Here is a 72,089-nt window from a genome sequence, read left to right as displayed (position 1 = left end):
TTCAACAGGGGTCCATGGGTCAACAGGCTCAAGGATCCTCAATATTTCAGCAAGGATCATCCATCCTTCAACAGGGGTCCATTGGTCAACAGGCTCAAGGATCCTCACTGTTTCAATCAGGATCACCTATCCTTCAATAGGGGTCTATGGATTATCAGGCTCAAGGATCCTTATTATTCCAGCAGGGACCGTCCATCATTCCACAAGGATCCTCTGGGTTATATATTCAAGGATCCTATAATTCCCAACCTCAAGGATACTTCTTTCAAAATCAAGGATCCTCAGGAATCCAACATCAACGATCCTCCGAAGTCCATGAAGGAGATTTCATTCCCATGCAGACTATCGCGTCGGGTGGTCCTACTCCTATTGCTGACTCTTCTTATCCCAGATACTCATCCGAGATGCCAACTTTCCCCCAGTAAAGAGGTAATTTGTATGATCCTTTATCCTTAGACGCTAACCGTGGTTCCACGCAGGATGCATGTATTAACCAAGCTATGGTAAAGAAGCTACAGAAGCTCAAGGATATGATATCCAGTGTTCCCGGGGTCATTCGACCAATCCCCGAGATACCTGATGGAAGCCACAAGTTATCCAGATTTGCTCCACCTATCTGTGATGTTGAAACCCCGAAGCAGTTCAAAACTCCCAATATGAAGACTACAACGGGACCACTGATCTTGAAGAGCATGTGGCGCAATATAAGGAAAGGATGGAGATCAATCCCATCCCGGAGAGACTCAAAGAAGCTTGCCTGTGCAAAGGCTTTGGATCCACACTGACCGGATCTGCATTAAAATGGCTGCTAAGTCTTCCTCCCTTTTCAATTACTTCTTTTTCTCATTTAGTTAACTTGTTCAACAACGAATTTTCCTGTAGCAGGAAATTTGAAAAGTTAACTGGTGACTTATACCGAGTTATCCAACCTAGTGATGAATCCCTTAGGGATTTTGTTACGAGGTTTGGAAGGGAAGCCTTGGAAATCCCTAATCTTGATATGGCTACGGCTGTTGTGGCCTTCAAGATGGGACTTCAGAGGGGCTACCCCTTTAATGATGATCTTGTGATGACTCCTTGCAGGTCCTTAGATGAAGTAAGAAACAGGGCGCTCAGATTTATACGGTTAGAAGATGACAAGAGGATCCAGGATCGTCTGGGGAATCAAACAAAACAAGAATCATCTGACAAGAAGCAAGGATTCTCGTTCAAGAACAACAACACAAAGCCGTATAACAAGTTCAACAACCAGAACGTACGAGCAGTCGAAGAGGGAGATGATGATGAAAACTACCCATGCATCTCCGACAATTGTTTCTCCGTGGATACTCATGGCTTAATCTGCGCCATGAAGGATCTAGGGGAAAAGGAAAGGTGGCCCCGAAAGAATGAGAAGACGACCACCTTCAAAGACAAGTCTAAGTGGTGTGCCTTTCACGAAGATTTTGGCCACACGACAGATGAGTGCATTGACTTGAGGAGGGAAATTGGATACATCCTGAGCAAGGGTCTCTTCAAAGAACTCTTGGGAAGGAAGAAATCTAAGATTCAGGATCCTGAAGATCTTCCACAGAAAGCAACACCACCACCACCAGATGCTCATGTGATCAACTTTGTCTCCGATAACTATGAAATGTTTCGAGATTCTTGTGTTATAGAAGAGAATCCCGCTGAAGAATTATAGTTGGACGATGAAAGAAGACCGCTCATCCCCACTACTTGAGTGACTGATCAGAGAATCTTCTTCAACTCGAGGATCCAGGATCTTCACCAGGATGAGCTGGATGTGCAAACGGTCAATTTCATCTCCGGAGGTTCAGACATATGTGGAACTTCATTCTCTGTAGCAAGAAGACTTGCCAAAGAGGTCAAGATGGATAACGGAGACTGACCAATAGTATCCACCACCTTAACAATAGAAAAAAGGATCTACTTCGATGAAGAAGACAAGCTAAACATCCAGGATCCTCATCATGACGGTTTGATTATTACTTTATTTATCGCTAACCATTATGTACGCAGGATCCTAGTTGATGGTGGGAGCTCGATCAACATTATCCAGCATGATGTCCTCAAGAAGATGAACATTCCAGATTCAGAGATCATTCCTAGAACATCGGTGCTAGTCGGTTTCAGTGGTGAAACCAAAAAGACATTGGGGGACATCAACCTCCCAATATTTTGTGTTATAGATAACCTTTCCTATTGCAATGTTATTTTAGGTAGGCCCTGGCTCCATGGAATGAAGGCAGTAGCCTCAACTTATCACCAATGCATCAAGCTGCCTACTCCTTGGGGAGTTGTAAAGATAGTAGGTGACCAAGCGGAGGCCAAGAACTATTATTCATCATCTATAAAGCCAACAACCAAGAAAACTATAGCATAGCAACTTCAGCAACATCCTAGGGACGTGCTGGAAGCTCGGGAGAAAGACCTTAAAGAAGTATCATTGGACCCCGAGGATCCAGAGATAAAGGTGTTCCTAGGATCCAGTATCCCCAGTAAGATTGAGGAGGATTTAGTATCCTTCTTAGGGAGAAGAAGATATACTTTTACCTTCAAGCACTCAGACATGACAGGTATTTCAAAAGAGATAATCACTCATAAACTAGGCCTTGATTTATCTGTTATACCGTCCATCAGAAGCGAAGAAAATTCGCTCTTGAGAGGAACAAGATCATACAAGAAGAAGTTGAAAAACTTCTTAAGGCCGGTATGATCAGAGAGGTTCAATATCCTCGATGGCTAGCTAATGTAGTCGTTGTTTCAAAAAAGAATGGAAAGTGGAGGGTGTGTGTCGATTTTACCGATTTAAACAAGGCATGCCCCAAGGATCCTTTCACATTACCACATATAGATTCCATGGTGGATGCAATGGCGGGATATGAAATGCTTACCTTTATGGATGCTTCCTCTGGATTTCAACAAATTCAGATGGAGCCATCTGATCAAGAGGATACAGCATTCGTGACTCCTACTGGCATATACTGTTATACTGCTATGCCGTTTGGACTAAGAAATTCAGGGGGCAACATACCAAAGACTAGTCAACATGATGTTCAAGGATCAGTTGGGCAAGACTATGGAAGTATGATGAGATGGAGATTGATGATAGTGATGACAATGATGATGGAGGAGATGAGGGAGATGGTAATGAAGGAAGAGCTGAAGGAGTATTTATTGCTGATGTACATGATCAGGGGGAGTCTCAGCCCATACCAACACCACCAACCACATCCTTAGTCACACCGCCTTACTCACCACCACCACATGACCAATCCCCATCTCAAGCACAACCTACCCTGACCCAAAGCCCACCTGAAACCTTAAACGTAAGCCCACCTCACACCATTACCCAAACCTTTAACCTAGACCAAACCCATCCTACCCATGAACCATATATACCAGAAACTCTTCCCACACACTTTCAAACATTCCCATCCACACCAATTACATCCCCAACCCATTCCCAAACCATAGAACAGTCCAACCAACCAAACATTAACCCTTTACCCTCAACAAGTGAAAACATTTTTGAAAATCCAAGCATTCCCAGTGACCCAATCCCTCCACAGACCCAAACTACAGAACCACCCACCAATCCCCTACCGGAACCCTTCTCTGACTCACCACCCACTACCACTCCTCGTGGTCACTATGTTTTTAAACGAAATATGGAGTTGATATGCGAAAATGTAGATTTGAGAGGTGAAAATGCTGATCTGTTAAAAGAGAATGTTGAGTTGACGGCACAGCTGGCTCTAGCCCTTAAAAGAATTCAAACCCTTGAGGCAGAGGTTGAGAAGACCTCATCTGCGCCAAAACAGGGGGAGACTGTTCCAACTGCCACTATTACGGATGAGGTTGCTGATGATGAAGTGATGGATGTGATGGTAGAGAATGTGGATGATGAATTGAAAAATATCTTAAGTGCTTAAGGTGACAGTGAGGATGAGGAGAGTGGAGAGAGAATGATCTTTGGAGATTTTAATGATGAATTATTAAGGAAGGAGATAATTCTGGTGATGATGTACAAGACTATGATGCTAATGATGAGGTGTTGAACACTCTCTATGGAGATTTTAATGATGAATTGTTAAGGAAGGAGAAAGAGATTGTTGATGAGATGGAAGGACAAAACACTAACAATAAGAATACCGACAATGTGGCCACAACAGAATCAATAGCAACTTATGCTATTGCTATTGATGTAATGAGTGATGCAGTGGCTACAGATGTGATGACAGATGTGGTGATGGATGAAGGAGTTGCTACTGAGGAACTAGTCCTTACTGAACAAGAAAACAATGAATAAAGTTCCAAGAGAGAAGAGCAAGATAAGGAGATGAATGAATTATTGGATGATATTGATAATTTTCCCCCGGAAACAGAAGAAGAAAAGAAAATAAGGATAGAAAAGGGGAAAGCCATTGTTGTTGTTGATGAGGAGGAAGAGCCTGTTAATACCAAGAAGGCGAATGATGAGGATGAGGAAGAGGATGAGAATGATGCTGCTGCCAGAAGGGTTGACAAAGTTATATAGAAATAAGGGAGAGGGAATTCATTGCCCAAACACTAACTGCAGAAGAGTTGGCAGAGCAGGAAACTTTTATTAAATAGGCAAACATTGCCAAAACTTTAAATCAAGAAGGGGAGGAGGAACAAGTGGTCATTGAAAACTTCATAAAAATAAAAAGAGCTGAAGAGATTGATAATTCATTGGCCATGGTTGTAAGTGCATTCAGTCAATCCCAAAATCCACCTGACAATGAACCTGAGAAGGAGACTGAGAAAAAAGTTGAAACACTGTTAAAAAAGGCTTCCAAGATTCATGAGGAGTTCACTTCTAAAGTGAACAGGTTTGAAAAGATTTACTCTAGAAAGAGGAAGACCAGTTACCAGTCTGTTAAAGACAAGTCAGCTAAAAAGGCTAAATGGGATGATAAGAATGAATATTTTGTTGAAAGTCCTGAGGAGAAGGAAAGCCCTTTGAGGTCTGTTCGAATTCAGATGATAAGGCCAGAGGAAATTGCTGAAGATGCTCCAAATCCTGAAGAACCAAAAATTGATGCTGCAAATGAGTCTACAGAAAAAGAAGATACTACTGAGGAATATGACTCTGAAAATGATAATAATGATGATGATGAGGGTAATACTGCTGAGAAGGTTGATATTTTGTCCCCACAAGTGGAAATAACTGATGAACAAAGGACAAATATCCAACAAAGTCCGAAGCTAAAAGGAATAATCCTTTAGTAATCAAGTTAATAAGATTTGGATACGGGTTTGAAAGACTGCCTCCTCTTTCTGATGAGGAGTTGCAAAAAATGATTGACAGAGAGGACTATGAGATAAAGAAAAGCCTACAAAAAAAAATGTTGATTCTTTGAAATTTAGAGATTATCTGAGAAAGCATGGGCTGAATGAGAAAGATTTAAGCAAGATGAGTTTCCATGAACTGGAAAGACAGTATAATACAACAAGGGAAACTATTGAGAGAGAAAAAAAAGGAAAGGTTTTCAAAAGAAGCAAAATTGGAAGAAATATGGAGGAAAGTGTGGATACTTGATTGATAGAGGAATGGCACCTAAATTGGTTGATAGCTTGCCAATGGCAGTGGTTGAATCTCACTTTAACAGACTATCAAAGAAGGATCAATCAAAGAAAGATCAACCTGAACCGTCTGCCAAAAAGCGAAGAATCATGACTCTGAGAGAAAAGAAGAGAGCCAAAAATGAAAAAAAGTGAGTTGGAAAAAGCTAAAGCCCAAGATACTCCTATTCCTATGGAAGAAAAACCTGAGCCAATTGAACATACAGATCCCTGAAAAAATGAGGAGATGATTAAGATCTTGAAGGAGGTGAGGAAGCGAAAAGGAATGAAAGAGAATATTTTTGATATGTTGGGTAAAGCACAAATGAAATAGTTGTTTTATGAATAGAAGGCTGAATGGGAGAAGCTGCTGTCAGAAGGTGTGAATCCCAGAAGCTTTATAGATGGAAGATTTGTACCAGCAAGTCAACTTCAAGATGAAAGGATTATGGACATGATTGGGCGATTATTCAAGGATGGAGGAGAAAATCTTGTTGATATGTTGACTATGCCTGCCGAATTGGTAGTTGAAATGTACAAGAAGAAATTTGGAGTAAAGGGGGCCACCAAAGCAATGAAGTCTATTCCTACAAGGCTCTCAGCTTCAAGGAGATACACGTCAACAACCAGGGGTGAGTCAAGAGAGCTGGAACTCAAAGGGAAGAAAGACCCCAAAGTGATATGGACTTACCATTGATGCTCTATTATGACTCTGTCTCCCATACCTTGAAAGTGATTATACAAAGCAGAGAATTAAGAGAGATCATTTTCAAAGATGACTTCGCTGACTACAAGAGAGAGCAGCTTGAGATAATGGTCAATCTTGATTTATATGATTATCACGACAGAAACAAGATGGTTGGGAGACAACGGAATGAATTGTCAAAATACTTGAAAAGTGAAGCTGAGAAGAATTTCCCACTGTTGAAGCAGGGAAAGAGGTGGAAGCGGACTGAACTAGAACATAACAGAGGAGCCAAACGTATAAGTAATATAAGAAGTGTTGAATTTGGCTATCTTTCAAAAGTCAGAGACAAGAATCCAATGTCAAACTTGAATACTTGTATCAGTATGTGGAGACGCATGACAAGACCCAACCACGAGGTGCAGAAGAATGGTAGAATCACTCAAATTGACTACAACAGTAATGAAGACCACTACATTCTTCGAAACTCCGATGGATTGATATCAGGCATTGTCAGGAATGATTGAGATCTGACCTTTTTGCACAATGAAGATTTGAGGGACATAATGGAAATGACAATTCCTGAGAATCACCCTCATTATCAAATATTGTCTATTTTCAAGCAAAGGGTAGGAGCGGTGATAGTTGGACAAAGACAAGCAGCCCATAACGCAAGAAGATGAAGATTTTTAGTTTAGGGTTTGCTTTGTAATGTCCACTGGACAAAATTTTCAACTATGTAATCATTTGATTTTGATTTGTTGTGTATTTTTAACTAAGTGTAAGTAACCTTAGGGGTGTTTTGGGACAGCTGAGGTGTTCCAATCTAGGGGGAGATTGTTGAGTTAAGGATTTGACATGAAATGACTTAAGGAAGATTAAGGGTGATTGGAATCTTCTCAACACCCATTGGAAATGGCAGGGTTTTACTTGTTCTAGAAAGGTATTTTGCCTATCGGGCAAGGTTATCCTCTTGAAGTCTTCTTAAGTGATGATCCGAGCAGGGTTCACTTTGTCTAGCAAAGGTGTTCTTCAAGTCGAGCACAGTTTGCTTACTAGCAAACCCTTGACTAAACAAAGCTTTTGAAGCCAAGTATTTGGAAGATCTAGCAAGTTTTGATTAATAAACAGTAGTCCGAGCATGCTTGTTGAAAGTGATCAAGAAATATACTAAGTACTTTCTCCAGCAAGGTTCAACTCCGAGCATGCTACAGTGCTACTAGCACAGTTCAAACAGTGTTACCAGCACACTTTGGTTTGCTTGATAAGATATTATTTAACAAAGAGTTGAAGGGATTTATGAAGAACAGTTTGCTCGTAGGACCATATCGAGCAAAGTTTTCTATGGTCAAGAAGTTTGAAGTCTGCTAGGTGAGTATTTTCTTAGGAAAATACTCCAAGTAAAGTCTACCCGGATAACTGTTCACCAGCACACTTCAAGTTTACCAGGTTAGCTCGAAAAAGACAAATGGCACAAAGTGTGCCCGAAGACCTGTTTTTACACTTAGAATGTTTTTGAATATGTTATATGATTATTTACCAATCATTAGGGTTTCTAAAAGAAATGACAGCTGTCAGGTGGTGGGAGGCCTATAAATAGAATATTTTAGGGCACGCCTACCACGGATTTTGCCACTTTACACTTTTCAGACCTAACGAATATTCTTGATTGAGTGTGATGGCGATTGGTGTGGATAAACATTCCTTACAAGAAACCCTAAGCGATTTACATTTGTATGAAACATTTCTATAAATGGAAATCTTTTGAGTTATTGTTTGTGTTTGTTACCTTTAATAGTCTTTAAGCAACAATCCTGTTTGTTAGTGATTCCGCCGTTAACAAAAACTTGTTCTTACCCTAAATAGCACAATCATCAACCTTCTTGTCAACACTGATCCTGTGTGGGTTGCGACACAGTTTCTGCTTGTCTTCGATCAACTATCACTGATCCTGCCCTTTTCTTGAAAATAGACAATATTTGATAATGAGGGTGATTCTCACGAATTGTCATGTCCTTAATGTCCCTCAAATCTTCATTTTGTAAAAAGGTCATATCACCCTCATTTATGATAATACCCAAAATTAGTCCATCGGAGTTTCGAAGAGTGTAGTGGTCTTCATTACCTTTGTACTTCGAGTAATCCTACCATTCTTATGCACTTCTTGGTTGGGTCTTGTCATTCTTCTTCTCATACTTATGCATGTATTCAAGTTTGACAGAGTATTCTTATCTCTGACTCTTGAAAGATAGCCAAATTCTGCACTTCTTATACTACTTAAACGCTTGGCTCTTCGGTTTTGCTCTTGCTTAGTCAGCTTCCACTTTTTCCTTTGATCCAACAGAGGAAAGTTCTTCTCAGCTTCTCTCTTCAAATATTTTGACAACTCATTTTGTTGTCTTCCTGCCATCTTGTTTCTATCATGATAGTCGTACAAGTTAAGATTGGCCATTATCTCAAGCTGCTCTCTCTTGTAGTCAGCAAAGTCATCTTTGAAAATGATCTCTCTTAATTCTCTGCTTTGCATAATCACTTTCAAGGTATGGGGGACAGAGTCGTAGTAAAGCATGGTAAGTCCATATCAGTTTGGGGCCTTTCCTCCCTTTGATTTCCAGCTCTACTTGGCTCACCCCTGGTTGTTGAGGTGTATCGCTTTGAAGCTGAGGGCCTTGTTGGAATAGACTTCATTGGTTTAGTGGCCCCCATTACTCCAAATTTCTTCTTGTACATTTCAACTATCAACTCAACAGGCATAGTCAACATATCCACACGATTTTCTCCTCCATCCCTGAATAATCCTCCAATCATCTCCATAACCCTTTCATCTCTAAGTTGACTAGCTGGTACAAATCGTACATCTACAAAGCTTCTGGGATTCACATCTTTTGCAAGAAGCTTCTCCCGTTCAGCTTTTTGTTCATAAAATAACTCTTTCAGTTGTGCTTGTCCCAACATGTCAAACATATTTCCTTTCATACCCTTGTTCAACATCACTTCTTTCAATAACTTAATCATCTCTTCATCTTCCCATGGTTCTCTGTGTTCATCAGGTTCAGGTTTGGTTTCCACAAAAATAGGAGTCTCTTAGGCTTTAGCTTTTTCCAAATCAGCCTTTTCATTTTCAGCTTTCTTCTTTTCTCTTAGGGTCATAATCTTCGCTTCTTGGCAGAAGGTTCAGGTTGATCTTTCTTATATAGTATATTGAAGTGAGATTCAACCACTACCTTTGGTAAGCTATCAACCATTTCAGGAGCCATTCCTCTATCAATTAAATATCCACACTTTCCTCGATACTTCTTCCTTACCTCCTCTACTGAAGCCTTGATTCTCTCACACATCTTTTCTTCTCTTCTTTTTCAATAGTTTCCCTTGTTGTGTTATACTGTCTCTCCAAATCATGGAAACTCATCCTGCTTAAATCTTTCTCATTCAGCACATGTTTTCTCATATAATCTATAAACTTCATGGAATCAACATTTTTCTTTTGGAGTCTTTTCTTTATCTCATAGTCCTCTCTATCAATCATTTTTTGCAGCTCCTCATCAGATAGAGGGGCCAATCTTTCAAAACCGTATCCAAATCTTATCAACTTGATACTAAAGGATTATTCCTTTTAGCCTCATCCAGACTTTGTTGGATATTTGCCCTTTGTTCATCAGTTATTTCCACTTGTGGGGACAAAATATCAACCTTCTCATAAGTATTATCCTGATTATTATCATTATCATCATTTTCAGAGCCATCTTCCTCAGTAGTATCTTCTTTTTAAGTAGACTCATCTCCAACATCAATATTTGGTTCTTCTGGATTTGGAACATCTTCAGGAATATCTTCCAGTCTTATCATTTGAATTGGAATAGGCCTCAAAGGGCTTTCCTGCTCCTCAGGACTTTCAACAAAACACTCATTCTTATCATCTTATCTAGCCCTTTTTGCTGATTTGTCTTTATCATTCTATTCTCTAGCCTTCCTCTTTCTTGTGTAAATCTTTTCAAATCTGTTTACTTTAGATGTAAATTCTTCATGAATCTTGGAAGCCTTTTTCAACAATGTTTCAACTGTATCCTCAGTCTCCCCCTTTTGACATATTCTTCATATTGAGTTTCCTTCTCAGGTTCATTATGAGGTTGACTGAATATACTCAAAACCATTTCCAAGGAATTATCAACCTCTTCAGCTTGGTTCATCTTTATCAAAGTTTCAATAACCTCCTGCTCCTCTTCCCCTTCTTGATCTAAAGTTTGGCAATGTTTGGTTGTTCAATCAAATTTTCTTGCTCTGCCAACTCTTCTACAGTTAGGGTTTGGGCATTGAATTCCCTCTCCCTTGTTTCTTTTATGACTTTTCAAGCCTCTTGGCTACTTCAGCATTCTCATCCTCTTCATCATCCTCATCATTCACCTTCTTGGTAGTAACATGCTCTTCCTCATCATCATTAACAATTGCTTTCCCTTTCTCCAATCTTCTTTTCTTTTCTTCTTCTGTTTTAGGGGGAAAGTTATCAATATCATCTGACAAGTCATCCATCTTCTTGTCCCGCTCAACCATCTTGGAACTTTCTTTATTGGTTTCTTGTTCAGTAAGAACTAGTTCCTCAGTAGCAACTCCTTCATCCATCACGTATGTAGCCATTGCATCAGTCATTACATCATCAGTTGCTATTGCTTCTGTTGTGGCCACATTCTCAGTGTTTTGATTTTCTTCCTCCGCCTCAATCTCTTTTGCTTTTCTCAATAGTTCATCATCAAAGTCACCATACAGTGTATTCAACACATCATCATTCACATCATAGTCTTGAACATCATCACCAGACTTATCTCCTTCATAATTGTCATCAATGATCATTCTCTCACCACTCTCCTCATCTTCACTATCACCATAAGCACTTAAGATATTTTTCAAACCATCATATTCAGCTTCTACTTCCACATTCACCCTTTCTTCATCAACACTCTCATCAGTAGCAGTGGCCACATGAACATTCCCTCCAGTTTTGGGGCAGCTGAGGTCTTTTCAACCTATGCCACTAGGGTTTGAATTCTTAATTGAGCTTGGGCCAGCTGTTCTTTCAGATTATCATTTCCTTCTTCAGTTCAGAATTTTCATCTTTCAACTCCACATATTCTCTTATCAAATCAAGATTTCTTCTATATATATAGTAAGCATGGACAAGGGTATTAGGTGGTGAGTCAAAAGAGGATTCAGGTATAGGATTGGTTGGTGGGTTTATGGGTTGGATTTGGGGAAGGATTGGGTCAGTGGGAGGGCTTGGGTCTTCAAAAATGTTTTCACTTGTTGAGGGCAAAGGGTTGATGTTTGGTATTAAAAGGTTTCTGGTTGGGGATGTAACTGGTGTGGATGGGAAGGTTTGTAAGTGAGAGGGAACAGTTTCTGGGATATATGGTTCTTGGGTAAAGGTTCGGGTTAAAGGTTGAGTTGGGCTTAGGTTTAAGATTTCAGGTGGGCATTGGGTTAGGGTACGTGGTGTTTGAGGTGGGGATTGGTGGATTTGGTCATGTGGTGGTGATGAGTAAGGTTGGGTTGCTGGTGGTGTGGCTAATGGTGTGATTGGTGGTGTTGGTATGGTTTGATTCACCCCCTGATCATGTACATCATCAATAAATACTCCTTCAGCTCCTCCTTCATTACCATCTCCCTCATCTTCTCCACATCACTGTCAGAGCTATCATCAATCTCCATCTCATCATCATCTTCCTCCTCTAAGGTTAATTCAGGCATAGGCATAATCTCAGCATCATGGTTAATCAACCATGGTAAAACATCAAACTCAACATTCAGATCAAATTTGCTTGTGCTTGACTGATTTGCAATACGGTTATACACATTTGGATTCTGCAGCACATGTGGTGTACCCATTGTGGGTAAAACTTGTAGCTCATGATTGAATATAATTTGCAGAAACCTTGGATAGGCTAGGAATTTGTCTTTGTTTGCCTTCCTCAATATGCTCACCATTCCTTCAAAAATCATCTTTGAAAAATTGAATGGTAGATTATACACTACGGCAGCTGTAGCATTAGCCAAATCCCGACTCATAAGAGTCCATGATTCCTTTCGAGGGGAAAATCCCTGAATGAGATGGTGAACCAAAAATCTGTGTAAATTTGGGAACATTCCCTTTTGGAATTGTCCTTCCTTCACATTCCCTTGATAGCCCATTGTGTGCAACAATATCTTCAGTAGATGATCAGTTTTATAGTGAACCAGATTGTGATCATCATCATGTAACTCTAGGCATATTCTGATTAGTCTTTCAGTTATCCGGATTTCCTACCTTGCTACTGTAGCTTCCAATCGCCTACCATTCTCATCATCATATAATCTGGCTGAGCGCCAGAAATGAAGTAAATGATTTCTATATATCATCGGGCACTCTGTCAAGGCAAAGAGTATGTTTGATCGTTGTGGCCACCTTATCATAAGAGCCACCTCCTCATTGTCAGGACTATCTTGTAACAGAGCACACATATTGTGCTTGTGCTCAAACAGATAGATCGATTCATCATATTCTGCCATATCTGAACACACAGACAAAAACACATTCAAAGTATATATTAGTCATAAAGCTCATAACTTTGAACGATTTAGGATAAAGAAATGTCTTTTGAACATGATCTTCGATAAATTAGTAACCTACACATGAAACAGAGAGTTAGTAAAAATGAATAATCAATGCCCATTATTACTTAATCGTTGTCGAAAAACACTTAATTGATGCTTACCGAGTCGAATTGTGTGGGCTGGTAAATTAGGGTTAGGAATTTTTTGATTAAGTCAATTGATATTCTGAAACGAGAGCAAGTGTGGAAGGAGAGAGAAGTGAAAGTGGTGAAAATTTCACTAACTCTCTCTTTTATACCTTTTTGAAAGTGTGTTTTAAATGCATTTTGTCATGTAATGAGTAAATAGCTGTCAAACAGTAACATTATCCATTAAATATATTCACATTTAAATTCTTGCTCGATAAAGTTTATTTAGCAAACCTTGCTCGGATAGGTCAGTTTTTACAAAGCCTGCTAGGTATATTCCACTTTCTCAAAGCTTGCTTGTTTTAGAAATATTTCAGAATATAAATAAATAACTCAATGAAGGAAGCTTACTCGTAATACAAGTTTGCTCGAGAAATAAATCACAAGACTAATAGTCAATTATAAATCATCAAATATGCAACAATGCTAGGAATCCATTAAGAATCCCAAAATAATATCTTAGGCATAATTTCTAAATGTCAACCTTGCTCGAATTTCTGAATAACTCAAACCTTACACGAAAATGCATAAACAGTTAGCAGATAATCATTTAAATAAACTGTTATACATAGTATGCTCGAGTCACTGTTGAATAAGCAAAATGTACTAGAGATGAGTTCTAGACACAAAGTGTTCTCGACTAGCAGAATTATGAAAATTACCATTTATGTTAAGAGAACACTTGAAGAATTCAAAGTGTGCTCGAAACATAAAGTGTGCCCGGGGAACTAGGTTGGCCCAAAAACACTTGTAATTTCAAAGAAACATATTCAAACACACATAATCATAAAGTGTGCTTGAATTTAAAGTTTACTTGAACATAATAAAACAAATTCAAATACACACACATAGTCACAAAGCTTACTAGAATGAATTCAAACAGGTTAAACAAACATCTAAGTGTGCTAGACAATCTAAAAACATTAAATCTTGCTGGAAGTGACATGTCCAATCACAAAGCTTGCTAGAATGACCTAAACAACCTATAAAACAGTTAAGTTTGCTAGAAAGTCCAGAAATCAATAAAGCTTGCTAGTGAACAGTTGTACTTAAACATATTAAATATCTTGCAAGTAACAGTTATACTTTCAATCAAAACACTAAAGTATGCTAGAAAGTCTTAACTATATAAAAGTTTGATAGTAAACATCATATTCAGACATATTCAAATATCAAGCCTGCTCAAAAAGTTAAAATTTCAAGTCAAATAGTGAACTCTACCAGAAAAGTGTTAAAACTTCAAAGCTTGCTCGAAAAGGAAAAACTTAGACCAAAATGTCTAAGTATGCTCGAAAAGGTTACAAAAAATCAAACCTTACTCGAAAATACATATTCAAACCTTTTGAAGGTAAAATGCAACTCTTTTTTGACTTAAACCAATTATCAAACATATTTTTCATTTAAAGATTATTGTTTAAGAGCAAATGGTGCATTAAGAGATCAAATTTTAGTCATGTTTCCTTGCAAAACATTTTCTATCTTATTCTGAAAAGATCTCAAGCATTGGATCATATTGACTAAGTAGCTTTTTCAATACTTCATTCTTATCATTATTATGACAATATAGACAGGTTAACAGCAGGTCTAGACTTGGCATGAATTTCATTTCTTTGGTGATATATGTTAAGGTTCAATTGAGATGCATAAGACTCAATGGATAACACATATTGTTTTCTGATGCTCCATATCTATTCTCAAGGCTTATTTGTCTTTCTCCATATCATCCCGATTTGATTTTTACCCCCTGGATTTGGTTATAATCTTTTAATGATAGAACTTATGATTTTTTTTTAAATATAAGCTTGTGAACATATAACAATATTGTGTTGTTTGATAAACATTTTGTTCACTTTTGTTCTTTATCATTTTGTTTTCTTAATAAATACTTCATTCTTGAGGACCAAATACCAACGGGCTCGTGTATGACTATATAATCACTTTTCTGCCTATCAATCAGAATGATTTACCTTGGAACATGCATAGACAACAATGTGACTCCACATTAAGCTTAGCAGTTTCTTTATTATTATTTCACCTTAGATGTTACACATCATGGGAAAGCAACCATGCATGATAATGACTGTACTAAGTGCCTTTTTAGCCTATTAAATCCATATGATTGGCTAAGTAGTCAATGTACTATAATTTCCCATATGTTAATATTGTCAGTCACCCCAATTACTCTTAGCTTCCAGGTGAATGGCTGTCTTGTTTGTCTATAAGTAGATAGCAGGACCAAACACATAAACAAATACATGTCCTTTTGTCTTAGAGTCATTGGCATAATTTTAAGTGAAAAACACATTACTATTACCTCGAATGCTTTAAGTCTATAGGTTATTGGCTATCCTTTGAATTTATAAATAGATGACAGGACCAAATATATACAAGTATATGTCCTGACTGCTTCAACACATGACATTATGTTTGCTGTTTGTTTGTGTGCAACATTCCAATCATGTCCAAAAGTGTCTCATATGATTGTTGTCAAGAGGATCTATAGATATTTGAAACGAAAACCTGATTTGGGAATATGGTATCCAAAGAACCATGCTTTTGATCTACCTGCTTACACTTATGGTGACTATGATGTGTGACACTCGTCAATTTCAGGTTAACTCCGTTAATCCGAACTCCGTTAATTCAAACTTAAGATCACACGAACTGTAACGCATATCTCATTACATTTAAACTAGGGTTTAAATGACGCATGACAATCACTACACAAGTAGTCTTTTGGAATTTCACTGAAACACACACGAGTCGACTCAAACCGTTGGTGAACAAACGATAAGTATCATAAAGAAGTTGATAATTATGTGTTACGTTTATGTGCTACTTGGTGTTTACTTGCATAATGTTAATATATGTGGAAAATAAACTAACTAGTGCTAGAAATTGATTAACTAGAAGATTAGGGGGTTAAGTGTAATATATTAATATTATAATCAGGTTATTACACAACCCTAATTCCCCTCCCTCCCACATACGATCGATCTTTTTCCCCCCTTCCTCGCTAATCACCCTCTCTTGCTATTATATGAGTTTAATTATGATATTGAACATGTTAATCAAAACCCTAAATCTTGAAAGTGATGATTGCAGATGAGTTAGGGTTTAATTATGTGTTTGTTGATGATTACTAATGAATTGATAACTAGTTGTATTTTAATTGATTGTTAATTGCATGTTTCTTGAAATTGAACTTCGAAGTAAAACCCTAATTGTGTATGTAAAGTGATATTGAGATGCATGGTTGGTGGATTATGTATCTAGAGGGTTGTATGTATGAGTGATAATGCATAGGTTATTTGTATGTTGAGTTTTGATGAAAACTGACGCTAGACAGATTATTAAATTCGTGTTTAAATGACTGTAACTTGATGTTAATTACATGTTTTGTTGTGATTGTTGATTCTATAATCCACTAGGTCGACTCTAGTTTCTGAAAAGTCTGAGTTTGTAATTTTTGGACGTATAAAAGTTAGTTTTTAATATTTTACAAAACTGTTGTGCAAGGTTGATTCGGGAAGCCTGCTGGTAAGCTGTTTTGCGACTAAGATATCTCTTAACGAAAAGACCAAATGGGTTGGTTCCACTTCTGGAAGTTAATATTTTGAGTTAGGAATCTAACCCAATTGGTCTTGCATTAGTTGAATTTGTCATTTAACAAATAACATTCTGTTGCGCATGATAATGATTGCTTTGTGTTTACTGCGATGTTTTGATCATTGTGATATAACCATATATGATAAAAATATAATAAAAATAGTTTTAGAAACCTAACTCATTTGTGCTTCTGTGATGATTTTTGGTGATTTATTTGACATGTTAGGATTTATTGAATAGAGTAATCTTGTTGAGTGAAAATCTGCCTGGACAATTTAGCTGCTAAACTACTTGGATTAACATGAAAAGTGTATAACCGATCGATGTTTGCTATGTTTTGACTAAATTTCCCTTGTGGGGGATATTTGCTAGTAATGAACGATGTTAATACTTGACACTTATGTACTTGTTCACACGTGTAACTTATCACCAACGTGTTTGTCAAGTCGCACTTATTTCACAAACGAAACACTAAACGCATCTCATGCATAAGTTGTATGTGTCGAGTCTAGGGACTCACTCGTAGTATAAATACTTAGAAAATCTCATTTTTGTTTTAGAGCACTAGTGAGGATTTTTCTGTGACACACACCTTTCTCGGATCTTTTTGGTTATCTTCGCAAAAAGTGAGTTTCACGTCCCCTTTGTACTCTTTTTAAACGCTTTTATTTGGGGGAGCTAACATACTCCAACGCTGTAGATTTTTTTAGTTTTTATATATCACTTGTAAGGCAAGTGGCAAACAAACCAACTAAAGTCCTTCATAACATCAAACCGGTTAATATTTAGATAATAGCGAGTCACTGTTGAGTAGTACTACTAGGTTTGACAAATCCCACCCAACTCTAAACTCGACTGTAGGTCGAGTGGGTGTAATCTTGGCTAACACATTACCATGGTCGTGGTTGACATGGTGGCAAGGCAATTGATAAACAGTCAGATTCGGTGTCGAACACTTAGTAATACATGCTTGATAGGTTAGCTACCTATTGATATATAATTGACTTAACACTATCTAGTAACGCAAAACGCAAAACGTAAACGCAAACGCAAACACTTTATTTATATAAACCTGTGAACTCACCAACCCTGTGTTGACACTTTTAGTATGTTATTCTCAGGTAGCCGAGACGGGGTGCGCGGTATAGGAACATGCATTCGCTAAACACCATCGCTTTGAAAATTTTCTTTAAGTTTTATTTTAATAACTTGGGTTTTTAAGTCGTCCTGTGTGGCGCAAACTTTTTGGTTTACAATTTACGCTTCCGCATTTTATTTAAGACTTAATGTCTTGTTGGTTTGAAAACTTTAAACATGGTGTTTGATAATAGCTAATGATTCCGATCCTTTTAGTTCACACCCTCTGACGGTAAAACTCCGTTAGTGGATTTTGAGGGTGCGACAGATTGGTATTAGAGCCATTGGTTATAGAGAACTAGAATTGCATGCATACTAGACTATAACCGCATCGACCCATTAGTTATAATTTTACGCAATGCATATATAAATATATATATTATATTTAGTCCATCGTTTTCTTTATCTCTTTACCTCATTCACTCATACCCACGCATACACGACTTATCCTGTAAGGATGTCAACGCTATCATCATCACCCGACCCGGTGCCCCACGTCCCCGGAAAGGAACCGCAGCAGAACTCCAAACCCTACTGAATGACCATGCGGTGGCAGCTCTAGCTGCGCACGTTCAGAATCAAGCCAGAGGTCAAGCCGGAGTCTGTACTTTCAAGAACTACCTAGACTACAAACCTAATTCATTTGATGGCACTGAGGGAGCCATAGGTTTCCTGTGTTGGGCCGAGAAGGCAGAGTCAGCTTTCGAGATATGTAACTGTCCACCAGTCAGCAGGGTTAAGTTTGCTGCTGGAACACTACAAGATTCCGCCCTCACCTGGTGGAACTCTAATGTGCAAATTCTTGGGTTGGAATTGGCAAATTCTATGAACTGGGAGGAATTCAAGAACATGATGCGGGAAGAGTATTGTCCTAGAGAGGAAATCGCGAAGTTGGAGTCGGAATTTTGGGCGCTGAAGATGGTGGGTTTTGAGATTCAAGCCTACACCACCCGTTCCCATGAGCTAGTAGTGATGTGCCCGCGGATGGTAGATCCGCCAAGTAAGAGAATAGAGATGTATATCGATGGTTTGGTAACCCTGATTCAGGGTATGGTGACGTCTTTTAAACCAACCAATATTCAGCAAGCGATCCGAATAGCCCACAAGCTGACGGATCAAGTAGTGGCATAAGGTGCGCTACCACCTAGAGGTTCCACCTCTAAAACTCGTGACAACTTAAGCAATGACAACAGCAACATCTACTCTGGGAATGGAAAGAGAAAGTTTGACAACACCAGGTCCTCATCATCGAACCCTCCACAACAACAACACCACCGTAAACCCGAAAATGTTCGGAACTTCAATAATTAGGGTTCCAATAATAATAACAACGGTGGCGGACAGGGTTCGAGTGGCTATGCTGGAAAGTACCCGAAGTGCAACAAGTGCAACTATCACCATGCTGGCCCATGCGACCGTATCAAGTGTTTGCGATGCGATAAATTGGGTCATCAGGCCAAGGACTGTAGTGGAGACCTAGCGGCTAAGGGTGCTCCTAAACATCCTACAGTGACGAAAGGGTGCTTTGAGTGTGGTCAAGAGGGTCACTACAGGAAGGATTGTCCCAAACTGAAGCAGAATGAGAACAATGGAGGCAATAACAATGGCGGGAGCAGTGGTAAAGGTAGAGCTTTCGTCATTGGGTCGGGCCAGGCCCGCAGCGATCCGAATGCGGTTACCGGTAAGTTCCCTCTGAACGACTGTTTTACTTCTGTTTTGTTTGACACTGGAGCTGATAGGAGTTTTGTATCGAAAGCCTTTAGTAGACACTTAGACTTAACTCCAACCCCGTTAGATGCTAAGTTCCCTGTCGAATTAGCTGACGGTAAGTCTATAGAAACAACTCATGTACTAGCGGGATGTAAGTTCAACTGTCGGGTCATACTTTTGATATCGACCTCATATCCTTTACGCTTGGTAGATTCGATGTCGTTGTCGGCATGGACTGGCTATCTGAGAATAGAGCTGAGATTATATGTCACGACAAGGTAGTCCATATCACTACCTCTCCCGGCGAAATCATCTCGATATAGGGCGAGAAGAGTGGCATGACTACAAGCGTCATCACCCTCATGAAGGCGCAGAAATATTTACGAAAGGGTCATCGGACGATTTTAGCTCATATTGTCGAGAAACCCGCGGAGGAAAGCGAATCGAAGACATACCGATTGTGCGAGATTTTCCGGAAGTCTTCCCGGAGGATTTGCCTGGACTCCCACCTATTCGAAAAGTCGAGTTCCAAATCAATTTAGCCCTCGGTGCTACACCCATAGCACGAGCCCCGTGTTGGCTCGCACAGGAGGAGCTTCAGGAGTTGTCCACTCAACTACAAGACTTGTTGGATAAAGGTTTCTTCTGACCTAGCTCATCACCATGGGGAGCCCCTATCTTATTTGCTCGAAAGAAAGACGGGACTTTCTGCATGTGCATAGACTACCGGGAGCTGAACAAGGTGACGATCAAGAACCGTTATCCCCTACCCCGAATTGATGATCTGTTCGACCAGCTTCAAGGATCGAGTTACTACTCGAAGATTGATCTGAGATCTGGTTACCATCAATTAAGAGTGCGCGAAGAAGATATTTCAAAGACGGCTTTCAGAACTCGGTACGGTCACTATGAGTTTTCGGTTATGCCTTTTGGCTTAACCAATGCACCAACCGTATTTATGGATATCATAAACAGAGTATGCAAGGCGTACCTCGATAAGTTTGTGATTGTTTTCATTGATGATATCCTCGTCTACTCCAAGAACAAGATCGACCATGAAGAACACCTGAGGTTAATCCTGGAATTGCTAAAGAAGGAATAACTGTACGCTAAACTCTCGAAATGCGAATTTTGGCTTCGCGAGGTTCACTTTCTAGGGCATGTGATCAATGAGAATGGTATCCATGTCAATCCAGGCAAGGTAGAGGCCATCAAAAACTAGGAAGCACATAAGACTCCGACTGAGGTGCGACAATTCCTAGGACTGGCTGGCTACTATTGACGTTTCGTCGAGGGATTTTCAAAGATTGCTCAACCTCTCACCGCACTAACACATAAGGGTACTAAGTACAATTGGGGTGACGCGTAGGAATCTGCTTTCCAACTGTTGAAAACCAAACTCTGTAGCGCCCCTATCGTAGCCCTCCCCGAGGGAACGGAAAACTTCGAAGTGCACTGTGATGCATCGATACAGGGTCTCGGTTGCGTATTGATGCAACTCGAGAAAGTTATAGCCTATGCCTCTCGACAACTACGGATCCACGAGAAGAACTACACGACCCATGACTTGGAACTCGGAGCTGTGGTGTTTGCTCTTAAGATATGGAGGCATTACTTGTACGGTACCAAGTTTACCATTTACACCAACCACAAGAGTGTCCAACATATCTACGATCAAAAGGAGTTGAACATGCGACAGCGTCGTTGGGGCGAGCTACTTAAGGATTATGACTGCGCCATCAAGTACCACCCGGGCAAGGCCAATGTAGTGGCCGATGCTCTCAGCAGAAAAGAAACCGATAAGGCTAGACAAGTGCGAGCATTACAACTCACGATTCAAGCCAACTTACCTGATCAGATTCGTGATGCTCAATTTGAAGCGTTGAAAGACGATAACCTCCCATCAGAACTCATGCGGGGCATGGATAAGCAGCTTAAAACCAAATTGGACGAGGTCCGATATTTCGAAAACCGGAGAGTTGAGAACTCTAGTGATGGACGAAGCACACAAGTCCCGATATTCCATTCACCAGGGCACAGATAAAATGTACCATGATCTAAAGGCACTTTACTGGTGGCCAAACATGAAAGCCGACATTGCCACCTACGTGAGCAAATGCTTGACTTGTGCAAGAGTCAAAGTGGAATATCAGAAACCATCTGTTCTGCTACAGCAACCGGAACTACCAACGTGGAAATGGGAACACATTTCCATGGATTTCATCACGGGATTACCCAAAACACCGACGGGATGCGATACCATTTGAGTGATTGTTGACCGTTTAACTAAGTCTGCGCATTTCTTAGCAATCAAGGAATCAGACAAAATGGAAAGAGTGACTCGCATCTACATGAAAGAAGTAGTGTCCAGACACGGAGTGCCTGTTTCAATCATATCTGATTGAGATTCTCGTTTCACTTCGCACTTCTGGAAGTCACTACAGAGCGCACTAGGCACCCGCCTCGATATGAGCACAGCATACCATCCTCAAACGGATGGGCAAAGTGAACGCACCATTCAGAATTTGGAAGACATGTTGGGAACCTCACTTGCGTGTTGGATTTCGAAAAAAGTTGGGAACCTCACTTGCCCTTGGTAGAGTTTTCGTATAATAACAGCTACCACACAAGCATTTAAAGCAGCGCCGTTTGAAGCGTTGTACGGACGGAAGTGTCGATCACCTCTTTGCTGGGCAGAAGTGGGTGATAGCCAAATCACTGGTCCAGAACTAGTACTTGAAACCTCTGAAAAGATTGTCCAAATCTGAAACCGCATGGCAGCAGCACGAGATCGCCAAAAGAGTTACGCCGACAAGCGCCGAAAACCTCTGGAATTCCAAGTGGACTACCAAATTTTACTCAAAGTCTCACCTTGGAAAGGTGTAGTTCGCTTCGGAAAGCGAAACAAACTCAACCCACGATACGTTGGCCCATACCGGAAAACTGAACGCGTTGGTCCGGTAGCATCCCGATTTGACTTACCAGCAGAACTCAGTGGTGTACATAACGTTTTCCATGTATCCAACTTGAAGAAATGCCTTTCTGACGAAACACAAGCAGTTCTTTTGGGCGAGTTACAAGTTGATGAATAGCTACGCTTCATCGAAGAACCAGTCGAAGTTTTGGATTGGGAAACCAAAACACTCAAACACAACAAGATCCCTGTTAGTGCACGGTATTGTAGAAACCCGCTACTGATCTAGTCGCTATGATACAACGATTATATGATACGAACATGAATACGTTAAATATGGTTTATTGATAAATAATGAATAAATTACATAATAACTTATGGAGAACCTCACATCTCTCTTGTGTGTGAACTCACTTAATTATGAGCATGGAACCACCTATTTATAGGCCACATGCTCCATTCGTTAAGTTAAGCGTAATTCGTTATGCCTCCATAACGAATTGGACTCCATTCGTCAACATTCCATGACGAATGGTGTTAACTTAACAAACCAGCTCTCATTCGTTATCCTTTCATAATGAATGGGCTTATAAGCTTAACGAACTAGCCAAGCTTACTAACGAATGGACCTCATTCGCTATACAAACTATAGCGAATGGGCCATTTACAATAAATATTCAATCTAGACTATCTATAAGTTATTCGATCGCTACAGAAAACAATTTCGTGCAGTAACAGACACCCCCTTTTCCGTAGCTATCGAATACTTTAATCTTGAATACTTTAACTGCAAATCACCAGTCACCAAACCGTGCACTAACAGACACACCCTTGACTGATGATTTTCGGGCTTGTGCAGACAGACAATCTTTAAATATTTTCAGAAAACCAACGACCTGTAGCTTCTCATATCAGATCACCCCCTCAAAGTGAGAAACTTTTGAATATCATCTCGATCATCCATTGTCGTATGATATGGTTCAATCTTTCAACAATCAGCAGCAAGTCATCAGCTATTCGTCAGCACCGGTAAAAGAAAAACATATCTTTACGTTTAACCTTGTCACACATCTTCATGAAAAACCCGATCATTCAACATCTTTCACTTCGGTTTTCCCTCTCTTGATAACGTGTATCCCAAATATACTTTTGAAGCTCTTCCGCATCACATTCGCAAAGACGCACTAATGTTTGGACATATGATTCAGAGTTCCAACCTCTATTAATAAACCCCAAATGATCAATTTCTTCAATGACAAGACTCGTATATTCTTCAATAAGATCAACCTGTTCGAGAATCGTCCCCCTCAACAGAAGTAATCCGCCATTTACTCGTAGCCAACATAGTCAGGATCAAAGTCACTCAGAAAGAAGTAAACGAACAGACACTCGTATCCCACATAGTCAGGTTTCAAGCTTGAACAAATCAATCACCAATCGAAAAACAACTGCAGTCTTGAACTCAATTAAACGTATCATTGTAGTCATGAATTACCACCCGAATTGCAGTAATTTTTCAAGAAACCTTGCAAACGTAGGAAGATACAAGCCAAATAATCTCAAATGAAAGTTTTATCTCGCCCTTTTCTTGACAAATTCAGCAAGGTCTTGAACAATCTTCAAGGTTCACAAACAAACACAATCCTCTTAAATTACACGAGATCTCCCCCTCGGCCAGCCGAAACGCGTAAATAGTCAGCCGGAAAATATATTACTAAAATTTGAGAGAAGAGTACCCAATACATTAGGAACATCCCAGAAAAATTCCGATTAACAAAATTTTTCACGATTTTCCCGCCAAAAATTTACCGAAAATTTTTGAAAAATAAATTTTAACGCCAAAATTTTCAAGAATGAAAACTCACTTACGAATAACCTCTCAATTCGTTATAAACATCCACTCTCAATTCGTTAACTTAGTTCGTGCTCTCTATTCGTTAAAAATTAAACTCCAGTTCATTATAAATATCCACCATTCGTCAACCATTCACTGATTCGTTACATACTTAACGAATCTACTCAATTCGTTATAACTTACCATTTTAATTCGTTATAACAGTTACACGAATGGCCTCCCATTCGTTAAGAATTCAATTCGTCATACACATAACGAATCATCTTAATTCGTTACCAATACCTTAACGAATTAGCATAACGAATTGCCTTAATTCGTTACCTTTAACTTAAAGAATTAACTTAACGAAGTAACTTAATTCGTGATTATTATCTTAACGAATTAACTCTTAATTCGTTAAATTTTCCTTAACGAATTGCTACAGTAGATTCGTTAGACTCCTTAACGAATTAGCTACAGTAATAACGAATCAGGTTGTTGGATCTGAACTGCTTCGCCGGGAAAACGTTTTTTTTTGCCGGAAAAATCAGTTACATGGCCGGAAAAACTCAGATCTGGCCGGATTCTGGTAACTTTGAACTTCATCCATGGTGAAATCATCAAAACACCATAATTAACCACCAGAATCACACCGAACACTTGGTTTTTCATTCTGAACACGAATCTAACATCCAAATAATTTAACAACCACTGAATCATCATAAACAGATTCAAACCATAACATACTCTTCCATGGTGAATCACTCAATTCACCATAAATTAACACCAAATTACACCAGTAGATTCGTATTCCCTTAACCAGCTCTGATTCGTTATGCTTTCATAACGAATGGGCTTATAAGCTTAAAGAACTAGCCTAGCTTACTAACGAATGGACCTCATTCGCTATACAAACCATAGCGAATGGGCCATTTACAATCCGTTGGAACTGATTTTCGTGCACTAACAATCCCCATCATCAAAATCCGTTGGAACTCGAGACGTGGACCAGAGTTCACGTGGGAACGAGAGGATCAAATGATGAAAAAGTATTTTCACCTTTTTGAAGGGTTGACCAAACACCGAAAACCGCGAAAGTCGACAAACCGTCAGAAATCACCGGAGGTATGAATTAAATTTTGGGAGGAAATTTCATTCTACTAGGGGATGATATGACAAACTGAAAAATTTTTGCCTTTTTCAGACACCCATCGCGACTTGACTCAAATTTTCGGGACAAAAGTTATTTCAACATGGGAATAATGTGACACTCGTCAATTTCAGGTTAACTCCGTTAATCCGAACTCCGTTAATTCAAACTTAAGATCACACGAACTGTAACGCATATCTCATTACACTTAAACTAGGGTTTAAATGACGCATGACAATCACTACACAAGTAGTCTTTTGGAATTTCACCGAAACACACGCGAGTCGACTCAAACCGTTGGTGAACAAACGATAAGTATCATAAAGAAGTTGATAATTATGTGTTACGTTTATGTGCTACTTGGTATTTACTTGCATAATGTTAATTCATGTGGAAAATAAACTAACTTGTGCTAGAAATTGATTAACTAGAAGATTAGGGGGTTAAGTGTAATATATTAATATTATAATCAGGTTATTACACAACCCTAATCCCCCTCCCTCCCACATACGATCGATCTTTTTCCCCTCTCCCTCTTTTGGCAGCCGTAACCTACAACACACACACATACAATCTCTTTTTCAAGCTTGTTTTGAAGGATTCAAGGTTCTAGATAGGTAATTAACATCCCCTCTTGCTATTATATGAGTTTAATTATGATATTGAACATGTTAATCAAAACCCTAAATCTTGAAAGTGATGATTGAAGATGAGTTAGGGTTTAATTATGTGTCTGTTGATGATTACTAATGAATTGATAACTAGTTGTGTTGTTATTGATTGTTAATTGCATGTTTCTTGAAATTGAACTTCGAAGTAAAACCCTAATTGTGTATGTAAAGTGATATTGAGATGCATGGCTGGTGGATTATGTATCTAGAGGGTTGTATGTATGAGTTATAATGCATAGGTTATTTGTATGTTGAGTTTTGATGAAAACTGACGCTGGACAGATTATTGAATTCGTGTTTAAATAACTGTAACTCGATGTTAATTACATGTTCTGATGTTATTGTTGATTCTATAATACATTAGGTCGAGTCTAATTTCTGAAAAGTCCAAGTTTGTAATTTTTGGACATATAAAAGTTAGTTTTTATTATTTTAGAAAACTGTTGTGCAAGGCTGATTCGGGAAGCCTGTTGGTAAGCTGTTTTGCGACTAAGATATCTCATAAACGACAAGACAAAATAGGTTGGTTCCACTTCTGGAAGTTCATATTTTGAGTTAGGAATCTAACCCAATTGTTCTTGCATTAATTGGATTTGTCATTTAACAGGAATAACAAATAAAATTCTGTTGCGCATGATAATGATTGCTGTGTGTTTACTATGATGTTTTGATAATTGTGATAAAACCATATATGATAAAAATATAATAAAAATATTTTTAGAAACCTTACTCACGTGTGCTTGTGTTTTGACTAACAAATAACATTCTATGGCGATTTATTTGACATGTTAGGATTTATTGAATAGAGTAATCTTGTTGAATGAAAATCTGCCTGGACAATTTAGTAGCTGAACTACTTGGATTAACATGAAAAGTGTATAACCGATCGATGTTTGCTATGTTTTGACTAAATTTCCCTTGTGGGGGATATTTTCTAGTAATGAACGATGTTAATACTTGACACTTAAGTACTTGTTCACACGTGTAACATATCACTAATTTGTTTGTCGAGTCGCACTTATTTCACAAACGAAACATGAAGCGCAACTCATGCATAATTCGTATGTGTCGAGTCTAGGGACTCACTCGTAGTATAAATATTTAGAAAATCTCATTTTTGTTTTAGAGCACTAGTGAGGATTTTTCTGTGACGCACACCTTTCTCGGATCTTTTTGGTTATCTTCGCAAACAGTGAGTTTCACGTCCCCTTTTTACTCTTTTTAAACGCTTTTATTTGGGGGAGATAACATACTCCAATGCTGTGTATTTTGATAGTTTTTATATATCACTTGTAAGGCTAAGTGGCAAACAAACCAACTAAAGTCCTTCATAACATCGAACCGGTTAATATTTCGATAATAGCGAGTCACTGTTGAGTAGTACTACTGGGTTTGACAAACCCCACCCAACTCTAAACTCGACTGTAGGTCGAGTGGGTGTAATCTTGGCTAACACATTACCATGGTCGTGGTTGACATGGTGGCAAGGCAATGGATAAACAGTCAGCTTCGGTGTCGAACACTTAGTAACACATGCTTGATAGGTTAGCTACCTATTGATATATAATTGACTTAACACTATCTGGTAACGCAAAACGCAAAACGTAAACGCAAACGCAAACACTTTATTTTTATAAACACGTGAACTCACCAACCCTGTGTTGACACTTTTAGTATGTTACTCAGGTAGCCGAGGCGGGCGCGCGGTATAGGAACACGCATTCGCTAAACACCATCGCTTTGAAAATTTTCTTTAATTTTTATTTTAATAACTTGGGTTTTTATGTCGTCCTGTGTGGCGCAAACTATTTGGTTTACAATTTACGCTTCCGCATTTTATTTAAGAGTTAATGTCTTGTTGGTTTGAAAACATTAAACATGGTGTTTGATTATAACTAATGATTCCGATCCTTTTAGTTCACACCCTCTGACGGTAAAACTCCATTAGTGGATTTTGAGGGTGTGACATGATGGCAGCAACATGAGTATATTGCTGCATCTGCTTGCTATGCACAAGTCCTTTGGATTCAGAATCAACTGCTGGATTACGGTTTGAACTTCTTGAACACTCATATTCTTATTGATAATGTTGTTGCTCTATTCATAGTTAAGAACCTAGTCCAACATTCAAAGACCAAGCACTTTGAAATCAAAAAGTATTTCATTAGATGTCAAATCTTCTTTCTTAAATGAAATATGTTGGTTCAAGGGGTGGTACCTATTTTGTTTCAAAAGCCACTGAAAATGAGTCAAAATTGTGGCATAGAAAGCTGTGTCATGTCAATCTCAAGAATATGAACAAACTAGTAAAGGGTGAGCATGTTATTGGTTTACCTACTAGGGATTTCAAGTTGAATGAAAATTGTATCTCATGTCAAAAGGGAAATCGGCACAATTCTTCACACAAGACTAAACTCAGCAATCAACAATACAATTGATCATGTGCTTGAAATGCTTCACATGGATCTCTTTGGTATTGTGAGTGTACCAAGTATTGGAAAGAAGAGATATTGCCTTGTGATCATTGATGATTTCTCAAGATACACTTGGGTTATTTCCTAAGTACAAAAGATGAAACTGTTGAGTTGATTAAGAATTGTGTAACTAGGATTGAGAATTAGTTGGATGCAAGGGTGAAAGTGATGAGAAGTGATAATGGAACTGAGTTCAAGAATGGAGTGATGGAAGAATTCTGCAATGAGAAAGGAATACTTCAGCAATTCTCAGCTCCTAGAACTCCTGAACAAATGGTGTTGTAGAAAGAAGAATCAGAATATTCATAGAAGCTGCAAGAACCATGCTAGCAGATGCTTTTCTACCTGTCACTTTTTGGGTAGAGGGAATTAACATAGCCTGCTATGTTCAGAAGAGAGTTCTTCTCAACAAAAGTCAAGACAAAACTCCTTATGAGATTTTGTTTAAAAGAAAGCCCTACATAGTGTTTCTCAAGTCATTTCGACGCAAATGTTCTCTTTTAAACACCAACGATTATCTCAACAAGTTTCAAGCAAAATACTTGGATTGCTTCTTTGTTGGTTACTCAACACACTCAAAAGCTTACAGAGTATATGTCAAAGATCATTTGAGTGTGACTGAATCTTCAGATGTAATTTTCAATGAGAATCAATTCAATACAATTGATGGTGTAGCATGGCTGTCTGATTTTGAGAAATTGATCAAGTCCTTCAAGATTTATCCGGAAGACTTTGATGAATCTTTTTACAGAACAAGTGAGATTGAAAAGAAAACTAAGAAGATATTAGATTTGGAAAAGTTATGGTCTAAGGTTGCTGGAAAAGAAAGTGAATATACATTTATAAAGGTTCCCTCAAGTGCTAATGTTGAACAAGTTCAAGATAATGAACAAGAACACAATCAGAGTCAAGAACAAGATCAAGGAAATAGTAATCAGAACAATCAAGTAGTGCAAGATGATCAAGTTCTAAATTGGTAAGATCCAAGCAACCAAACCAAGGAAGAGGAGACTGCCACAAGGGCAAGGTTTCAAGATTTATTTGACAAATTAGATTTGGGAAACAATGGTGCATCTAACTCAAGGGAGAACAATGAGGAAGCACCTGAATTTGATAATGCAACAAATGATTTGGTCATTGATGAACCAGATCTCCATGAATTAAATCTTGACACAACTGTGTCAGCTGATGTGATAATTCAATCCACTTATGTTGAAAGAAATCATCCTTCTAAGAACATCATTGGAGATATAAATGAAAGAGTTACAAGAAGTCCAACTGAATCTGCAAACATTTGTTTGTACTCCTGCTTTCTATCCCAAATAGAACCTATGAACATTGTTCAAGCTTTGAAGGACGACAGTTGGGTAGAGGCTATGTAAGAGGAGTTGGCTCAATTCAGAGATCTGCAAGTGTGGAACTTGTAGACAAGCCAAGAAACAGATATGCAATTGGAACCAAATGGGTTTTCAGAAATAAAAGGGATGAAAGAGGTATTGTGATTAAGAACAAAGCAAGACTTGTTGGATTGGGATGCCTACAAGAAGAAGGGATTGACTTTGAGGGAGTCTTTGCACCAGTTGCAAGACTTGAAGCAATAAGAATTTTCTTGGCTTATGCTGCCTCAAAGAATATAAGGGTATTCCAACTTAATGTCAAATCTGCATTCCTAAATGGAAAAATAGAAGAGGGAGGTGTACATAACTCAACCACCAGGATTTGAGGACCCTGTGTATCCTAGGAAGGTGTATAAGTTAAACAAAGCCTTGTATAGATTGCATCAAGCTCCAAGAGCTTGGTATGATGAGTAATCAAATCATCTACTTGAAAATGGTTTCCAAAGCGGAGCTATTGACAAGACCCTCTTTTACAAGAAGAAAAGAAGAGATTTTCTCTTGTTGCAAGTTTATGTGGATGACATTATTTTTGGATCAACCAATGAATAGATGTGCATGGAGTTTGAAGAGGTGATGAAATCCAAATACAGTATGAGCTCAATGGGAGAAATAAACTTCTTCCTTGGATTGCGAGTTCAACAGAAGACTGATGGGATTTTCATATACCAGTCTTAGTATGTGCAGGACATACTAGACAAATTCAAGTGTAATGATCTTAAAACTGCATTAACTCCTATGGATTCAAAAGAAAAGATGATAGCTGATGAAAAGGGGGAGCCAGTGGATGAAATTGAATATAAAGCAAAAATTGGATCTCTGATGTATCTGACTGCTTCAAGGCTAGAAATTATGTTTGCCGTGTGTGTCTTTGCAAATTCCAATCAAGTCCTAAAGTTTCTCACATGAATGCAGGAAAAAGGATCTTTAGATATTTTAAGGGAAGACCTGATTTGGGAATTTGGTACCCAAAGAACCAGTCCTTTGATTTAACTGCCTACACAGATAGTGACTATGATGGATGCAATATGACCAAGAAGTCCACTTCTGGAGGTTGTCAATTTTTTTGGGTGACAGGTTGGTGTCATGGCAATGCAAGAAGCAGACCACATTGTCAATCTAAACTGTAGAAGCTGAGTATATAGCTGCATCTGCCTGCTGTGCACAAGTCCTCTGGATTCAAAATCAGATGCATCTTTTATTGTTATGAATCCTGTACAACATTCCAAGACTAAGCACATTGAAATCAGACATCATTTTATAAGGGATTGTAGTGAAGAAGGTTTAATTGAGGTGAAAAGAGTTGATACAAGTGATAATTTGGCTGACCCATTTCCAAAACCACTTGATAGAACCATGTTCAACTTTCTTCTGAAAGCTCTGGGGATGATCAACTCTAATGAAGTCTTATTCATGATGTGTGCTTGTTGAGCCAAATGACTATCTTTTCAAAGTCTCAATGGATGTTGTGTGCCTCTATGTGCTAATTGACCATATTGATAGAGGATCTAAGTGATGGTTGTGTGTGTTTGATTATGATACTTTACGATAATTAACTGATATGTTCTTAACTGATTATCTGTGCAAATTAGGTATCTTTGATGTTTATGTTTCTTTATCAGTTGACTTGTAGAATGTCATGATAAGTGTTTTGAATTGACATACTTGATTATATGCTTATCTGATGTCATAATTGAGTGTTTGATTATGTGTGTAATATGATCTGATGATGTTGTTAGGATATATTAGACTATGCATGCTGTGAAGTCTGTATGTTTTAATGATGTCATTGATGATTATGATTTGATTATGTTACTTGCCTTTGTGTCAAAATGTGCTTTTGTGTCAAAATGTATGCTCAAATGAAATCTGTTAAGAAAATTTTTTATCAAAACAATTGTTTCCCATTGTTTCCCAAATCTAATCTGTCAAATAAATCTTGAAACCTTGCCTTTGTGGCAGTCTCCTCTTCACTGGTTTGGTTGCTTGGATCTTTCCCGTTTAGAACTTGATCTACTTGCACTACTTGATTGTTCTGATTACTATTTCTGATCTTGTTCTTGACTCTGATTGTGTTCTTGATCATTATCTTGAACTTGTTCAACATTAACACTTGAGGGAACCTTTATGAATGTATATTCACTTTCTTTTCCAGCAACCTTAGACCATAACTTTTCCAAATCTAATGTCTTCTTATTTGTCTTTTCAATCTCACTTGTTCTGTAAAAAGATTCATCAAAGTCTTCAGGATAAATCTTGAAAGACTTGATCAATTTCTCAAAATCAAACAGCCATGCTGCATCATCAATTGTATTGAATTGATTCTCAATGAAAATTACTTCTGAAGATTCAATCACACTCAAATGATCTTTGACATATACTCTGTAAGCTTTTGAGTGTGTTGAGTAACCAACAAAGAAGAAATCCAAGGATTTTGCTTTAAACTTGTTGAAATAATCCTCGGTGTTCAAAAGAGAACATTTGCATCGAAATGGCTAGAAACTTGATGTAGGGCTTTCTTTTAAACAAAATCTCATAAGGAGTTTTCTCTTGAATTTTGTTGAGAAGAACTATGTTATGAACATAGCAGGTTGTGTTAATTGCCTCTACCCAAAAAGTGACAGGTAGGAAAGCATCTGCTAGCATGGTTCTTGCAGCTTCTATGAGTATTCTGTTTCTTCTTTCTACAACACCATTTTGTTCAGGAGTTCTAGGAGCTGAGAACTACTGAAGTATTCCTTTTCTCATTGCAGAATTCTTCCATCACTTCATTCTTGGACAAAGTTCCATTATCACTTCTCATTACTTTCACCCTTGCATCCAACTGATTCTCAATCCTAGTTACACAATTCGTAATCAACTCAGCAGTTTCATCTTTTGTACTTAGGAGATAACCCAAGTGTATCTTGAGAAATCATCATTGATCACAAGGCAATATCTCTTCTTTCCAATACTTGGTACACTCACAAGACCAAAGAGATCCATGTAAAGCATTTCAAGCACATGATCAATTGTATTGTTGATTGCTGAGTTTAGTCTTGTGTGAAGACTTGTGCTGCTTTCCCTTTTGACATGAGATACAATTTTCATTCAACTGGAACTCCCTAGTAGGTAAACCAATAACATGCTCCCCCTTTACTAGTTCGTTCATATTCTTGAGATTGACATGATACAGCTTTCTATGCCATAATTTTGCTCATTTTCAGTGGCTTTTGTAACAAAACAGGTACCACCTCTTGAAAGTACTTGGTCTTTGAATGTTGGACTGGGTTCTTACCTATGAACAGAGCAAAAACATTATCAATAAGAATATGAGTGTTCTAGAAGTTCAAACCCTAATCCAGCAGTTGATTCAAAGAACCTGTGCATAGCAAGCAGATGCAACAATATACTCAGCTTCAGCCGTAGAGATTGACACATTTGTTTTCTTCTTGAATTGCCATGACACCATCATGTCTCCCAAAAATTGACATCCACCAGATGTAGACTTCCTACTCATGTTGCAGCCATCATAGTCACCATCAGTGTAAGAAGGTAGATCAAAAGCATGGTTCTTTGGATACCATATTCCCAAATTAGTTTTTCGTTTCAAATATCTATATATCCTCTTGACAACAATCATATGAGAAACCTTTGGACATGATTGGAATCTTGCACACACACAAACAACAAACATAATGTCATGTATTGAAGCAGTCAGGTACATTAGTGATCCAATCTTTTCTCTATATTCATGCTCATCAACAGGCTCGCCCTTTTCATCAGCTATCATCTTCTCATGTGTTCAATGGAGTAGAAGCAGTCTTCAAGTCTTGATATTTGAACTTGTTCAAAATGTCTTGCACATACTTTGATTGGTAAATGAATATACCATCCTTCTTTTGTTGAACTTGAAATCCCAGAAAGAAATTTATTTCACCCATTGAGCTCATGCAGTATTTAGACTTTTTAACTTTCTCAAATTCCAAACACATATTTTCATTTGTAGACCCAAAGTTGATATCATCAACATCTTTTCATTTGCAAATCTCTTCCTCTTTTCTTGTAGATTAGGGTCTTATCTATGGCTCCCCTATGAAAACCATTCACAAGCAGGTGGTTTGATAACTCATCATACCAAGATCTTGGAGATTTATATAGTACATATAGAGATTTGTTTAATTTATAGACTCTATTAGAAAACTCAGGATCCTCAAAACCTGGAGGTTGAGTCACATACACCTCCTTCTTAATTTTTCCATTCAAGAAACCAGATTTGACATCGAATTGAAATACTCTGATGCTCTTTAAAATATTAAGATTGCTTCTAGCCTTGCCACCGGTGCAAACACTTCCTCAAAATCAATCCCTTCCTCTTGTAAGCATCCTAGTGCAACTAGTCTTGCTTTGTTTTTCATGACAATCCCTCTTTCATCGTTCTTATTTCTGGAAACCCATTTGGTGCCAATAAAAAACTTACCTCATGGCTTATCTACAAGTTCCCACAATTGCAAATTTATGAATTAAGCCAAGTCCTCTTGCATTGCTTCTACCCAACTATTGTATTTTAATGCTTGGACAATGTTCTTGGGCCCTATTTGGGATAGAAAGCAGGAGTACAAACAAATGTTTGCACATTCAGATGCACTTCTTGTTAATCTTTCATGAAGGTCATCAATTATGTTCTCAGTTGGATGATTTCTTTCCACAAAGGAAGTTGGATTATTTAGTTTGAAGTAATACTTGAGTCAAGATTTGTATCATTGAGATCAGGTTCCTAAATGACCAAATCAGATGCTAGATTGTTCATTTAAGGATCTTCCTCAACATTCTGTTCGGATGTTGAAGCAATATCATTTCCAATGTTCAAAGTTTAGAAACAAAGTTCCAAAAGTTGATTGTCTTTCATCTTGTTCTTGATCATGCTAGTCACATCATTCATCACAGGACTTTCATGAATAGGTGGTTGCTCAAGAATATAATTTTGCTCTTCTTATTCAATGTCAAAAGCATTTTTATCAAAAGAGAATTCAGCATTTCTGTTACCAACCTTGGACCATAATTTATTTATCCAAATCAACCTTCCTTTCTGATCTTTCTTCATGGACACTTGTTATGTACAAAGTTTCATCAAAGTCTTCAGGATAAATCTTGAATGACTTGATTAACTTCTCAAGATTAAATAACCAGGATACTCCATCAACAGTATTGAGTTGATTTTCATTGAATATCACATCTTAAGATTCAATCACACTCAAATGATCTTTCACATAGATTCTATAAGCTTTTGAGCGTGTGGAGTATCCAAAACTTGCAAGAAACAATCTAAAGATTTCGATGGAACTTGTTCAGGTAGTCTTTGGTATTCAATAATGAACACTTGCATCCAAAAGGCTTGAGAAACTTGATGCAGGTTTTTCTTTTGAACAAAATCTCATAGGGAGTTTTATTTTGACTTTTGTTGAAAATGACTCTTTTCTGAACATAGCAAGCAGTGTTGATAGCTTCTGCCTAAGAAGTATCAGGAAGATAAGCATCTGCTATCATAGTTATTGCAGCTTCAATTAATGTTCTATTTCTTATTTCTGCAACTACATTTTGTTCAAGAGTTCTAGTGGCACTGAATTGTTGAAAAACTCTTTTTGCTTGACAGAATTCAGTCATAACCTCATTCTTAAACTCAGTTCGATTATCACTTCTCACTACCTTCACCCTCACATCTAGTTGATTCTCAATCCTTGTCACACACCCTTTAATTAACTCAGCAGCCCCATCCTTGGAATTTAGATAGTAAACCCAAGTATATCTTGAAAAATCATCAATAATCACTAAACAATATCTCTTCTTCCCAATACTAGGAATACTCACAGGACCAAAGAGATCCATATGAAGCATTTCCAGCACTTGTTCAATAAAGTTTATGAGCTTTGTCTTGTGTGATGATTTATTCTGTTTTTCGTTTTAACATGAAATGCACTTGTCATCCAGCTTGAACTCCCTCGTTGGTTAACCAATGACATGCTCACCTTTAACAAGTTCGTTCATATTCTTTAAATTGACATGACAAAGCTTTCTGTGCCACAACTTTGTTTCATTTTTAGTGGCCTTTGACACAAAACAAGTACCACCTCTAAATATGGCATCTTTAATTCTAAGTTTATATAAGTTTCCATTTCTAGGAGCCATCTTCATTATCCTATGAGGAGGAATTACAAATTCATGTTTGAGTATGAAACAATGAGAATCATCAAATCCAACCATATAACCTTTATCACACATATGAAGATGGATATGAAGGCGACAAGTCTGATTTTTGTGAACAAGACTATGATGCTGAGAATGTGTTGAAAACGAAGAATGTGGAAAAGGAGATTGTTGAGAAGGAAGCAGATGTGGTGATTGATAAGGATCAACATGTGGAAACAATTGAAAATATTTTGACCACAGAGGCCATAGCAACTGATGCTATTGGTACTGAAACATTGACTGATGTGATTATGGATGAAGGAGCTGAGACTGAGGAAGTTGTTATGACTGATGATATTGATGGTGATGAAACTTCCAAGAAGATGGATGTTGATGACAAGGAAATGAAAAATCTTATGGACGACATTGAAAATTTCCCTACTGAATCAGAGGAAGAAAGAAGATGAAAAGAAAAGGGGAAAGCAATTGTGGAATTTGATGAAGATACACCTGTTGATACACAGGTTAAATCTGTTGATGATATGCTTGAAAGAGATGAAGATGAACAAGCTGCCAACTGGCATGCTGATGTTGTGTATGAAACTCTAGAGAGGGAAAGAATTGCCCAATCCATGACTACTGAAGAGTTTGGTGAGCAAGAAACCTTGATTGAACAAGCTCACATTGCACAAACTTTAAATCAAGAAGGTGAAGTAGAACATGAGGTTATTGAAGTATTGATTAAAATGAACAAATTAAAGAGGTGGATAACATCTTAGCTCTTGTATTAAGCAAGTTCATTCAACCTCAACCTGAAGCCAAAACTCCAACCACTGTTGAACCTGCCAATGATTAGTCACTCAAGCAGATGGTGTTTGATGAGGCTGGAGAATTATTAACAAAAATTACTTCCAAAAGGTGGATGAAGGATGTTAAAGAAATTATTGAAAATGATGCTCCTGATGAATGGAACTATGATGATGAGCCCAAAAAGAAATTTGGAAAGATTTATACAATAAAGAGAAAGAGTGATGAAAAGACTAATGAGGAAGAAGATCAATAAGAGAAAAGGGCTAAGAGGTCTGATGAACCTGAGTACACTATTGAAAGCCCAAAGAAAAATGAAAGCCTTATGATGGTTGTTCCAATACAAGTGGTTATACCGAAAGCGGTGCCTGATTTAAATGAACCAAGAATTGAAGAATTGGATGATTCAACTGAAATTGATAATGACACTGAAGATGATGACAATGCTGATGATGATAATGCTAATGATGAAGCTGAAAAAGCTGAAACTGTTATCTCCCCACATGTTGAAATGACTGATGAACAAATGGAGAACATACAGCAAAGCTTGGACAACGCAAGGAGAAACCATCCATTTGTTATAAGCTTGATTAAGCATGGGCACAAGTTTGAAACTTTGGCTCCTTTATCTGATGAGGAGTTGCAAAGATTAGTTGATTAGGAGGCATATGAAAAAAGATGAGGATGGAGAAGAAAAACATAGATTCCTTGAAATATAGGAACTATTTGAGATTACATGGTCTGTTTGATAAGGACTGGAGTACGATGAGTTTTAATGCTTTAGAAGAACATTCTAACTTGCATATGGAAAGAGTAGAAAAAGAGGAGAAGGAAAGAATGGAAAGGGAAACCAGGCAGAAAGAAGTGTTTGATGAACTGATGAAGATGTATTTTGGCAAATGCAAATACCTAATTAACAGAGGCATGGCTATGGAGTTAGTCAACAGTCTATCAAAACCAGTCAAATATGCTAAAAGACCAAGAATTGTGACATTGGCTGAAAAGAAGAAAATATGGGATGATGAACTGTTAAAATTGCGTGATAGACTGATGGATGCGATGGGGAGATTTAGTGAAATTCAAGGAATGAGCATAATTGAAAAACTGTCTTTATACCTTTATGAGTTTGAGAAAAAAATCCTCAAAAGCTGCCAAAGTCCTTGTTATTGGGGAAGTAACACCTGAACCAGCTAAACATATAGATCCATGGGATGATGAAAATAAGATCAAGACCCTAAAAGGGTTGATGATGAGTAAAGGAATGAAAGAAAATTTGTTTGATCTGCTGGGAAAAGCTCAACTGAAGCAATGATTCTATGAGGAGAAAAATGAATGGGAGAGATTGGAGGCTGAGCAGAGGAATCCCAGAAACTTTGAAGCAGGACCAGGTGGAGTGAGGTTTGTACATGCTGGTCAGCTTGGTGATGAAGGAATTCTAAGTATGATTGCATGCCTAGCAAGAGAAGGAGGTGAAAAAACTTCTCGTATCTGATGGTTATGCTAGTGGAGATGGTGATATCCATGTTTATGAAGAAATTTGGGGAGTTGAGGGTCACAAAACCCAAAAAGGTAGTTCCTTCTAGGCCCTCAGCCTCAAGAGCACAGATTCCGACAACAAGGGCTGCTTAACAGAGACAAAACTGGCCACCAACTAATGTGGACCTAACCAAGAAGCTCTTTTATGATTCTGTGTCTCAAACATTGAAGGCAATAATGACAAGTGGAGATTTATATGAGATAATTTTTAAAACTGATTTTGCTACGTTCAAAAGGGAACAGCTGGAGGAGATGGCAAAATTGGATTTGTATGATTATCATTATAGCCACGGGTTTCCAGATGGGTAGCAGAATGAGTTGTCTAAACATCTCAAAAATGAAGCCAGTATGGGATTCCCTTTATTGAATATGAATAAAAAGTGGAAACTGTCAGAATATGAGAAGACCAGAAGGGGGAAGAGGTTGAGTGATATAAAACATGCTGAATTTGACTACATCACTAAGGTGAAGAACAAGGATCCCCTTGCCAATATGATTGTCTGTATTAGTATGAGAAGAAGAATGACAAGGCCCTATCTTGAACTCCATAGAATTGGTAGGATTGCTAGAATTGACTATAAAGAAGAAGATGATTCCAACATTCTCAGAAATTCGGTAGGACTTGCCTTGGGGATTATCAGAACATATGAAGACTTAACTTTCCTGCATGATGATGATTTAAGGGATATTATGGAGTGGACTTTACCTGAAAGCCACCCTCTTCATTAGATGTTATTTATGTTCAAGGAAAGAGCAGGAAGTGCAAAGTTTGAAAGAAGAAAAGCAGCCTCAAGCTCCAGAAGATAAAGACTATGCTTTTAGCTTAGGTTTTGCTTTGTAATGTCCACTGGACAGAATTTCAAACTTGTAATAATTTGATTATGTTATGTAATTTGATTTTGATTTGATGTCTATTTTTGACGAAGTTTATGTAACCATAGAGATATTTTGGTACAGCTGAGGTGTTCCAATATAGGGAGAGATTTTTGGGAAGAGAAAATTCTTAAAGGAAGATTGGAATCTTCTAAACCTCCTTGATAATGGCTAAGTATGGACATCACGCACACTTAGGCCTCCGAGCATGATTTGAGTTATCCTAGCAAGGTATTTTGCTCTCTGAGCAAGGTTATCTTCTTGAAGTCTTCTTAAGTGTCAATCCGAGCAGGGTTCACTTTGTCTAGCAAGGTTGTTCTTCAAGCCAAGCAAGGTTTGTTTCCCAGCAAGCTCTTGGCTAAACCAAGCTAATGAGGCAAAGTATTTTGGAATATCTAGCAAGGTTTGATTAATAAATCGTGGTCCGAGCATGCTTGAAGAAATTTGATAAGGAAATATCTTAAGGACTTTGTCAAGCAAGGTTCAACTCCGAGCAAGCTAAAGTGCTACCAGCACAGTCTACAGTGTTACCAGCACACTTGTGTTTGTTCAATAAGTTATTCAATAACAAAGAGTTTAAGGGATCTCTAAAGAACAAGTTTGTATTGGGTTTTAACAAGATTATCAAAGTGATAAAATCCCTATTTTACCAAAAACGCAGCGGATATAAAAGTTTTAAATCTTGTTAATATGATATGTATAAAACCAATTTTAAACATGCAAAACCCAAACCCGGATCCAAATACGAATTACACACTATCAAATACATGCATGTCACTATAAGTCCATGCATGTTACTACTACCTTTCAATATGACAAAACCGGGTGAAAGAGATGATGATTGAAAGGTAAGAACTTGAATATGGAAGCTCCTCAAGCTAGCATACCCCAAGCTTCAACAACACACCACTTCTAGCTAGGATTTGCACTTGAAATTTTCTTCTTCTTTTCTTATGTTGGATGAAAATACCCAAGAGAGGAAGAGAGAAAAGTTTACTTGGAAATTATGTGTGTTATGAAAGAATAAAGAGAAAGACTTGGTTTTATTTAAAGGCATCTTTCTCTCCACCAATAATAACCATTGCATGTCTCCACTCACCTTGCATGTCTCCACTCAAACATATAATAATATTACATTTGAAAGAGTTATTATCTTTTTCTTTTATAAAACTTTAAACATATATATATATATCCATACATATATACTTTTATAAGTTTATAACTTATAACTTATAAAACCTATTATATGTTAAGAGACATGCTTGGTTATTATTATTCACATATTGTTATTTAACCAACTTAAATAACACTATGTAATGTTCTTTCATAAAACATAAATCATCCATATGATTTGTTTATTACACAAGTACATTTTATTTAGAAACCCCTTTCCAAATAACTCAAGTGTTAATATTCATTTGTTATGATCACATCATATATGAACGAATATTATCGGTGTTTGTCTAGCTTGTTATTGGGTATGACCCGACTTGGATCATAACGTACTAGCCACATCAATTTAATATGTCTCTTGGGCAGACCGAGTCCAACAATCTCCCACTTGCACAAGATACATAGAAGATTGATGCAAGTAGCAAATACCGCCTAACTACGGTTTACTACCCCTAATACGTATGACGAAGTGCCATTCAATAACATCATCCCTTTCAAGTCCCATACTTGAAAATGATTTAGGTGAAACTATCATTTATCCTTTTGCCACAAATGTCATGTTAAATCCAGAGACACAGAGTGATCATTCTCTGTTGATTTAACTTGTCCGGCCTTAGACATTTAACTCTCAACGAATAAGAGGGACAAATCCCATATTGACTACATACGTCTCTCACTATCACCTTGTACTATACTTGAGCTTAGCCTTATGTACAGACATATTTCAGAGCAGCGAAGAACTAAGTCAAAGCATAATAGTCGATGAATATCAAGACCCAATATGTATCTCAGGTCGGAGGATACTATGAAGTTCGCCTTTACTCAAATTTACTTATGATCACAAATCCCAAGGATTCCATGCAGTAAAATTGAGAGCGGGTCAGTCCAATATTTATCCCATAAATATCTATGAACCTTGGCAGCAACCCTTTGCTATATTCATACCTCATGAATATCTACCAATCCAAGTTCATAATAGTCTTACTTTCACATTTGTTCCCACAAATATGAACGACTACGGACGTTTAGAATAATTCAAATTATTCACGAATTTAAACATACTAAAATGGAACATAACTCAAGAACATGACCATAACCAAAACCATATGATTGAGTTAAAATAAAATTGTTCCAATATCCAAATACAAATTTTGATCAAATCCAATCACTAGAATATCGAAGTCCTAAGGCGCAAGTATGACTCTCATGCTTCGGCCTTTCAAGGAGTTTCGTGAGTGGGTCCGCAATGTTTTGATCAGTGTGAACTTTGCGAATACATATCTTTCCCTTTACAACTTCATCCCTTATGTAGTTGAATCTCCGCTCAATGTGCCTAGTCTTTTGATGTGCGCGGGGTTCCTTGATTTGAGCAATCGCACCCTCGTTGTCACAAAAGATCTCTAGAGGGTCCTGAATGGTACGAACCACTCCTAGATCGGCAATAAACTTTCTAATCCATGCAGCTTCTTGAGCTGCCAGGGAGGCGGTGATGTATTCAGATTCAGTGGTGGATAAAGCTACCACGTCTTGTTTTGCACTCATCCATGAGACAGCACCACCATTGAGAACGAAAACGTATCCCGATTGTGATCGAGAATCATCTCGATCAGTTTGGAAACTCGCATCAGTGTAACCCTTTACAACGAGTTCCTCCTCACCAGAGCCATATATTAGAAACATATCCTTAGTCCTTCTAAGGTATTTCAATATGCTCTTAACAGCCATCCAATGGCTAGTTCCCGGATTTTGTTGGTATCGACTTGTCATGCTCAAGGCGCATGACACATCCGGTCTAGTGCAAATCATGGTATACATGATGGATCCTATAGCAGATGCATATGGGATACCACTCATTTTGTCTTGCTCATCCTTTGAGCTTGGACATTGAGAAGCACTCAACATCGTTCCTCTTTGAATAGGTACCAAACCTTTCTTAGAGTTTTCCATCTTGAACCTTTTCAAGATCTTGTCAATGTATGCACTTTGATTCAAACCTATCAACCGCCTTGATCTATCCCTATAGATTCTTATTCCCAGAATATAGACGGCTTCACCAAGATCCTTTTTGGAAAAACAGCTTCCAAGCCAGGCTTTCACACCTTCCAAGGTTGGAATGTCATTTTCAAACAGTAATATGTCATCGACATATAATACCAGAAAGGTTATGATGCTCCCACTAGCTTTCTTATACACACAAGCTTCATCAGCGTTTTTGATGAATCTAAATTTCTTAACTTCATCATCAAAACGGTGATTCCAACTTCTGGATGCTTGTTTCAATCCATAGATTGATTTCTTCAACTTGCATACTTTGTTAGGATGTTGTGGATCGACAAAACCTTTAGGCTGAACCATATAAACATCTTCATTAAGATGCCCATTTAGAAAAGCAGTTTTGACATCCATTTGCCATATCTCATAGTCATAATATGCGGCTATGGCAAACAATATCCTTATAGACTTTAGCATCGCCACGGGCGAGAAAGTTTCATCATAATCAACCCCTTGAGTTTGAGTGAAACCCTTTGCTACAAGTCTAGCTTTATAAGTATCCAAGTTTCCATGCATATCAGTTTTCTTCTTGAAAACCCACTTAATTCCAACCAGCTTGGAATTTAGAGGTGGAGCAACCAAGTCCCATACTTGATTGTCATGCATGGATTGCATCTCAACATTCATGGCTTCTAGCCATTTGTCACAATCAGATTGCGACATTGCATCTCGGTATGTGGTGGGTTCATCCGAATCAACCACGTAGCATCCATCCATGAAAAATCCATATCTCTCAGGTGGGGTGCTAACTCTACCAGATTTGCGAATGTTTTGTGTGTTTTGATCAACCATTTGATCATCCTCAACAACCTCTTGTTGATTGCTAGTGTCAACCAAACGTGTATCAGCTTGTAGTTCTCGATCCTCTTCGAGTTCTACAGTTCTATCAGTTCCTTCCATAAGGAACCTTCTTTCCAAGAACTTAGCCTTTCGAGCTATAAACACTTTATGCTCGATTGGATTGTAGAAATAATATCCCATCGAATCCGTGGGATATCCTACAAATATACACTTAGTGGATCGACATTCAAGTTTGTCAGGGGTGTAGATCTTAACATAAGCCTCACAACCCCATACCTTTAAATATGTAAATTTTGGAGCCTTTACATGCCATATTTCAAAAGGTGTCCTATCCACTTTCTTGGTTGGTGCCATATTTAAAATATGGGCAGCAGAGATCACAGCGAAACCCCAAAATGATAGAGGTAATGAGCATCTAGCCATCATGGATCGAACCATGTCCAATAAAGTTCGATTCCTCCTTTCGGACACACCATTATGTTGTGGTGTTCCAGGTGGAGTAAGTTGTGAGACAATCCCACAACTCCTAAGATGTTCTAGAAACGCATCATTGAGGTATTCACCTCCTCTATCGGAACGTAGTACTTTGATTGTTTTGTTAAGTTGATTTTGTACTTCATTTTGGAAGACTTTGAACATTTCAAAGGCCTCATTTTTGTGTCTTAACAAGAACACATACCCATAGCGACTATAATCGTCGGTAAAGGTAATGAAGTATATTTTACCATTTCTTGTCATTGTCCTAAAAGGTCCACATACATCCGAATGTATGATACCTAATAAGTCTTTAGCCCTTTCATTTGTTCCATTAAAGGGTTCTTTGGTCATCTTTCCCAATAAACAAGATTCACATTCATCAAATGAATCAACATTTGATTTCAAAAGACCATTCTTTCGAAGTGTATGAATACGATTCTTGTTTATGTGACCAAGACGACAATGCCAAAGAAAAGTATTACTCAAATCCATTTTGAGTCTTTTGGTGTTAGCTTGGTACAACGAGTTATCAATGTATGAGTCATCATGAATTAATTCATAAATGCCATAAAACGGCATCGCTTTAAAATAAAAGACATTATCCATGCAAAAATAAATACCATTATCAACAAACTTAAAGTCATAACCAGATTGTCTTAATACAGAAACAGAGATAATATTCCTAGTCAAACTAGGGGAATATAAAATGTTTTTCAAAACAATTTCCAAGAAAATTTGGAAGCTTTAAAACATAATCTCCTCGGGCTTGGACGTCAACCTTTTCTCCATTGCCCATGAAGAGACATATATCTCCTTTCTTCACCTCATTTCTTCTTTTAAACCCCTGCAATGAATTGCATATGTGAGTTTCACATCCGGTATCCAATACCCATGTGTTAGAAGAAATAATACTAAGATCAATGTGAACCATGAAAGTTGTACCTGAGGTTTGCCCCGCATCCCTCTTAGCTTTCAACTCCTTGAGATAGGTCGGACAGTTTCTCATCCAATGACCTATCTCACCACAACCAAAGCACGGATCCTCAGCGCTAACCTTTAGCTTCTTTGGCTTTGGCTCCGCCTTTGCCTTTCCCTTGAACCCCTTCTTGACTTGCCCCTTACCAACGGCAACCTTTGCCTTTGGTTCCGGGTGATGCCTTTTCTTTGAGCCACCCTCATTGATCGCAAGAACGGGTAAAACCTTTTTACCCATGCCGGCCTCGGCTGTCTTAAGCATTGCGTGAAGCTCACCAATGCTTTTGTCCCATCCATTCATGTTGTAGTTCATGACGAATGTCTCAAACCTTTTAGTTAAGCCATTTAGGATTAAATCCGTGGCTAACTCTTTTGAGACGGGACAGTTAAGCCGTTCAAGCCGATCAATGTGGCTCTTCATCTTAAGTACATAAGATGAAACAGATTGGGTTTCTTCCATATGACATGCATGAAGCGCTCGAACCGTTTCGAATCGCTCAACCCGAGCTTGAGTAAGGAACATTTCCTTAAGTTGGGTTATCATGTCATACGCCTCATGATTCTCGAAATCCTTTTGGATCTCGGGAATCATTGTTCCCAACATGAGGCAAGAAACTTGCACCGAATCCTCGGTGTATTTTAACCAATCCGCATAGGCATCCAAGTTATTGACATCGGGTTCATCGGGAATAGGATCGTCTAAAATATAAGACTTCTTTTCTTGCTTGAGAACAATTCTCAAGTTTCGATACCAATCCATGAAGTTGTAAAGTTTAGACGATCCTTATCCAGAATGGATCTTAGTGATAGATTATGCACGTGTGGGATAATTGCGTTCGGTGCGTTGTTTGCGGCCATCTAAAAGAATTTTAACAAAGTTCAAATTAGTATTTTCGATATTAATAAAATTTTAATCTTTAATACCCTTTAAATGTCTCCAAGACAATTATTGATTAAAATCTAGAACCCAACGTTTCATTCAAATAGTAGTTAGGTGACCTTTATCCTACTATTCGAATTAACAAGGTAGTCAACGTTTGACAATTGCAACCCTTTGCAACTTCTAGTTTTATGGGATCGGTTAAACATCATATGTTTAGTTGGTTTGTTAAATCCCATCAACACCTTTGAATGCCATGTTAAGGTGATCCTATAGTCATGGTTTCAAATCAAGTCGTCCTACTTATACACACGTGTGAGTTTACTCATACATGTGGTTAGGTGATCCTAATGCCAAAAGTACTTGTAAAATCACCTTAAGATCACAAGTTTTCTTAAAAGTGCTTAGGTGATCCTAACTCACTTTCAAGTCTACAAGTGACTTAAGTGTCGTATAAAAGGATGGTGTTTAACTTGTTTTTAAAAAGGGATTTTAGTTTTCTAAATTTTAGATTGGAAAACTATTTATTGTACCTTTCATTTGCATGCATTCAAATGTATGGTACTTAGTTGAAAAACCCATTTTCAAAGTTCCAATTAATAAAACCGATTTTTATTATGAAATCATTAGTTATTAATAAAACCAATTTTTATTACCTAACGATTTCTAAGGAACCAATTTTATGCTAGTTGATTTTAAGTTGTTAAGCAAACCATATTGCAAATAATAAGTAAATCAACCATGCAAGCACAAAATATACACAACCACAAGTTCATAACCATAGCCTCCTAATATTGACCACACTTGTTGACCGAAGACAAGTGTGTCAAAAAGTCTCTCCTAAGGGACCCAAAAGAACATGCACTTGTGTCGGTGAACTCCCACTTGATTCCGCATCCATATGCTCCAAGTGTTTACTCCCGGTGTTGTGGTCTTCATCATTTTATTTGGGCTTCCATCCATGCATCTTCTTTTACAAAATATATCCTAATACATTTTTCTAGTAAAAGAAATACATCTAATCTACTTATTATTACAAGCCATATGAATGAATAAATAGATTACAAACCCAAATAAATATTACAACCAAATCGAATGAACAAACAACCAACACAATCATTCAACCAAAAACAAGGCCATGGCTAGGTTATGAACATCTATTACACATCCAAATATGCAATAATACAAGACCAAAATGGTTCCCCTTTTTGCCTCAAAACTTTCGGCCAAAGCTTAAGCAAACCGAAAGTTTCGGGTTTTGTCCAAACAAACTAAACAATCATCCAAATGACTTGGTTTTTCAAGATTACCACATGCATGTAAAGTATAACCTTGAAAAACCATGGGGTAACCAAAACCCCAAAAAGATTCGGCCAAATGGTGAAACCCACCATAAACCCGAAAAATTTTGGGTCTAATGAAGCATGCATTCGTATAAGCGGCTCTTGATGCCATTGTTGGGTTTTAACAAGATTATCAAAGTGATAAAATCCCTATTTTACCAAAAACGCAGCGGATATAAAAGTTTTAAATCTTGTTAATATGATATGTATAAAACCAATTTTAAACATGCAAAACCCAAACCCGGATCCAAATACGAATTACACACTATCAAATACATGCATGTCACTATAAGTCCATGCATGTTACTACTACCTTTCAATATGACAAAACCGGGTGAAAGAGATGATGATTGAAAGGTAAGAACTTGAATATGGAAGCTCCTCAAGCTAGCATACCCCAAGCTTCAACAACACACCACTTCTAGCTAGGATTTGCACTTGAAATTTTCTTCTTCTTTTCTTATGTTGGATGAAAATACCCAAGAGAGGAAGAGAGAAAAGTTTACTTGGAAATTATGTGTGTTATGAAAGAATGAAAGAGAAAGACTTGGTTTTATTTAAAGGTATCTTTCTCTCCACCAATAATAACCATTGCATGTCTCCACTCACCTTGCATGTCTCCACTCAAACATATAATAATATTACATTTGAAAGAGTTATTATCTTTTTCTTTTATAAAACTTTAAACATATATATATATCCATACATATATACTTTTATAAGTTTATAACTTATAACTTATAAAAGTACCGCGTTTTTCTGTAATGTCCCGGACCATGTTAAAGGGGGTATTTTGAATATTATGCCCTTTGTTGAAGGAAGGCTCCCGGTTAAATACTTGGGGGTTCCTCTTATATCCACGAGGTTAAATTACCGGGATTGTAAGAGGTTGCTGGATTGTATGGATAGTCGGATTGGAGATTGGAAGAATAAAACTTTATCTTTTGCGGGTAAATTGCAGCTGGTCAGGTCTGTTCTTTCGTCTTTATATATTTATTGGGCTGCTGTGTTTTCTCTCCCTTCTAGACTTATTGCTGATCTTGAGAAACGGATTAAAAACTTTCTTTGGGATTATGGTCAAAATAAGGGAAAGCATAAAGTCTCTTGGGATATTGTGTGTCGGCCGAAGTGTGAAGGTGGTTTGGGTATCCGGCGTATACGGGATGTCAATAACTCTCTGCTGGTTTATCATATTTGGAGCTTAATCAATGTGCGTAACTCGTTGTGGGTTAAATGGATTTATGAGTATAAAATGAAGGGGCGAAATTTTTGGAGCTTGCAGATTCCTAACTCGTGTACGTGGGGATGGAGGAAAATTCTTCAGTTCCGTCCTCAGATTAGAAAATTTATATGGCATGAAATTGGGAATGGGAGATCTACTTCAGTTTGGTATGATAAGTGGGATGAGAGTTGTCCTTTAATTGAATATATTAACCCTAGAGCTATTCATCGTGCTGGCTTGTCTTTAGAGACCTGTGTCAGTGATGTTGTTCATCATAATAACTGGGGTTGGCCGCCTGATTGGATTTTGAGGTATCCAATTCTTTTGAACCTAAAAGAAGTCAGCATTTGTCCGGATGAGAGGGACAAGATCGTGGTAATGGATGAGAATGGGACTTCAATGAATTTCTCGGCGTCTGGAATTTGGAATCTTATTCGGAGACCGGCTGATAAGGTGTCTTGGGTGCATGTTGTTTGGTTCTCTCAATGTGTTCCAAAACACTCCTTTATGTTGTGGATTGTGCTTCATGATAGGTTGAGCACGCAGAATCGTATTATGGGATGGAAAATTGGTGGGTATCCAAATTATAACTTGTATTACTGCCCTCTTTGTAATGGAGAGCCGGATTCTCGTAACCACCTCTTCTTTGAGTGTAAGTTCTCTGCTGAGGTTTGGAGTATTGTAAGAATGAAAGGGAAGTTTCAGGGATGTAGGAATGGTTGGGCGAATATTCTTCAATATGTGTCTCAATTTGGAATGTCCAACTCTATTGAAAATGTTGTTAATCGGCTGCTATTTGGGGCTTCGGTTTACGTTATCTGGAAGGAGCGAAACAACCGGCTTTTCAAGAACTCTTTGAAGACTCCGAAGATGGTTGCGGACGAAATCATTAGGGGGACGCGCCTAAAGCTTATGACTCTAAAGTTCAAGAATTCTGAACGGGTTAATCGGGTTCTCGAGGATTGGCACTTTCCGCGGGGAGTTTCCCACCAGATTGATGATAATGGTTGATTTGTTTTAGTTTTGTTTATTTACATTGTTCTTGTGTAAGCTTTGGCTGTGTTTACCAATGTTTGGTGGTTTTGGTCTGTTTACTCTTGTATGGCATGTCATACATGAGAACTAATATGGCACTCTGTCATATTACTTGTACTTTTTGATTGTGTGGAATGCATTTAACCGGGTGAATCCCTTTACCCAAAAAAAAAAGAGACATGCTTGGTTATTATTATTCACATATTGTTATTTAACCAACTTAAATAACACTATGTAATGTTCTTTCATAAAACATAAATCATCCATATGATTTGTTTATTACACAAGTACATTTTATTTAGAAACCCCTTTCCAAATAACTCAAGTGTTAATATTCATTTGTTATGATCACATCATATATGAACGAATATTATCGGTGTTTGTCTAGCTTGTTATTGGGTATGACCCGACTTGGATCATAACGTACTAGCCACATCAATTTAATATGTCTCTTGGGCAGACCGAGTCCAACAGTTTGCTCATAAGATCATATCGAACAAAGTTTTCTATGGTCAAGAAGATTGAAGTTTGCTAGGTGAATATTTTCTAAGGAAAATATTCTAAGGAAAGTCTACCCGGAGAACTGTTCCCCAGCACACTTTGGTTACCGGGTCTGCTCGAAGAAGACCAAAGCTGCAAAGTTTACTCGAAGATCTGCTTACACTTAGAATCTTTTGTAATATGATTTTCTGATTATGTAACAATCATTAGGGTTTCTAAAAGGAATGACAGTTGTCAGGAGGCAGGCCTATAAATAGAATAATCTAGGGCACGCCTCCTACGGACACACACCCTGAAATATCCAGATAATATTCCTGACTTTTAGTGTGACGACTGTTCTTTAATTTGTACGGACAAAACATTCCTTACAGAAACCCTAATCGATTTGCATTTGTATGAAACTTTCTATAAATGGAAATCTTTTTGTTTAATGTTTGTGCTTTTTACATTAGCATTTATTGTGCAACGATTAGTGTGTTAGTGATTCCGCCGTTAACATATTATTGTTCTTATCTTATATAGTAGGTCGTTAACCTTCTCGTCAACACTTTATAGTGTGGGTTGCGACATTTATTGTGAGTAATATATCCTACTGAGAGGGACCGACAAAATAGTTATAATATTTGTATATAATTTAGCCCATATCAGTGAACAATGCATATGAACCAGTAGGATTGACGAAATCACCCCTAGAAGTCATTTATTTTACGTCATTAACCTTCTTACCCGGAAATTTCTGGCTTGATTACGGGGTCCAATATATTACTTCTTTGGCTTGTCACATTCTTTGGGAAATGGCCAAAGTCTTGGCAGTTGTAGCGTCTCACCTTTAACTTATCAAATCCAACCCTCTTTTTAAGATTCGGCAAGTCCTTTCCGATTCTATGCATAAACCTCTTCACCTTTCTCACAATCATGGCCATATTCCATACAATTACATGAGATCTAAATCATCAAGATCGATCTGGTCATAATCTTCGTCAGTAAGCTCACTTGTAGTTATTTTACCACTCACTAAATTCTTATACAAGCTCATAAACAAACTAAGGAAAGTAAAATGTTGTTCAGCTTCCTTCATGTACAAATTTGGTGGTTGAGCTATAGAATTACCAGCACTAAAAAATGAAGTGCTTGATCCGTCTGAATTATTGTTGGGTCTAGAAGCCATGTAACAAACATTTGGCATTTCCTTATTAAATGATGGTGGCATCTCTTATAAGGTTTGAGAGAAGAAAGCATTGATTGGAGTTGTGGTGATGCTTAATGGTAAAGATCCTCAATACAATGTCGGATCTTGATTATCTCTAGAAGATTTTTGACATCTCATATCATATTCCCTTTCTTATATTATCTGCATGGACTCCAAAACCGTTGATGTGTGTCTTATGAGTACTCTTTCTATGGGACTCACAACTAAGCTTTAAATTTAAAACGGAAATTCCTAATGACTCCAGACACAACCGGCAAGTGTACCGATCACAAGTAGTATAGACCTAAGAAATCCGAGTATCGTACACAATGACACGTGAAAACGCTTATGATCACTAAACCTTAGACAAGACCTTCCTAAGAATACTGTTTTTTTAATTGGTTTTTTAATAAGTTAAGCTACTTGAGCTAAATTACTTTAACTAAATTAATTAACTTAACTTACTTACCTGGACTAACGGAACTGACAGACAAAACTTTCCTAATTTGGAGACTTAACTTGACTTTGACTAACAATGGAGAAAAAATCTACTTAGGTAGGAATCAAATTGACGATCTAACAAGCTAATGGATTGAATGATCTCAAGAAACCAGTATTTAAAGATGACAAAACTAAGGTTCGCTCAAGAAAGCTAGATCACCTCTCGGTCTCACTAACAAACCCTAACTTGCACATAGTTGATTTTAAGAATAAACCAGGAAACGAATGTTAAGGTGTTCTAATGTCGACTCTCCTCTTGGAATCACCGACACATGACCCTAATGGAAACGAATATTACGAAACGAAGGATAGAGGAACATTTTGGTTTAACAAAAACTAGACCAACTAACTGCTCACGAACCCAAACCCGACAAAAGCCGAAACCGCTCTCGTGCAATCCTAATCCTAACAAGCAAAAGCTATGAGACTACTTTACTTCCTATCACCTCTCGGTCTCTAAGAAGGTGCTTACCCACTGAATTTAATCAATTAAAACACTCAACAAAACCCTATGGTGATATCTACTGCAAACAAAGAATTAAACAGTTAACAATCAATCAAAACAAATTCAACCAATCGAAGAAAGAGGTTTATGGAGTATAATTAATAAAATTCCAGCACTAAACACAACCTAATTCAATATTAAACCAAACTTTACAATAGTAATTCAAGTCATTTGATCAAGCAATCCATAAAACTCATCAAAACCGAACGATTTTCGTCAAATCTAGATAGAACTAACAAGTTTTGTCGAGCATATTATTTGACAGCAGCATATACTTATAAAAATATTCATATTACTCATGCAATTCATTAATAAAATCAATACACAATCAAGTATAATCAAACACACTTTAATCTTTAACTCAATTGCAAAAGAATATGATTTTGTGATAAAAAAACAAAGTAAATATGAACCATAAAACAAACCAAAGTACATGAAGTTGCAATATGATAAATATGATGTTCTTGGCTGTCCTTGGTTGTGAAAACTATTTGGAAAACACTCAAAACCTGCTGCCACTTCCTCTTTTTCTCTTCCTACTCCTATCTGTCTCTTTTGACGCACTCTTTAGAGTTTAGATATTTTTCTTTCTTTGTCTTCCTCCTCCGATCAGACAAAGAGATAAGTTAGCTTTTATATTTTGTTTTAATTCTTGTTTCTCAAAACTGCCGATCAGGACAAGAGGTAGGTTATTAGGGTTTTTTTTTATTTTTTTATGTTATAATATATAATAACATGTAAGGGTTTCCACTAGTGTGCTTGGGTCGGGCTTCAACTTGGTTCTTCAAGATTTTATCAAAAAGGTCATTTTAAGTCTTCCGAAACCCTTTTCTCTTTTAACACCCGTAACCTACTAAAGATAATAAACTTTGTAAGATCATGTTAAAACAAGCCAAAGCATTATTTATTAGATAATTAAGCAATGAAAAGATGATAAAAAGGTGCGCAAAACAAGTGTGTTTTACAACACATCAACCGTTAAGTCTTGAGATTTGAAAAATGAATTCTCTTTCAATAAATGTAAGAAAGTAGAATACGAACTCGGCAGTGTATTCTTGACAATATAAGTTTGATCTGATTGAGATGGTTCCATCTTTTGCTTAATATTTTCAGCAAACAAGTGATTGAACCTGGTCAACATCTTTTCAACCGTCTCACCCTTCAACAAGAAAATGTTTCTGACTAGAAACTTCATCATGATCTTTTTACTCTCTAGCGTATTACCCATACTTCGCATTCGAATGTGTTGGAACAAAGAAGCACATATTTTAATACTTCCCACCTTGTGGAAAATATTACTCAGAAAGGCCATAGTCAATGTTGAGTATGCTTTGGTTTCAATCTCTAAAGCCATTTTCTATTCTTGAGAATAAGAAGCATAAGTCTTGCTTCATAACTTGTATTTGCGTCACAATCTTCGGACGAGTATAAACATCATCAAGACATCCAGAGCAATCGGGATTCACAGATCCAAGATGTGCTCTAAATCTGATTTCCGCTTGGCAAAGTCGCCTAACTTCTTAACCCTAGACATTTAAAATGTCAATCGATTTATGCGTGCAGGTGCAGCATTTGTTGAATCATCATATTTAGAGATGCTAACACATAATAGTTATGCATTTCAAAAATATTTGGTTAAATGATCAACTGTTTATGGTTCTGGGTATAAAATGTCCAAATTGTAAACTTATGGGTGAAATCTGTAACTTCGGGAACGAATGGTGAATAGTCTTGAAAAATGGGATTAGGTTATGATAACGAATGTGTTTTGGTTATGGTAACGAATGGTGTCACGAATAGTGTAACGAATGATACAAAAACTATAATGAATAGCAATAGAAATGGTATATTTCTTGTCAAGAATGGGTCCGGCTAATACTAGTGATCCAATGATGAATGGTGTAACAATTGGATGTAGGAATGGATCCTTTGATAACGAATTAAGATGTCATGAATGATGTTTTGATAGCGAATGAGGATATTAAGAATGATGTTTTGATAGAGAATGAGCTACACTAACGAAAGATCAGTTAAAACAAACTGACACGTGGCATAAACGGTTACACTGTTAATGCGAATGAGCAGTTACAGTATAGCGAATGATCCTTTATTGTAACAAATGGCTATTCAAATCTTTAAAAAAATTTCTAGATTTCGAGAAATCTCATATCCAAACACCAATCCAGACGAACTTCAAACATGGATTCTTGTCCAAATTAACACCAATTTTAACAATTAAACTATCAATAAACTCATAATCTCATTCCGAACAAATCATGACCATTACAAGCCAAAAATTCACATACAAACCAGTGCGAAATCAACCAAAACCAGTTCATAAACACTTTGTTCGAGCCAATTCCAATTAACACTTCAATTCCATTAAATTGAACTTCAATACACTATATAAACTATAATGAGGCTAGTAAATCTGATTACGAACCAAATAACTATCAAATTGACATCAATTATCCATCAAACACTTATATTCTATTCAAAAATAAGTTGAACAGTTTTAGGGATCAATAGTTTCCAATTAACACATCAATTTATGTTAATTCCGATTAAAATTACCTGAATAAGCGAACATATGGCATTGATACCACTTGATTAACCAGTACGAGCCAAGATCTAGCCGTTAACACGATACATCAATCTAATACACAAAAGTTATCACAAGACGATACTTTAAATACTATTCATTACATTAATGGTGGAATTTATTATGGTGGATAAGTTTTGGAGAGGATCCGACATGGTAACGGCGTGTATACATTAAGCCCGGATATCTACATCTACATGAATAGGATTTGCCTATTTATAGGCACATACCCCATTCGTTAACATCACTAACGAATGGGGTGATACCATTCATGAATTTTAAATTAACCATATCTTAAATCCCATTCCGATGAAGATTCACTTATTTTGAACATATGTATAACGAATGGAAGTCCCATTCTTGTATACATTTGACGAATTAGTGTACTGAAGTTCAATTCAATGGAAATGAAGTGTTAATTGGTATTGGCGGGAATAGATTGTTTACGAACTGGTTTTTGTTGGTTTCAGACAGGTTTAAGAGTGAATTGGTGGTTTGTAATGGTGAGGATTTGTTCGAAATGAAATTATGAGTTTATTGATAGTTTAATTGTTAAATATGGTGTTAATTTGTATGAGATATCCATATTTGAAGTTCGTCTGGATTAGTGTTTGGATATGAGATTTCTGGAAATCTGGAAATCTGTTTAAAGATTTGAATAGCCATCTATTACAATGAAGGCTCATTCGCCTATATCTGCTCATTCGCACAATGTAACCGTTTTGTGCCACATGTTAGATTGTTATAACTGATATTTCGTTACTGTAGCTCAATTGCTATCAGAAATATCATTCGTAATATCCTCATTCATGACATCTTTATTCGCTATCAAAATATCCATTCGTACATCCATTCGTACATCTATTCTTTACACCATTCATCATTGGATTATTCGTATGAACAAGACCCATTCGTTACTAGAAATATACCATTTCTATAGCTGTTTGTTATAGTTTTGGAATCATTGTTACACTATTCGTGACACCATTCGTTACCATAACCAAACCAAATTCGTTATCATAACCTAATCCCATTTTTCAAGACTATTCACCATTCGTTACTGAAGTTACACATTCCACCCATAAGTTTATAATTTGGACATAGTATACCCAGAAATTTGAACAGTTGATCATTTGAGCACATATTTCTAAAATGGATAACTATTACGCGCTAGCATCTTAGAATATAATGATGCAATAAATTCTACACGTGGACGCAGAAATCGGTTCACATTCTAAATATCTCGGCGTATGAAGTTAAGCGACTTTGCTATGTGGGAACCAATATTTAGAGCCCATCTAGGATCTGTGCATCCCGATTGCTCAAGATGTTTTCATGAGTTTATACCCCTTCAATGATTGGTGACGTGAGTATAAGTTATGAAGCAAAGCCTTTTGCTTCTTATTCTCAAGAAGAGAAAAAGGCTTTAGAGATTGAAACCAAAGCATACTCAACACTGACTGTGGCCTTTCCGGATAATATTTTCCACTATCAAGATAATTCATTTTTCAAATCCACTTTCTTATATGTATTGAAAGAGAATTCATTTTTCAAATATTAAGACTTAACGGTCTTGGAATTCATGCAGAAAATAGAAGAGGGGGAATATTATATGAGATGTCAAAAATCTTCAATAGATAATAAAGATCCGACATTGTATGGAGGATCTTTACCATTAAGCACACCACAGATCCAATCAATGCTTTCATCTCTAAATCCTCTAAAGAGATGCCACTTTCATTTAATGAACAAATGGCAAATGTTTGTTTCATGGCTTCTGGATCCAACATCAATTATGGTGGATCAAGTACTTCATTTCCTAGTGCTGGTAATTCTTCAGCTTTACAACCAAATGTAAACATGAACAAAGCAGAACAACATTTTGCATTCCTTAGTGCATTTATGATCTAATACCACTTGAGAAACCAATACATGATCGATTTCAATTCATTCTCATAGATCTAGTTCTTGATATATAACAGGCGCTAGATCGATACGTTATACGAATTGTGAATTACTTTAAGTGAAGTGTGTGAGAGGATATTTGGTAATGGCTTATCAATAAGAATAATCACATTTGTTAATTTAAGCGTTAGGGTACATAGTATGTTTAAAAGACGAACCCCATTCGTTATACATCTCATAACGAATGGGGACCATTTGTATTCATTCCCTAATACTAACTTAAATTATAACGAATTACTAATTCATATACCTCATCCGTTAAACATCTTTAACGAATGGTACTAATACTTTAACGATTGGGGTTATTTGTTATACATTTCATAACTAATGGCATTAATAAATAACGGATGGGCACATTCGTTAAACATCCTTACCGAATGGCCAATAAACATAATGAATGGTAAACACAATTACTAAAATAACCTTATATAAATAATAATAAATTACATATAGATAAACAAAGACCGAGACGACAAAACGCAGTGAATGATCATCATTCGTCATTTTAATTTTACGTAATGTGTTCCCATTCGTTACAACAGTGTAACAAATGGGTTGGGTTAAATATAAATGTAAAAATATTTACCATTTTACCATTCCAAATTATAAATAATTATCAAAACCTATATTTTGATAGCATGTAACTTAAAAGTTTACCTCATAAGGTAAAAACCAATACCTTAACGTGATTTTAAGAAGAAAACACATAACTTAAAATCGTGGGATACTCTTTTTGTAATTTCCTTTTCAAAAATAACCACTTACTTTGGAAATATAGAATAAGACAAAAACAAAATATTATTGGATTCTGAATATTTTCGAATTAAAAATAAAATCTAAACTAAAACTAAGATAGACAATAAAATGTAATATATGAAAATAGTGCATATATTTGTGAGTTGAGCAGAGAATCATATTGATTAAGAAATCATCTATAACATGTTTATTCTTCGACTTTATTATAACTGATGTTAAGTTGCTTATTGATATTGTTGTCCACTTAAATCTTATAACACACTTTCAAATATTTCTGTGATATGATTAAGTTGAAATTAAGGAACAAGATATAAGAAACTATCATCCTCTAATCTCAGTCCGGGCTTAATTTGACTTTTAACATATCACCCCAACTTGACTTAAACCATTAAGCCTATTGATCAAAATATCTGATTTTATAGTTTTGAGCAATATTAGCAAATAATCCCCGCTACAAGGTATACCCCCGTTATCAAGTAATTCAACATGTTTCCTTTACTACGAGTGAGTATGCACGGTTTCATATATTTGGCATACAGACATTGTATCCCCCGGGATCCGTTTCTTATTTGTATTATGACACACGCAAGGGAGGAACAATCTAAGACTAACAATGTGTTTGACCTAGTGAGTAGTAAATTTGTACGAAGTACAACAGTGATCAAGTTTATTTACACATATGGGTATGCTCTTAAAGCATTTTAATATTCAGATTATGAATACGCAGTTGATAAACCACATAAAGACTCATAGTGTCCAGAAACTTGAGGAAACCTATCAATACAGGATTTAAGACCATAAGACCACACACCATAGAAGTGTTAACCATTAACTAGACGCTTTATTTGGTAATCAAATAGTGTAAGTCCCAAATCAGGATCTTTCAGTGTGATATCAAACAAACTCGTTGTTAGGAAGAAACTAACAACAAGGTGATTCAAGAATAACAAAGAGCATACACAAATCAGCACAAATATGCTTCAAAACACATGTTATATTCACGTCGGGTGCTTAAACCCTCAATAATCAATTACAAGATGATTGGAATGCAAACCATGTAACCTACAAATGACCGCCAACACGTGAATGATCAACTACAATACATATATACTCTAGTAACCCTACAACCCAAGCCGAAAACACAAGCCCACCGAAAACACTATGTTTTTGGTGTTACATACATACCAAGCCCATAAGATTAAGTATAAACCATCTATAAGTCAAGCCCAACAAACTCCCCCTTGGTTTATAGCTTTATTTTCATTTATGCCCCATAAACCAATACACATTATTGATCGCACCATTCCTGTATACTCCTTAGCAACTCGATCATAAAGTGGTAGAGCCTCAATCAAAAAGCCGCTAAGAGTCTTGATGTCTTTCTCTCCAAACTTCATAAGGTCTCATGGATCAAAAATACGATACTGACCCTTCGTGGGCCTTATAACTACAGTAGCAGTTTCTGAATCGTAAGCCAAATACTTCATCTATCAAGAGCACCCTTAGAAAATATCTTGGTAATCAGAATTGATTTTACTTTTGCATTTGGAGGCCACATAATGTTCAACATTCATTTGCCTGTGTAAGGATCATAAACCCCTTTTGCTTTCATAACAAAAGAATCAACAGTGGGCATATCAGGAAATCCTCTCTCCACTTGTTTGCTCAAGAAGTTACAAAACTTGCTATCTTTCATGTCATGATAGGGATTGTGGAAAGGAGCTTGTATCAAATCACTTAGATCAACTTTCATCGAAGAACCAAAATCTTTCATCTTCTTATAATATTCCATGTACTCGGACATGCGTTTAACCCACCACATTTCTTTTTCAATATCATATCCCTATAAAACATCCCCTGAATAATCACTGTATTTATCTAGAAAAAATCCTTTTGAGTTCCATAACGAACTTATCTGGTTGATCGGAAGACACAATGTTCTGATTGGAGTTTTTCTTGTTTAGAGTCTTCTTTCTTATTCTTTCCTTTTCTTCTGTGGTCTTAGGTGGGGCGGTCATGTATTTCTCAAGTTGCTTGCAAGTATCGACGTTTGAAATTGGAAACGAACTGGATCCAATGCCAAGCACATCAGGAGTGTTATCACGATCATCTTCAATACTACTATCATCTGCCCCTTTGAACTTGTTTTTAAATCGTTTAATTAGTTTCTTCTACAAATAAAAGTATAGATCAGTGAGAAAACCCATACTAGCTTGTAGCTGTTTAATTTTTTAGTCCTTGTCTTTGTTGCTAGCTTCAAGCTCTTGGATACGAACATCTTTAACCACAAAGTTTTGTTCGAGCTCAAAGACCCTGCATTGTAGAACATGGATATCAATGGGTTCGGGTTCAATGGCAATCCCTTTACCTGTGCCTTGTAGGAACGTGTCTTGCATGGAAAGAATATGGGCAATTTTCTCAGTAGCACTCGAGCTTCCTTGATCCCTTTGATCATGCGACCCGGAGGATTTAGTTGTTGACTGGACGTGAGCCTCAAAGTAAAATTCATGTAGCATCTCATCGTCAACTTTATTTTGTGTTTGTTGGGCTTTTGCCCAAGGGATTTGTTCAAACTGAGTCTCAATGACAGGATCAGTTGGTGTTGGTTGATTATTTTGCAAATAATCACTTGCCAGAACACTAGGTCTTGGATTTGCTCTTCTACGTACATGGAATAAGATCGGTTTCTGGATCATTCTTAAAAGCTTCATCATCTGTCACAGTAACTGTTCAAGGAGGTTTCAACGCAGTTGACTAGAGCTTTTCTTCAAACGTTCAGTTGTAGGTACTAATTGTTGTATTTGTTCATGGAGTTCTTTCCCTATAAGTTGAGATGGAGAGGTGTCAGCTTCAGCATTAGACACAATTTCAAATGTAGTGGAACGTCTTTGAGCAGGAACTGTGTTCCTAAGGAATAGCAGCGTCTATCACGGTTTCAGCAAATCTACCGAACTTTTCTAATGAATAAAGCCCTTTGTATATCACTTTGGTTCCTTTTCTTGATTAGAACAAAAGACTTCGGACCCATAGCTTTTAAATCAAGCGTCTCCACAGATCGATTCAACACGGGGTAGTGAGAGTTAATGATCATCTGCAGAAGCCTCGGTTACATCAAAAACATCTCTATCTTCTTCCCCATCAGGTTGCTTATTATCTCACTGAACACAAACTTCCTGTAATTGTAATTCCTGTTCATGATCAAAGCAACAATAACCTATTGAGTGTGAATAATCTCGTCGGATCCCCATTTTCTTATCGAAATACACGTAAAGAACGTGTGAATTAGAAACCTCCAGTATGGATGAAACAGTTTCTTGATGGTTGGTCGATAGACTTTCTTGTATCCCATTATTCTAGTAATTCCAGCCACCTCTTCGCTTGAATACTTTGTAGGATGTTCAGTTTGATCATCAAACAGATGTACATCACGTATAATTGTCTCTGTAATCGTCAAAGGTCGTTTCTGAATCATCGAATCGATAGAAACAACTCCCCTGCACCTCTTTAATTTACCATGGGTTTATTCCAAAAATCAATCACCATCTTCCTGCATATCACAATATTTTCTCCTAATGCGTGAGAAATCCTGCATGTGTTAAGCCCAACTTTTATGGATTTGAATTCTTTTTATGCTGGGGGTGGATCATACAGGCATCCTGCTATGTTTTGTGAATCGACAAACCTTAGTGGTGCTTGAACAGCCATAACTGCAACAAACAAGTCAAGTTAGACGTCTAATGTAATAGTAATTGTCTAATAGTTAATGTCTAAGGTAGATTTTAGTTTAACCAATTGTGTCCCAATATTAGTCTTTATTTATTGAGATGGTTTTCCGGTCAAAATATGATAATTTTCGGTCAAAGAATTGGTTTTCTGTCAATTTGATGGGTTTTCGGCTAAGAACATGTGTTCTCTGTCAACTCATGAGTTCTAGGTCAAACTTGACGAAGAACCCTTGAAATTTCTGTCAATCTCAGAGGTTCTTTGGTTGACCATGAGTTTTCGGTCAGCCACACCCGAGAACCCAGGAACCCAGAGATCTCTGACGATGTGTCGTCTTGCTAAATACTCCATATCCACCATCATCTTAAAAATCATAACATAACCATTACATATCACAATCATACACCACAATCAATTAACACAATTAAATATCACAATAAAATATCCCCAAAAATATAACACTTATTTATGCCCCGAGATGTTCAATAGTGACCCGAGAACAGATTTGAAATCATGTTCATTTACCTTTAATGATTTGCGAAATCTGTTGAGTCAAACAATTGACCTAAGGGGGAGATTGTTGTGTCAAAGATTTGACCAAGATGAAGTACATGGAAGATTGGAATCTTCTCAACCTCCTCAGAATTCTCTAAGTATGGATCCGGGTACACCTTAGACATCCGAGCAAGCTTTTACTTAGCCGGGTACGATATTTTTTCTATCGGGCAAGGTTATCTTCAAGTAGTCTTCTTTAGTGGATATCCGAGCAGGGTTTGCAAATTAGTGTATTACCGGGAAAGGTTCACTAGTTTATGTAAATTCGGACAAGGTTCACTTTATCAAGCAAGTCTGTTCTTCATAGCCAAGTAAAGTTCACTCCCGAGTAAGCTTTTGGCTAACCATGTCCATGAAGCCAAGTGATTGGAAGACCGGGCAAGGTATTCATTAATAATAGTGGTCCGAACATGCTTAATGATTGAAATGAAATATCACTAAGTAACATCGGGCAAGGTTCAACTCAAGCAAAGAACAGTACTCCCGAGTACACTTTGCTAATAAGTTATGTTATAGCAAGGAGTTGAAATGGACCATTGAAGAACAAGGTTGCTCGTAAGAGTTTGTCGGGCAAAGTCTGTCAAAGTCAAGAAGATTGAAGTCTACCCGGTGAGTATTTTACTTGGTAAAATACTCTTCAAGTAAAGTCTACCCGGAAACTGATCCCGGGCACACTTCTATGTTACCAAGTCCTGAAGGATGGCAGAGTACACAGCGTACTCAGAAAATGAAGATTGATGCAAAGCCTACCCGGAAGACTTGTTTTACACTTAGATTATTTTGAATATGTAATTTGATTATGTACGTTGTATTTAGGGTTTCTAGAAAGAATGACAGTTGTAAAGGAGGTGTCAGGCCTATAAAAGGAACAATTTAGGGCACGCCTCCTAAGGCAGACAGACTCATTAATTCAGAGAGAATATTTGAGTGTGACGGCTGTCTTAGAATAGTAAGGATATAACTTTCCTATCAAGAAACCCTAAATCGATTACCCTTTGTATGATGAACACCATATGAATGGAAATCTTTTGAGTGAATCTTGTGTGTGTTTGTTACCTTTGATTATTTTTAGCAACTACCTTGTTTGTTATTGATTCCACCTTTAACAAACAGTATTCTTTCTAAATATAGCAACTCGTCATTAACTCCCTTGTCGACACATCAATCTGTGTGAGTTATGACATGATTAAGTAAGATCCAGCTGAAATCGGGGACCTGACAAGTGGTATCAGAGCTAATTACTGCTATTTTAGAAAGATTGTTGCTGATTGAAGAAGAATGACGTAAGCAGATCACTGTTACATTGAAAAGTGACATCAGCAGCTCTGTTCTTCATTTTTCTTCCAGATCTACAATCATTTGATGTTTTCTCTTCCTTGTTCTATTTAAAGTTTTAATCTTTATATTTAAATCTTGCTCTTATCGAATCAGACACCTCAGATCTGAACTATTGGTTTTCAAATCTGAATATTTTTGAAACTCTGTTTTTTATGAAGAAATTACTTTTGTTTTTCACAAAATGTCTGGTTAGGAGGAACAAGAAGTCTCTACTAACAAGATTCCAAGGTTGTATGGACAGGAAAATTTCACAAAATGGAAGGTCTTGTTTGAAGCAGCCGTTTTCTATAATGATGTTGATATGTGGAACTCCATCAAGAATGGTCCACAAGGAGAAGCTGCAGAAGGGGAAAATGCAGCTGCAACTGCTGCTGTAAGAGAAAGAATGAGAAAGGTTGATGATAAGGATTTAGCTATGTTGAAGCTAGGTTTGTCTTGGGAAATACTCACCAAGGTTGCACATCATCCCAATGCCAAGGCAATGTATGATGCAATACTTGAAATGTTGAAGGAAATGTTAAGCTTAAAAACATCAAGAAGCAGAGACTGAAGCAGCAGCTAGAAAGATTTGAAGTCTATCCTTGAAAGGTTTTTGGGAATAGTGAATGATCTCAGGACCACTGACTATGTTATGACAGACTTTGATCTGAATACAAAACTGCTCAACTCTATGCCAAAGGAATGGTACACTGCTTGCAAGTTCATCCTTACAAAGCACAACTTTAATGAGCTGAAAGTGGATGATGTAGCGTGCTTTCTCCAAGCTACTGAAATAGAGATGATAGAGAATGAAATGATTAAGGAGGAAAGACCCTTCTTCAATGTTTCAAATGCATTGATTGCACCTATGGGTAATTTGACTACCAAGAATCAACAGCAGATTCCTATCATTGAAGAACCTGTTGAACTTAATTCTGATACTCCAAAATCATTTGTTGGTGGTAGCACAAGCAATCAAGGAAACCAGCAAAGATTCAATGTGTAGCTGATTGATGACACTGATTCTGCCTCTATGGCAAGTGAGAATGTTCCTCACACTAATGGTGGACATAGTCAAAGCAGTGATACACAGGCATTGCTGTCAATGTTCACTGAATCATATAATGCATTTGTTGCAAAGAACTTAATTCACACAAGTGTAGTACAAAATGATCTTGAGCATATAGATGCTGATGATTTGGAGGACATGGATTTGAAGTGGCAAGCAGCTATGTTGGCTCTCAGAAGCAAGAGGCTGTACAACAGGACTGGTAGGTCACTCCTATCAGGACCAAATGAAATAATTGGTTTTGACAAGTCAAAAGCCATTTGCTACAATTGCCAACAGCCAGGACATTTTGCAAGAGAATGCAACCTGCCAAGGAACTATCAGATGAATCAATTCCAGAATCAACAGCCAAGAGGTCAGCAGCAATACCAGCAAAATCAGCAAAGAAACAACAACCAAAACTTCAATAACAACCAAAACTTCAACAACAACTTCAATCCCAACAACAACTACAATCCCAACTTCAACAAATTTCATCCTCAAATGAATAATCTTAATCAAAGTATGCAACATAATCAAGGTTTTCAAATGACCAACAATCAAAATCTTCAAGCAGTTCAAAATGTTCCAAACAACATTGTTCCAGCCAACCAAAATCAACCAAGAAATCAAGGAAATGTGGCAGTGACTACACAACATGAAGGAAATTTTTATTGGAGCAATCATGAAGAAGACATTGCAGATGATATCAAGAGGGCAAATGTGGCATTCATGTCCATAATTGAGAAAGAAGTTGGATCATCATCTCAGGTACATTCTGCTCCTACTATTGATTTAACTGAAGTTATCAATGAACTAAAAATGAAAGTAGGCAAGCTGGAAAGTGAGTGTTTTAAGAAACAAAGTATCATCAATGCATATGAGGCAAGTGAATTGGTAAGTGAAGAAAGAATGAAAAGTTTGGAGGAAGACTGTGTAAACAGTTACAGAGCTCAGAAAAGATTCACCACTGAGATTGATGGGTTGAATAAAATGATTATAGAAGAAAAGTTACTGAACACAAAACTGCAAGTTGACAATGAATTCTTGAAGAACTTGGTCTCCACTGGAAACATCTGTGGAATTCTAAACCAAGTTAAGGAAGAAGACAAATACAAAGCAGTACCACCACCATTCAACAACAACTTTATGCCAAAAGTTGATAAAGAGAAAAGAAATGCATATCTACAACAATTCAAATGTCTTTCAAGACAAAGAAGAACTTGTAGATTTGTACAAGAATGATGAGGTGAGTGAAGAAGGAGAGTTTGTTGTGAAGAAAGAACTGAAAGAAGAAAAGTCAATTGGAGTTCAAGTCTGAAGATGACCTTGAGTCAATTGACTTGAATCAAGATGACTTGAGTAATTTGAGTGATCAAATTACTGAAGAGGAACTTAAAGCTGCTGAAAGAGGAAGAAAATATAAGAAACCAGAATTAGTTGATAAACTTCCAAAGTATCCACCAGTCACATCAACAATGAAGAAACAGAATGAAAGAATGAAAAGAGAACATGTGTCCTTTGACATATGTGAAAGAAAGAAAGTAAACTACAATGCTGTAAGGCCTCCAAGCCAAGAAGTATTGGAAAGGATAAAGCAGAATAACAAGAAAAGGGTGAAAGAAGATGTGAATGTTGAAAACTTTATTCCAGTTTACCCTATTTTCTCAAGCATTGAAGATTTTAACATTGGAGAAGTAGAAACAATGGAAGAATATGAAAAGAGGAAATCAAGACAAAGGGAAAACATTGAGGAAGAACCCTTGAGTATAAGAGAAATTGTTTTTGTTAAAGGGAAAGTGGAAAGAAGTGACATAAGGATAGCTGAATTTATTCCCTTCTCAATTGATTTTGACAGTTTAAAATCTAAGAAGACCATTGGAGTCAATGAGCCAAGACCAAGTGAAAGGTTCAAGAAACCAAAAGAACATGAAATATTCAAAGGAAAGGTTTGGTGCAAGAAGTGTGATAAGTAAGGGCATCATACAGATGTTGGGTTTTAACAAGATTATCAAAGTGATAAAATCCTTATTTTACCAAAAACGCAGCGGATATAAGTTTTAAATCTTGTTAGTTTTAGTGTATAGAACCAATTCAATACATGCAAAACCCAAACCCGGATCCAAATACGAATTACACACTATCAAACACATGCATGTCACTATAAGTTCATGCATGTTAAACTACCTTTCAAGTAACCAAAGAAGTGTGAAAAGGATGATGATTGAAAGGCAAGAACTTGAATATGGAAGCTCCTTAAGCTAGTATACCCCAAGCTTCAACAACACACCTTCTTAGCTAGGATTTAAACACTTGATTAACACCTTCTTCCTTGCCTTAGTTTGGCCGAAATCAAGAGAAAGAAAGTAAGAGAGAATTGATGTTTACTTGCATGTATGTTGTGTGTGTTATATGAAAAATGAAAGAGAAAAGTTTGGTTTTATTCAAAGCCATCTTTCTCTCCACCAATCAAACCCTTTGCATGTCTCCACTCAATAATAAAAAAATAATATATTTGAAAGAGTTATTATCTTTTTCTTTTATAAAACTTTAAACATATATATATATATATATCCATACATGTATACTTTTATAAGTTTATAACTTATAACTTATAAAACCTATTATATGTTAAGAGACATGCTTGGTTATTATTATTCACATATTGTTATTTAACCAACTTAAATAACACTATGTAATGTTCTTTCATAAAACATAAATCATCCATATGATTTGTTTATTACACAAGTACATTTTATTTAGAAACCCCTTTCCAAATAACTCAAGTGTTAATATTCATTTGTTATGATCACATCATATATGAACGAATATTATCGGTGTTTGTCTAGCTTGTTATTGGGTATGACCCGACTTGGATCATAACGTACTAGCCACATCAATTTAATATGTCTCTTGGGCAGACCGAGTCCAACAACAGACTCATGTAATGAAAGACTCAAATTCAAGCCTTTTCATGTCCCAGATGAAACAAAGTATGGACAAGACTTTGTGGCTTACAAAATGAAGTATGAAAAAAATTGGGTATGGGAAAGGTTTGTGAAGAGGAAGTACTAGAAAATAAGAGACAAGGGCATTCACTGAAAGCAAAGAAACATGTGAACAAACTTGTAAACAATACCCAATCTGTCAAATCTGATAGTTCTCAAGGATCATCAAGCAGTGAGAAGACAAGAAAAGATGCATATCCTAGAAAGAAACCAACAGAACTCACTTGTGATGAGAAATTTCTGTTAAAGCATGGATTTGAACCACAAGGTTTTCTTTGGAAACCTAAAACAGAAAAAAAGGTTGAGCAAGTTCCTGATGTGAGAGATTACTGTGAAAAGAAGGATTATGTGATAAAGGAGTGTGACACTGACTCTACTGAGCATCAGAACTCAACCTCACTAGTTAAAACCCCAAGAGAGTGTGGTTATGAAACAAATAATTCAGATAATCTAGAAATCACTCATGAAGATCCTGAACCAACAACACTCACTTCCAAAGCTGTGTCTAAAACTGAATCTGATGAGCTGCAAGTTGATAAGGCTTGCACTTCATCACTCAACTAATCAAACTTTTTCTTATGTGCAGGAACAGCCCACTCCTCTGAATGACATATGGTACATGGATAGTGGTTGTTCTAAGCACATGACTTGTGACAAGAGGTCTCTTGTCAACTATGAAGAAAAGTTTGAAGGTCCTGTAGCTTTTGGTAGTGATGAAAATGGTGGAAAGATTGTTGGAAAAGGAATCTTAACAAATGGGAAAGTATCATTTGATAATGTATTTCATGTTGAAGGTCTTCAGTACAATCTGCTAAGTATATCACAAATGTGTGATAAGGGATACAAAGTCAGTTTTGATGATTCACACTGTTTCATTCTAAAACCTGAAATTATTATGATGATGGCACCAAGAAATGGCAACTTGTATGAATTGAATATGAAAGAAGCTGTTTCAAGAGGAGGTGCATGTTTTGTTTCCAAAGCCACTGAAAATGAATCGAAATTGTGGCATAGGAAACTGTCTCATGTGAACTTAAAGAACATGAATAGACTTGTCAAAGGTGAGCATGTCATAGGCTTACCTACAAGAGAGTTCAAATTGGAAGATCATTGTAGTTCATGCCAAAAGGGAAAGCAACACAAATCTACTCATAAGCCAAAGCTCATCAACTCAATTGATCAAGTACTTGAATTACTTCACATGGATCTCTTTGGTCCTGTGACTGTGCCAAGTATAGGGAAGAAAAGATATTGTCTTGTGATCATTGATGACTATTCAAGATATACTTGGGTCTATTTCCTAAGTACCAAGGATGAGACTGCTGAGTTGATTAAGGTTTGTGTAACAATGATTGAGAACCAATTGAATAAGAAAGTGAAGATGATGAGAAGTGACAATGGAACTGAGTTCAAGAATGGAGTTATGAAAGAATTCTGTGAAGTAAAAGGAATATAACAACAATTCTCAGCTCCTAGAACTCCTGAACAAAATGGTGTTGCAGAAAGAAAAAATAGAACTTTGATTGAAGCTGCAAGAACCATGTTAGCAGATGCTAATCTGCCTGTCACTTTCTGGGCTGAAGCCATAAATACAGCCTGCTATGTTCAGAATAGGTTACTTGTCAACAAAAGGCATAAATTTAATTTAATTTCAAATTATATACTTTTCTCACAGCCAAAAAATTAATATTATTATTATTATTAGAGAATTCTACAATTTTTCTCCCTGGTATATGGACCAATTCTACAGGTTTGACACTGAAAATGATTTTGCGAACTTTGGACCATCGTGATATTTGGGCGGGTCAATCTGACTCCTTGCCGTCAGTTGATCGTGAGTTGACTGACCAAAAAACGGTGAAATTACCTTTTTACCCGTGAGTCTATAATTAAACCTAAAACTAAATATCCAAATTTCCTATAGTGGGTGTGGTTCGAACCCCGGACCCCCGGTTTAACAACAAACAACACAAACCAGTTGGATTGAGCTACCATTTAATAAAACTACACAATATCTAATATATATTAAGTACCACAATGTGCTGTATATGTATGTTGTATATATCTTATGTATGTATGTCGTATAGTGTATATATATATATATATTGTATATATAGTCTGTAGATATATATATGCTGCATATATATATATATGATGTATATATATATGCTGCTGTATATATATGCTGCATATATACAAATGCTGTATATATATATGCTGCTGTATATATATGCTGTATATAATATTTTTAAACGATGAAACGAGTCCGAAAACGACGAAACGGGTCATTTTTTAACAAACTTTTTTGTTCAAAAACGACGAAAAGGGTCGTTTTTTTAACAAACTTGTTGTTCAAAAACGACGAAACGGGTCGTTTTTTAACAAACTTGTTGTTCAAAAACGACGAAACGGGTCGTTTTTTAACAAACTTTTCACTAAAAAACGACGAAACGGGTCGTTTTTTAACAAACTTTTCACAAAAAAACGACGAAACGACTCGTTTTTTAACAAACTTGTTGTTCAAAAACGACGAAACGGGTCGTTTTTTAACAAACTTGTTGTTCAAAAACGACGAAACGGGTCATTTTTTAACAAACTTTTCACTAAAAAACAACAAAACGGGTCGTTTTTTAACAAACTTTTCACTAAAAACGACGAAACGGGTCGTTTTTTAACAAACTTTTCACTAAAAAACGACGAAACGGGTCGTTTTTTATTGTAATTTTAGCTAAAAAACGACGAACCGACTCGTTTTTTAGTTATCCCCAAACCCCGAGCCCGAACACACAATGAACACAACCATTCTTTTATATATATACACAATACATAAACACATAAACACAATACATAAACACATATACCAAAACACCCGAATTATAATCTTCGGGATTTTACGCGCCGAAGTCGAACCCGAACACCCCGAACACTACGGTAGGAGAAGCGGGTCGACATTCCACGTTCTACGGAACGCCAACCGGACTACACCGGCGACATTAACCACAACACGGACGGAAATTTGACGAATCCGAAACCGGATTCGGAGACCTTGTCGGGTCAAGAGTTTGACCCAAATGAGGAGATTTGACCTAAACTAAGAATATGGAAGATTGGAATCTTCTCAACCTCCTCAGAAACTGCTAAGTATTGAATCCGAGCACACCTTGGACCTTCGAGTAAGCTTTTACTTAGCCGAGTACGAGATTTTGCCTCTCGGGCAAGCTTTACTTCAAATAGTCTTCTTAAGTCGATATCCGAGCAAGGTATGCTTTTTAGTGATTTCCGAGTAAGGTTCATTGATTTGGCATATCCGAGTAAGGTTCACTTTGTCAAGCAGGGTTGTTCTTCAAGACCAAGTATTTTACTCTTCCGAGTAAGGTATGGTCAACCAAGTCCAAGAAGCCAAGTAATTGGAAGACCGGGCAAGGTATTCTTTAATAATTATGGTCCGAGTATACTTGATGAGTTAATAGAATATCTCTAAGTTATTTCGAGTAAGGTTCTGCTCAAATAAGGTATGTACTCCCGAGTACGCCTTATCAATAAGTTGTTCAACTGACAATGAGCCGAACAGGACCATAGAAGAACATGGTTGCTCGTAAGGATTTGTCGAGCAAAGTTTGATAAGTCCAAGAAGATTGAAGTCTACTCGGTGAATATTTTACTTAGTAAAATATTCTTTAAGTAAAGTCTACCCGCAAAATGATTCCGAGTACACTTCTATGTTTACCAAGTCTGAAGGAAGGCCGAGTACACTGCGTACTCGGAGACTGAAGTTTAATGAAAAGCCTACCCGGAAGACTTGTTTTACACTTAGTTTTATTTTTGAATATGTAAATTGAATATGTACTATCGGATAGGGTTTCTAGACGGAATGACAGCTGTCCTAGGTTGGCAGACCTATAAATAGAATATTTAGGGCACGCCGCCAGAGAGAGAGGAAAACACACAGAAAGAGACAGACAGAATACACACGACACATTAATTGAGAATATTTTGTGTGTGACGGCTGTCCTAGGATTCCTTATAAACCCTAAATCGATTACTCCTTTTTATGATTAACATTATATAAATGAAAATTTTTTGAGTGAATCCTTTGTGTGCCTTCTGTCTTTGAATATTCATTGCAACCTTATGTTTGTTATTGATTCCGCCTTTAACAAACGGTTATCTTTCTAAATACAGCAACCCGTCATTAACTCTCTTGTCGACACGATTAATTTTGTGTGAGTTATGACATGATTCGAGTAAGATCCAGCTGAAATCGGGGCCCTGACAAGTGGTATCAGAGCTTGTTACTGCTATTTTTAGAAAGATTGTTGCTGATTGAAGATTTGAAGAAGAATAATGTAAGCAGAGCACTGTTCGATTGATTTGTGACGTCAGCTGCCCTGTTTTTCATTTTTCTTCCAGATCTACAATTTTCCGGTGTTTTCTCTTCCTTGTTTCATTTAAAGTTTTAATCTTTATATCTAAATCTTGTTCTAATCACATCAGACACATCAGATCTGAGCATTCTGGTTTCAGATCTGATTATTTTGAAAACTTTTTATAAGAAACTGATTTTTGTTTTCACAAAATGTCTGGATATGAGGAACAAGAGGTGTCTACTAACAAGATACCTAGGTTGTATGGACAGGAAAACTTTATCAAATGGAAGGTACTCTTTGAAGCAGCCGTATGCTACAATGACATTGACATGTGGAACTCCATCAAAAATGGTCCACAAACTACTGTTGAAGAGGGTGCAAATGCTACTGCAACTGCTGCTATAAGAGAAAAGATGAGAAAGGTGGATGACAAAGCCTTGGCTATGATTAAGCTAGGTTTGTCTTGGGAGATTCTGACCAAGGTGGCTCATCACACAACTACCAAAAAAATGTATGATGCCATCCTTGAGATGTATGAAGGGAACACTGAATTGAAGAACATTAAGAAGCAAAGACTGAAACAACAGTTGGAAAGGTTCAAGTATAGAGATGGAGAAAGGTTGAAGTCAATACTAGAACGTTTTCTGAGTATAGTGAATGAGTTGAGAACAACTGATTATGTAATGACTGACTTTGATTTGAATACAAAGTTGCTCAACTCAATGCCAAAAGAATGGTATACTGCTTGCAAATTCATCCTTCAAAAGCAGAAT

The sequence above is a fragment of the Bidens hawaiensis genome, unplaced genomic scaffold, assembly GCF_021521415.1.
Source record: "Bidens hawaiensis isolate Kalapana, Puna unplaced genomic scaffold, B.hawaiensis_p1.1 tig00010538_1, whole genome shotgun sequence".
Taxonomy (NCBI): domain Eukaryota; kingdom Viridiplantae; phylum Streptophyta; class Magnoliopsida; order Asterales; family Asteraceae; genus Bidens; species Bidens hawaiensis.
Note: the sequence above shows the minus strand (reverse complement) of the source record.